The sequence below is a fragment of the Vicia villosa genome, linkage group LG5, assembly GCF_029867415.1.
Source record: "Vicia villosa cultivar HV-30 ecotype Madison, WI linkage group LG5, Vvil1.0, whole genome shotgun sequence".
Lineage (NCBI taxonomy): Eukaryota > Viridiplantae > Streptophyta > Magnoliopsida > Fabales > Fabaceae > Vicia > Vicia villosa.
In genome coordinates this window covers 149,875,752-149,947,840 of record NC_081184.1, presented here as the reverse complement: position 1 = coordinate 149,947,840, position 72,089 = coordinate 149,875,752, and the positions used below count along the sequence as shown (strand labels likewise).

The 72,089-nt window shown below is 35.6% G+C and overlaps 4 protein-coding genes and 2 long non-coding RNA genes across 9 annotated transcripts; all 6 read left to right on the top strand.

Annotated features, from left to right (window-relative positions):
• The first annotated feature begins 6,985 nt into the window (after positions 1-6,985).
• On the top strand, positions 6,986-12,556 carry LOC131603134 (uncharacterized). Of its 2 annotated transcripts, XM_058875393.1 has the most exons (4): positions 6,986-7,208; positions 7,901-8,047; positions 9,575-9,704; positions 10,139-12,556. In XM_058875393.1, exon 4 carries the CDS (start codon positions 10,460-10,462, stop codon positions 12,368-12,370), a length of 1,911 nt encoding a protein of 636 aa, XP_058731376.1. In that variant the 5' UTR covers positions 6,986-7,208; positions 7,901-8,047; positions 9,575-9,704; positions 10,139-10,459; the 3' UTR covers positions 12,371-12,556. The 2 variants fall into 2 exon arrangements, with proteins under 2 accessions (XP_058731376.1, XP_058731375.1); XM_058875392.1 differs by lacking the exon at positions 9,575-9,704.
• A 133-nt stretch (positions 12,557-12,689) lies between these two features.
• LOC131603135 (uncharacterized) lies at positions 12,690-16,241 on the top strand. Of its 3 annotated transcripts, none has more exons than XM_058875396.1 (4): positions 12,690-12,878; positions 13,089-13,685; positions 15,362-15,421; positions 15,516-16,241. In XM_058875396.1, exons 2-4 carry the CDS (start codon positions 13,098-13,100, stop codon positions 15,840-15,842), a joined length of 975 nt encoding a protein of 324 aa, XP_058731379.1. In that variant the 5' UTR covers positions 12,690-12,878; positions 13,089-13,097; the 3' UTR covers positions 15,843-16,241. The 3 variants fall into 3 exon arrangements, with proteins under 3 accessions (XP_058731379.1, XP_058731377.1, XP_058731378.1); XM_058875394.1 differs by having other exon boundaries at positions 15,510-16,241; XM_058875395.1 differs by having other exon boundaries at positions 12,690-13,001; positions 15,510-16,241.
• An 18,323-nt stretch (positions 16,242-34,564) lies between these two features.
• On the top strand, positions 34,565-36,994 carry LOC131607766 (uncharacterized). Its single transcript, XR_009285405.1, has 5 exons — positions 34,565-35,097; positions 35,191-35,283; positions 35,520-35,582; positions 35,805-35,998; positions 36,633-36,994. It is a non-coding gene; the product is annotated as an uncharacterized LOC131607766 (long non-coding RNA).
• A 2,551-nt stretch (positions 36,995-39,545) lies between these two features.
• On the top strand, positions 39,546-40,589 carry LOC131603132 (uncharacterized). The gene is made up of 4 exons (XR_009284246.1): positions 39,546-39,679; positions 39,773-39,865; positions 40,102-40,164; positions 40,387-40,589. It is a non-coding gene; the product is annotated as an uncharacterized LOC131603132 (long non-coding RNA).
• Positions 40,590-40,756: 167 nt separating this feature from the next.
• On the top strand, positions 40,757-42,922 carry LOC131603131 (uncharacterized). Its single transcript, XM_058875390.1, has one exon. The coding sequence runs from the start codon at positions 40,824-40,826 to the stop codon at positions 42,234-42,236; it is 1,413 nt and encodes a 470-aa protein (XP_058731373.1). The 5' UTR covers positions 40,757-40,823; the 3' UTR covers positions 42,237-42,922.
• A 20,269-nt stretch (positions 42,923-63,191) lies between these two features.
• LOC131603130 (dynamin-like protein ARC5) lies at positions 63,192-67,989 on the top strand. The gene is made up of 15 exons (XM_058875388.1): positions 63,192-63,656; positions 63,756-64,268; positions 64,357-64,490; positions 64,680-64,772; positions 64,917-64,980; positions 65,198-65,246; positions 65,398-65,480; positions 65,746-65,903; positions 65,984-66,044; positions 66,158-66,220; positions 66,496-66,596; positions 66,784-66,841; positions 67,014-67,337; positions 67,430-67,594; positions 67,699-67,989. Exons 1-15 carry the CDS (start codon positions 63,312-63,314, stop codon positions 67,762-67,764), a joined length of 2,277 nt encoding a protein of 758 aa, XP_058731371.1. The 5' UTR covers positions 63,192-63,311; the 3' UTR covers positions 67,765-67,989.
• The last annotated feature ends 4,100 nt before the right edge of the window (positions 67,990-72,089 follow it).

Sequence of the window (72,089 nt, the reverse complement as noted above, 5' to 3'; positions counted from 1 at the left end):
AAGTTTGTTCCATCGCACCAAGGTTCCACTTCACCACTTTACTACACATTTCTTATTCCACCGTGGAACAGTGGTGGTGTATGTGGAAATCGACTTTTGATTCTTACGAAACCAACGATCAAATCTATCTGATTCAACAACAAAAAACTGCTACAACGAGCTTACTTGTAGAAGAAGAAGAAGAAGAAGAAGAAGATTGTGACTGATTCAATGGCCAAAAACACAATAGATTTCCCAACCTCAATATTTTTCCCTTTCTCTTAGTTGATTTAATTGATTGTATTTTGTCCATTGAGAAAAAAACTCCATCGTAAATCTCCCCCAACTCGCCAGTGGCAAATGTAAGGCAAAAAGATGACAGACCTATCTTAGGGTTTTGAGATAGCGAGAAATTATATGAAAATCCTAATGTGACATTTTCGTTGGTAGTAATTGCCACTATAGGGAATCATTCAGTGTTAGGAATTCTCATTAATGATGGGAGATCATGTAACTTGTTATACATCAGAATCTTCAAAGATTAAGGTTACACAATCGAGATTTGAAGTCGTATGATGGCAGAATTTGGTTAGCGTTCAATGAGTTCTTCACCCTTCCATGTGGAATAATCGAGCTGTTTGACTTTTTTGAGGAAAGGACGGACGAAATGAAAATGAATGTGTGTTTCCTCATAGTTCCTTGTGAAAACATCTACAACGACATCCTTGGGAGGTTGTTCCTTGCAATATTGGACGCGATGGCCTCCCTGGTCCATTTGAAGATGAAAAATCATAACAATGCAGACAAATCAATTGTTATTTTGGAAGATTTATGTGGGGCCCGACTTATATGAGACGTCGTACTAAAGAATCCCATCATGGTTGTCGTCACCTCCGAGAGACAAAAGAAGAAGACCTATTAAACCATAAGTACATTCAACCTCGGCGTGTGAGATGAAGAACTCGACTCAATGACAGAAGTCAATGGGAGAACCTTAAGGTTGATTTCAGACAGCAACTTCGAGATGATCCAACTCAACGATAATTCTGCACAGCTGGTCCGCATAAGGGTTGAGCTACCGGCCATGGTGAAGAAAGGGCTTATTTAATGCCTCTAAAGATAATGTTGACCTCTTTGCAGTTTTTCTATATGAGATTCCTGACAAAGATCTTAGTGTGGCTTGCCACCAGCTGAATATTGACCCCTATATTCGCTATGCGATGCATCTAAGAAGGAGGTAATCATTAATAGTAACAAAAGAAAGTATTTGAGTGTTATCGTCCCCACATGGACTGATGTGATATTACAAAGTCATTCAATAATCTTTATGATTTTAAGAGAATGTATTTGGAAAAATTATTTGTTTAATATCTAACTTAAAGTGATAATGAATGAAAATAAGTTTTAACATATGAGAATGAGATAGTCGGGTTTATATTTCATTATCATATTCTCTTGTATTCTCGTAATCAACTAATATGTGTGTGTGCGCGTGTGCGTGTATGTGTGTGTGTGTTATGTTTCGATAGTATGTGTGAATACTAAACTTAATTATATCTCCATAGTTTTAGTATCTAACTGATGAAAATATTTAATTTAGTTAAGAAAAGTATTTCTTGATATCAAGTCAAAACCATTATAACAAGTAATGAGTAGCCAATTTATAACACGCATTAAAACTGAAGATAATCATCAATATTAATGAATAACTAGTATGTATACCCGTGCACGGGTAACATTTATTTAAGTAAATAAAATATTTTATAACTAATTATAATTTACAAATAAAGTTATAATTACAAATTTACAAATAATTTAAGTAAATAAAATATTTTATATCCTAAAAAGAATAAATGAAAACAAATTTTTACTATTTATTGTAAGGTATTATTTACAATTCAAATTTTTATTTTATCACCGGTATCATATTAAAAAATTTATATTTTTTTTTATTTATTGTCAAGGATTATCATCAATGCAAATTTTAACCCAATAAAAATATGTCAAATAATATATATTGAGTTATTTTTGGATTAAAACTGCTAATAAAAAAATAGTTTATATCATCAACAAATTATTCTTTTAAATGAAAATGATTTATACATTAATTAAAAATCAATTTCATAAATCTTACTTATTCATTAAAATTTTAATATATAAAACTATTGTTTTTGACATTTAATATAATTGATATATCAGGAACAATTATTTTGATTTGTCTTATTAATTTAAACATTCAACATATCTTCAATTTTTCAAACGAAATCAATTAAAAAAATTTCATTCAATTAAAGCGAATCTTTCTTTTTCATCTTAACTTCTAAAATTCAACATATTCTCAAATATTTGGTAATGAAATCATATATAATAATGACTTAAATAAAACAATTTAAAAGAATATTTTAGAAACAAAATCAATAATATTTTAGAGGCACGAGAAATAATGACTTAAATGTATACCCGTGCAAGGCACGAGTTAACATTTTTTTTAAGTAAATTTTTTTTTAGAATTACTAATGTCTTTGTTATTAGTAGTATACATAATTTTTTTTTCAAATAATAAAGTATTTATTGTTATTAGATATTAATAGATATATTTGTATTACTTAAAGATTTAATATATTATTTGTATAACTTAAAAATAGTAATAGGGCTAAGAATTTGACATGTGTAAAACTTGACAAAGAACTCATTTCCCTTTATTATATTTAATTGATTCTATCATATACATATAATTTTTATATCAATTTTTTTGCAAAATAAAAAAAAAATAAAGATGGGAATAAATGTACTTAAAATAATGTTGATAAGAAACAAAAAGTATATCCTATTAATCATTAAATAATAAAATGGAGATGAAAAATAATGTACTTCAAATATTTTTTATAAAAAAATAATATACACATTTTAGTAATCAATATATTCGCTTAATATATAATCAACTTAAAATTTACTAATTGATTATGACACACATATTTAACAATATATTTAGAGAGATATTCAATCATTTATAATGAAGTTACGTACTTAATTGAAAGAGCGGTTATTTTCATTCTTCCATCTTATGGGTGGTTTTTGGCCATTTTTTTTTTGCTAGAAATCACCTCTCAACATCGTTTTTCTTTCTCTTTTTAATTAAATAAGTGGTTATCCATATAGATTTGTTTCTTGTTTTGTGTGTTTTTAAATTTTCATTTGTCTTGTATGGTGTTTGTTGGTTTCCTCATCTTAGTACGTTGTTTGTTGGTTTTCCCGTCTTATTACGGTGTTTGTTGGTTCAGATTGACACATTCACTTCAAATCATTGCAGATCAAAGGAAGACTTGGGCGTCAATGTTGCAGATCCAGAAGTATGAATATTCTGGTGACTTTTATTTTGTCATAATTGTAGGCACTTTCATGTTGTCGTTGTATGTTATTAATCTGGGTGCTGCGAGATTGTTTGCAGATTCACCTTTTTCAGTTTTTAGTGATCTTGAATTAGTAATGATCGACGTATTTTTCAATTTAAATGAATGAATATCTTTTTAGTAAAAAAAATGAAGTTACCTACTATAAAAAGGGTAATGCTAATTTATGTCATAGGGACACAACTTAAGAATTAAATGAAGAAATGTTGTCTTGGAAATTATATATTGATTTTAATAAAAAAACATAAAATTAATTGCTTAATTGTGTTTTCAATACAAATTTTTATATGTGGATATCTTAACTTGGCACAAGTTAGCATTACCCCTAAAAAAGTTATTGAACAATCAACTATCTTTTTTTTCTTTCATTTATGAAAAACCAATGACTTTGTTAATGCATTGAAATGATTTGTTATTTAATTTGAAACCAAGGAAGAAAATAGAAAATAAAATAGTACAGGTCAAATATGTATTTAAATATTTGGCCAAATTTGTGACAATGTGTTATGAACATTTAATCGGACAACTCGATCCTATAAATGTTAATTTATGTAAGATTTATAAAAACACCAAACAAATATAATATATTAAAATATTAGTATAAAAGATTTTTATAATTTTTAAAAGGATTAAATATGTTTTTAGTTCTTACTCCCTATAAAAATAATGTTTAGTTCCTATAAAATTACTTTGTAAATTGAAATATGAGAGAAAGAGTTTTTATATTCTTTGTAAATTTTTTAATTCATTCTCCTTATATAAAATTAAAAAATATATGAAAAGTATTTGAGAGAAACAATCCTAGGCAACCAAGGGAGACGGAACGACGCCATTGCTAGTTCTCTATGGCCACTAATGATTTTTTTCATTTATTGCCACTATTTATTTTTCTTTTATCAAAATTCATTAAAACGAAAGCAAAACACATTCTCTCTCATAAACCTATTCATCTTTCCATCTCTGTTTGTTCTCAAAGAAAACCTCTACTCTCTGTTCAACGCTCACGAGACCTTATGCCTCTTCCTCTCTCAAAATCAACATCAAAGCATAAACCAACATCAATAAACCCTCATCCCCATGAACCCCAAACACATATTTCATTATTGTCAGGGACGATTACATGTTACAAGAAACTTAAATCAAATGGATACACAAATCAAAAGTAGCAAAAAGCTGCAACAGAAAAATGAATATGATACTTTCTCTTCTTCTGCGTTTTGCTTTTGTTCTTGGGCTCTGAATCTTCTTTTCTGATCTACTTTTGTGTGTGTCGTTATTGATCTGTGAGTGTGGAATTGTTGCGGCTGTGGTTTTGAATGTGAATATTGAGGGTGAGAATAGGCTACGATTTTTCGGGAGGTTGTGAGTGAGTTTTGTAACAAGGTTTAAGACTGCAGATTTAAGGGTTTTGAGGAAGAAATTTGGCAGAGTTTTGATGGTATTTCTGTTGGTGATTTTCAGTGTTTGTAATGAGAAGGAAATGAAGGTTGTTATATAGTGTGTTTGAAGGAGAAAGATAAAGGGAATTTAAATATTTTACGCTTCTCCAAATAATTACTCTTGGATCCCCAATTAATACCAATAATTTTACTTCTCTCAATATTACTTTGTAAATATTGTACGCTTTTTCCAAAGAACTAATTAGAGTTATCATAAATGACCCAAGCATACATGATTTCACGTTTGTTTACTGGATGCAAGTGTTCTACTTCCCTAAAAAAGTCATCAAGCAAATCGAGGCGTTATGTCGAAACTACTTGTGGAGTGGAACTATGATGAGCAAGAAGGCACCTATTGCATGGAAAAGTGTATGTTTATCCAAATCAGCGGGGGGGACTAAATATTATCTCCTTGCAGGCTTGGAACAAAGCAGTGATGGAAAAGCTCTTGTGGAATATACATAAAAAGGCTGACAAGCTATGGATTCGATGGTTGGATATTTACATCTTCAAAAACCAGGATGTTATGCTTTGGCAAGTTAAGCAGAGCAGTTCGTGGATGGTGAGGAAATTGAGCAGCCTACGAGACACAATGCAAAATACGGCATACTGGGGACAAACGGAGCTGAATGGTAAGTACAAAACTTCATACATGTATAATGCACTGCTGGGAGACTTTACTCATGTAGAGTGGAAGAAGATGATTGTTGATAACTATGCGAGGCCAAGAACTATCTTCGCGCTTTGGATGACTCTAAGAGGTAGGTTGCCTACAAAGGATAGATTATGTAAGTTTGGTATCCTAACTGATAACAGATGCTGTTTTTGCCATGGTGAAGAGTCAATTGATCACTTGTCTTTGAGTGTAATGCAACCAAGAAAATTTGGAAGAATGTATTGGCTTGACTTAATATCAACAGGAATCCAAGGGGATGGAAGGAAGAAAGCATTTGGCTCATTAGTGAAACAAGGAAGAAAGGATGGAAAAGAAAAGTTCTAAAAATGGCTATTACGTCGGAAACGATCTACGAAGTGTGGAAGGGGAGAAATAACATGTTGTTTGCTCAAACCATGCTGGATCCCCACATGAAAGATAGAATTATAGAAAATGTTAGCCTAAGATGTGGCTTACATAGAAATTTATCTATGCACATAAGTGAGAATAGATTAGATTGATTTATGTTTCACTAAGATACCAGGATCCCTTTGGATCGATTTGTAATCATTGTTTTTTGGAAATTTAATAAAGTCATGCTTTTATTCAAAAAAAAAGAATTTGATAGATTTATAATAATTAAAACTTTCCTCTTATAGAACCATGTAAATATGATAAAAGGGTTGGGAATTTACTAAAATATCAAATTTGCCAAAATACTCACTTTGCTTTATTATATTGTAGGATTATATGATACACATTTTATTTAACACTTTTTTAAATAGTCAAGGAATCCATAGCTGAAGAGTAAATTTTATTTCACAACACAATTATTTGAAAACAGAGAAATTATTAACCCCTTTTTAAAAATAAGTAGGAAGAAAATATGAGTAAATTATTTTAAAATAGGGAGAATAATCATATTTGGAGGACAAAACGAGAAACCCAAATGTGAATGATCTAAGCTAAGATGCCTGCCTACCCGAAGCCGAAACTGATTCTCGCATCATTCATTATTCTAATCTCTACCCACCACAAATTGTGCTCTCAGATTTTCTCCTCTTACGTCATACACCAAGTTCTTAGATTCGTCCATTGACTTCAGATCCATTAAACGGTCACGATTACCTTGAACCCACGCAAACCGCAGCTGATTGCTCGTCAAAAATTCATCAGCGAGAGACACGACATCTCCCGCTTCCACTAACAAAAAAAACAAAACACAAACCAAAAATAGACAAAAATCCAAAAAGACGAAACCACCCTTCACACCATCCGTACAAAATGCCGACCATAAGGGCAGTCACGTAACTCCATTCTCGATATCCTTTTCGAGCAAAAAGTACATGCCCCTGCAAGCTTGCATGTGACGCTTGTACTATACACAAAGCCAAAAGGGTCAGTTTTGTCATTTGTCATATGATCCCATAAAATGAAATAAAACCTCGATATTTTTCTAAGGTTTTCTCTTCGCCAAATAAATTTAACAATTTTAAAAAAAAAACTTGAAAAAAGAAAAACAAATAAAACAAACAGAGCCGCCCCTACTTTATTTATTGACGGAGCTTTATGACGTAACGAATTTTCATCTCTCTCTCTCTCTTCTTTGTTTCTTCCTTCACAATTTGTGTTTTTGCCTCGTCTTCTTCGAAGTGTCAATGGAATAGAGTGATTCTCAGATCTGAATTCAATTTCCAGTTTCTATATCGATTCTTCACAATCACGGTATATGTCTTATCTGATTCTGTTTTCTTTCTGTAATTGGATTGCTATGTGATTCCTTGGTGTTTCCTATTGTTGCAGCTAGCTCTTGTTGTTGAACTGCTTTTGCTATTTTTGCGGTGTTTTTGGTTGGTTCTGCTGTTATACATAACTGGCTTGTTAAGTTTTCATGAATTCAGTATATGGTTTTTGTGTATGATATTTCTCTGATGGTAGAATTTCAGAATTTCAGGAAATTGTTATAATCTTTGATCTACTTCTATTAGTCATTATTTATTGTATTTGTTTTGTTTATTTTTCTGATGTGAGTGTGAAGGCTAATTCATTTTCTTTCTCTGCATAAACCTTGTGTTTTTTGCCCATCATTCCAATAATTTTTTTTATAAGTGTCTTAAATCTCAGATTTATAACAATGTGTAAATTTTGTGTTTTATGATCTACTTCTTAGCTGCAAATTTTATTTCATGCTGGTGCTGATTCTCTTATATTCATTATTATGAGCTTGATATGTGCACAATTCTCATTATGAAATTATCCTAATTCTATATAGTAAAAAATTTCTTGAAGGTATTATTGCATAGTATGTGTGAGTGTGGATGCGCGTGTTGGTTATTTTGCTTCAAACAAGAGTTTTAATGTTATTTCTATTTACTTGCTTGAGGCTTGAAGTAGTTGTATGCTCAAATTTTGTGCAGGAACATTTTTAGCCTTTTTTTCTATATTTGGGAAGCTGGTTCTATTGGAAGCTTTGCAAATTAATTTGTATACTGAAGGGACTTTATAACTACAGAGCTCTATACGAAGAAAATGGGAATGGATCCTACCCTTTCAGATTGGCAAAGGTCAGAAAACTCCTTCCTATGTTTTTTTCTTTCAATTTTTTTTGTTGAAGCTTGAATTTTGTCCCCTTTTAGTTCTGTTCTGTGAAGCACGGGTACTCCGTTTTAGGTAAAGTACCGGTACCGGGTACGTATCGGGTACCGGTACGCGTACAGTACACGTACGGTACGCACCGAAGCCGTACCAATTTTTTTATTTTTTATTTTGCTTTGGTACACAAACCGGTACATATTTGGTACACGTACCCAATTTTTTTATTTTTTTCGGTTTTAAATTTTTTTGGATAACATAATTGTAAAAATTAGATTAGTTATTTATTCTATTTATAAATAAAAAACTGAAAAAAAAATTAAGAAATAAGCTCATTGAAAAGAAATTTGAGCACATATGGATTTATTCACTCATTGAAAAGGAATAAGTTCAATCCAAAAAGAGCGGAGGATTTAGTTTTTGTTCATACAAATCTTCGTCTTCTTTCAAGAAAGAGTAAGATTTATAATGAAGGAGTAACAAAAATGTGGGAGATATTGGTGGAGATGAATTGGATCTATTTGATGGAGCTGGTATTCTTGAAATTGCTACTCTTTCTCTCAATGAATCTGAACTAGAAGTTGCATTCATTGGAGAAGAAAATATTGATATTCAACGATGATTTTATAATTTATTAATACTTTTAAGTGTGATTTATTTAAACAAACTATTTTTTAATTTTATTATTTTATCGTTATTTAAATAATATAATTGTTTAGTTATTTTTATAATTGTATTTTTAAAGTATTATACTAACGTACCCGTATCCTAGTTTTTCTAAAAATGCCGTACCCCGTACCAGTACCCGTACCGGGTACTGGGTACGTACCGGTACCTATGCAACGCAGGTTCTGTTTGTAGTCAAAGCTATAGTATTCTTCTAAAACGACTTGTGATTCTTTCCTAATGAAGAAAGTAAACATAGTATGTCTCATTCCGACCTTTTGATGGTTTTTTCCCCCTTTTAATAATTCATTTCTGGGGTACATGCATCTTGAAATTTTCGCAATACTATCTGTTACAGTTTTTATATTTTCTGGGCTGAGAATGTTGGTTATAACTTAAATTCCAAAGTCATATCTCTTAATAAATGCCTTCCATAATACTATCTGTTTTGAATATGTTATTTTCTCTTCATGAGCTATTATTGCTGGTGCACTCTTTGAAGACCTTACAAGATTCTTGTAAGTAGAAGAGTAATGCACCCAATAGATGGAGACTTACTTCAATTTTGATATGATGTCACAAACTTGGTTTATGTGTCATGTGTCACTATCTAATTGACTGTGCACGATACCTTCTGGTGGATGCAAGATTTTCTCCTTTCACAATTTCATTTTAAATTTTGTTTAGTAAAACCTTTCACAATCAATCCAAGATTTGGTGTTAGGATGCCTTTTACTGTATTTAAGCAGGTGTGATGTGATGCTTGATATACTTTAAAAACAACTTTTGGAAGTAGTTTTGTAATACATATTTGATTCGCATATTTTGCACAGCTTGCTGGAATGATAACTACATCTTTGCTCTCTGCTACTTGATATATGACACATCATCTGTCATGTTATTTTTGGTTTGAGAATTTTTCCCCACATGATGAAAACTTGTTTTCAATGTTGCAATGCCAAGGTATAAATAAGCTATAGGCTACAATACTCAATCTGCATGTGCAATTATCTTCAAAATCAGGGATTGTTCAGACAAATTATTGCTTCATTATGATTCTTGTCATTTGTATTTCCATACTAATATGTTTAGAACTTTCTCTATTTCTCCATGCCTTTGTTCTTTAGAATATATTTGTATGTTTGTAAATTGTAGCCCATTTTTAAGTCCTTTTAATGTGTATAACGTGTCATTTTATTTAATTGGGAAGGTCTTCTGTTCATGTTCGAGGTGAGATTTCAAACTTGGCATTTCCTATTTCAGTTACACGAATTGTACTTAATTTCAGCATTGTAGAGTTTATATGGGTGCTTTGTGTATTAAAAAAAAGTTTTCTTCCTAATGACTAATGAGTGTTAACTTGTAAACAAAAAAACTTACTTCTTCTTTCTTTTCAGGGTAAATGAAGCTTAATGATTTATTCACAAGGAGCACGAGAAGCTCCAGGGAACTCTTTACATCAGTTTTAACCAGTCTTATAAAAGGGTTCTTCCCGAGAGACGTAATAAGATATATTTGGTATAGTAAGATTTTTTGAAGCTTACTTGTGGGATATCGTGAAAATGGACAGATCTGATACATCAGGCTTTGTAAGCGGTGGATGCTTTATGCTCAAATTTCTTTTTCTAGTCTGGTAGGTATGTGGATCTTGTAGTAGTATGTGGTGAACTGTTCTGCTACTTCAACCTCCTGTAGCGGTAGTGCACAACATCTGGATAATGGATTTGAACGAGAAAGCTGTACTGTTTCCTCATGATGCTGAGCTTAGGATTGGTAATACTACATTAAGTTTGAATGGTATTGGCTTTGGAGAAACCAATAATACTAATTATGGATGTACTAGAAGCAGTCTTGGGATGAAGTTTTCTGTTGCTGTTGATGATGGCTGCAAATTGGTTCTGGGATTGGGCCCAACCCCGAAGGCATATGGCAATGACTACAACGATATGGGGTTTAATAAGAAGAAAAAGTCGGCCAGCCTTTTTTCTCAGAGCATGCCATCCGAATGTGAATCAATTCTTCAACTTGGTCTTTCGGGTGCAGCAAATGAGATATCAAGTATAATGGAGTACTCAGGTTCAACAGAGACCAATGTGAATATCTCATGTTTTTCAAGCCAGACATCAGGAGAATATAATTATGCAATGATACCTCTCGTTGATGAGGGTTCTACCTCCGCAAAGAAATCAGGTGGTTATATGCCATCGCTTCTTTTGGCTCCAAGAATGGATAATGCTGACATTTCGGTGCAGACACAAGAACTAATTCTTGGGACTAAATCTCAGATGTTCCCCGAACCATCCAGTGCTACAAATCACTCACTTGGCACCGCATCTGCCCCCCAGGAAACCGGGATAACTTCACAGAACCGAACAAGCAATCCTAAGAGATGCAGATTCTTTGGCTGTTCAAAGGGAGCTCGAGGTGCTTCAGGGCTTTGTATCGGGCATGGTGGTGGACAGAGATGTCAGAAACCAGGATGCAACAAGGGTGCTGAGAGCCGTACTGCTTATTGTAAGGCCCATGGTGGAGGCAAGAGGTGCCAACACTTAGGGTGCACTAAAAGTGCTGAGGGGAAGACAGATTATTGCATAGCACACGGCGGTGGTCGGCGATGTGGGTATCCAGGTGGGTGCGCAAAAGCTGCACGAGGTAAGTCAGGACTTTGTATTAGGCATGGAGGAGGTAAGAGATGTACAATAGAAGGTTGCACCAGAAGTGCTGAAGGGCAGGCTGGGTTGTGTATTTCTCACGGGGGTGGACGTCGTTGTCAGTACCATGAATGTTCAAAGGGTGCGCAGGGGAGCACCATGTTTTGCAAGGCACATGGTGGTGGGAAACGTTGCTCGTTTGCAGGGTGCACTAAAGGTGCTGAAGGAAGCACCCCACTGTGCAAGGCACATGGTGGGGGGAAGCGTTGCCTTTTCAATGGTGGCGGTATTTGTCCAAAAAGTGTACATGGAGGAACAAACTTTTGTGTTGCTCATGGTGGTGGAAAGAGGTGTGCTGTTTCCGGTTGCACCAAGAGTGCTCGCGGTCGCACTGACTGTTGTGTCAGGCATGGTGGGGGTAAGCGCTGTAAGTTTGAAAGCTGTGGGAAGAGTGCTCAAGGGAGCACAGATTTCTGTAAGGCCCATGGTGGAGGAAAGCGATGTAATTGGGGAGATGGAAAGTGTGAGAAATTCGCAAGGGGAAAAAGGGGACTCTGTGCTGCTCACTGCAGCCTGTTGCAAGAAAGTGAAACGAGCAAGGGAAGTCTGATTGCACCCGGACTTTTCCGCGGTCTTGTACCTTCTGCTTCCACCGTCTGTAGCAGTTTTGAAAACAACAATTCTTCCTCAGGCGTCAGTGTTGTGTCCGATTCCTATGATTCTATGGAAACACCTGCTAGAAGACATCACCTAATCCCTAAGGAGGTCTTAGTTCCACTCTCAATGAAATCACCATCTTATTCAAATTTCTTGGCAGCCAATAAGCCAGCACAAGACAGAAATCTCCACAGCATCAGCGGTGACTGCAGTGGTGCTAAGAGAGGCATCGGCTTTGATTTGCCGGAAGGCAGGGTCCACGGTGGCGACCTCATGTCATTTTTCGGAGGAAATCTCAAAAACGCACTTGATGGCATCTAAAGTGTGAGGGAGTATGGTGACTCTCAAGTTGTATGTACTAGTAGATTTCACTTTAGGATATAGGGACTGTTCCATTATGTCATGGAATTGTGCATAAGTGATTGTGCTGCATGTTCAGTAACTCAGTTATTATTGTTGTATGTTGATAATAATAAGTTGATTATTAGCCATTAGGCTCTTATTGTTTGTAGTGTTTTCTTCATTCTTAAATATATTGTAACGTGGCAATCTCAAACAATAAGCACATAAATCCAGTGCCACAAACAGTCTCATAAATCTGTGTGTGCTCCAATTAAATCACTATTCTTAAATCTATAGTTTCTATTTTGCTTCAAAAATACGCGGTGAACTAAAACCTGCTTCCGTTGCTAACGTGTTCCGCAAACTATAAATTAGAGATTTATCGTGAACTAAAACCTTCTTCCCATTTCGTCTCTCTCAATTTCTTCTTCTTCTCCGCACTAACCTACCGGCACTGAAATCGCAATGAACCGCCATTTTCGTGCCTGTAACGTGGCTCTATTTCTCTTATCGTCATCGATTTTCAACCTTCTCTTCTTGATTTCTTTTTTTCTTCTATGATTTTCTTTTCCTTGAAATTTTATGTTCTCTGCAATTTCTTCACTTTTAGGTTAAATTGATTGAATTTCCAAATTGAAATCAATACTTAAATTTCATGAGAAACGAAACGAGTTCAAGCTTCGTCTTTGAAATGCAGGATTAGGTTATGGAGAACGTGATGAGCAACGGCAAGATGAAGGTTTCGAAGCTGCGAACTTTGAACGAGAACTTTTCGCCGTTGCAGATCGAGTTGGATGAAACGAGAGGACGCTATCTCCAATCAGCGACGATGAGTCCGCGTTTTCAACACTACACCGAGAAACACGACGTCGGCTCGCCGCTCGTTCAATACTTCTACGCCGGATCTCCGATTTCATCTAAAGCCGGCGAGGCTTTCAATTCTCCGCTTTTCGGCTCCAGCAAGTATAAATCCGCCAACAGTAGCTTTGGTTCAGGGAACAGTAGCTTTGGCTCTCGCGGTAGATTGTCCCTCTCTCCGCTTTCTTCAATCGAGAACTTCGAATTGAAGTCGCCGCCGATGTACCGAACGCCAGTGAAGGTGGAAGAGGAAGTTATTGTGATGGATGATATTCAGGTGAGGCCAAACTTCGGAGGAAAGAGCGGAAGGTCATCATCGTCTTCTTCCAGTAGGGGCTCCTCTTCCTCTTCTTCGTCAAACAAGAGTTTGTTTAAGACGGAGATTTGCAGAGCATGGGAAGAAACTGGAAACTGCCGCTTCAATTCCAAATGCCAGGTTTGTTAGCGCCATAACTATTACGAATTTAACTATTCTTGCTTTGGGTTTTTGATGCAATAAATAAATAAATATCAAACTTTAGAAAAGTATATTTTTAATCCTAATTAAGGTATGAGTTTGTTGGTATTGTTATTTCCATTTATGAAAATGTGATCCTGCATTAACTTTTAACTATTCCATTTGACTCGGTTAAAGATCCAAAAAGACTATATAGAGACCTTTCCATTGGTGTGTCTGGCAGGTTGCAGAATAATATCAGTTTATTTTGTCTTTCCTTGAAAATTATTTATGTCTACCTTTACCAAAAGTTCCAACAGTATCCTAGCCTGATTGATTTAGATTTAACATTTGTTTTGGAATTACGGCGGGATATCTACCTAGCACGTTATTGACTTGAAGTTAGTATTTGTTGCTTAACAAAAAGCGCGGTAAGAAAATATTGGACGCGAGTAATTTTTTGTGCATTGTGAATCCAGACAAGTCATTAGAGCATCTTTCTTCGTGTCCGAATCGAATACGTTAGAACACGCGTTATGATGTAATATAGAGAAATTTACTGTTACATCTGGATGCCTCATAAGGGTGTAACTTGGATGAATTAGAAGCAAAGGCAAACAGACTAAAAATAAATTGCCCAACGAGATTTGAAGGTAGGCAAGCGAAAATGCTCCGGTGTAAGAGAGGATATACTAAGATCGGTCTCTTTAAAATTGCAAAGATCCCTCGACGCTCTCGTGATATTCAGGTATGTACAGCTGAGAAGTTTCTTGTTCAATTGGGCCAGATAGGAAATTTGCCTGTTGGTAGTGATTCCGTGTTTAGGTTATTCGATTTTAGGATGGCTTAAAATCAATCGATGAAACTTTCCCAAACCAAATTGCTTTCACAGTTTCATCCTAAATCAAGGTGGTTGTTTAATCATAGTTGGCATCAATATCGTCAATATCGTGAAACAATATTGTCAATATGATCTGCTGCTGTTGGCATCTCAGTTGATAAGTCAGATTTTAGCATTGCAAACAAATCCTGTCTCAAATTTTATTTACAAATCTGATTATTCAGAAATAAGATAGGAGCCCAATATATGTTAGGCGTTTAATGGTCAACAGACAATAAACTAAATGGTATCCATTAACTCAAAATATTTGACTGAATATACACTTAAATATGTAAAATCATCGTCAATTTTTAACTAAATCTTGTACCCTATTTAATAGGATAATTTTAATTTCAAATCAATTAAATTCGAAACAAATATAAAATAAATCTAAATCAATGATAGATATTATCCAACCTAATTATAGGTTAAAAAGACAAACAAAAGCGTATATAATTTGTAACGCTCGCAAGATTCAATCTCTTTGCAAGTATCCTTATAGGTTTTCTGCCGCCAATTCAAAGAGAAAATTTTCATATCGGTTTTTGGTTCTTTCTAGAAAAAGGTACCTTAATCTCTCTCAATTTTCTTTTTTAATTTAACATATATAATTCTATACGTAGTGGGGTTTTCAAATTCTTCACAAAAGAGTGTTTGAATCTTTATTGTTGTTCTTGGGTACATAATTGGCAACCTATCGTGATATTAGGGTTTTAATGTGTGCCTAGATAGTTTGATTAAGAATCTTGGAGCTATTATACTCAAATCTTTGACAGCTGCTTTCATCGTTTTGCAGTTTGCTCACATCAGAGAAGAGCTTCATCCAGGTCGTTTCCCCATGAATATTAAATCTGAGGTATGCAGTCATATCATATATACATCACCATGCCTTTTATCATAATATAACCTAATCAGCGGTTTAATATTTCTACTTGATTGTGTAGGCACAGATGGGCAAAATTTCTATTAGACCAGGACCGTCCATATATAGCCCAAATACCTGCATTGTTCAAGAACATCAAGAAGTAGCTGAACCTCAACGTGTAGTCACAAGACCCATAATAATATCACAACCATCTTCACCTGAACGTCATCGCATGCACACCAAATCCCATACCATCAGTGACTGGTCACCTCTGGATGATGGCATTGAGTGTTTCCTCCCAAATTGTGCAGATAGAGTTCCCTCAAGGCAGGAAGTTGATGCACATATTATTTCTGTTCTTAATCAGTCGACTACTAAAAGAAGACTACCAGTATTCGCGGAACTTTGCTAGGGACAGTAATCTCCATGACTATCAAAAAGACTCCTCACTGGGAATTACTCTCAATACCATATATTTTTTTCTCTATTAGTTGAATAATGTTCTCCTGGTAAATAAATACCATTGTAGTTCGTGTGCTGCTAACTAATATTAGGTGACATTTAATGGTCAGTTGATGGCTAGATTACCAGTGCTGTGCATACATAGAATAATAACATTTTTCCAAAAATGGCAGAACCAGCTATGATCTTTGATTGAACAATCATGTTTACTGATTCTTTGTTGAGTTCTGAATTTCACATTTGGCATATGACCAACATTAGTACATGTATGAATTCGTTGTAAAATTGAAAGAATCACTGTGAGCTATTGTAATTTTGATTAAAACTGCACTTTAGAACTTCAACAAAATTATGTTGTCACTGTAATTTTGACAAATTCACAATTGATTCAAACATATGTTTTGTATTGCATTAATTAGGCAATATTGTGATTGAAGAATGTTACAACTGCAATTAATAGTATCCTGGGATGGCTATCTTCAGACTTCATTACATTAATTACTCTATAGAGTACAGTAGATAATGCAGTCGTAGCCTTTTAATAGAAATTAGATTTGAAGATTTTTGCTAAGAAATACCCAAATATGAAATTTATTAGAATATTGATATTCTGTAAAATATTTAATAATATTTTTTGGGTTAAAGATGTTTTTCTCCCTTTCATTCGACAAGTACTGCACATATGGGATGTACACCCTGGATTAACCGGGCATCCCGCCACCGAACTGATCTTGAAGGTTAGTGAACATCTGTACGGGTTAACCATACATCTCGCCCTAGCATTATAATTCCGCCCATGTTCGTTCCTTCTATCAAGTCGCCTTTTAAGGCAGGAGACATCCCCATCAAATAGAATTCAATGCCTTTTATGACTTCCCAGGCGACAAGGAAACTGTAGCAATTAAGAGTTATGAATATGATATAACGTCACCATTAGACACGACTATAAGAAGAATAGCCTAGCGGCATTGAAAGACAAACAATCATTAATACAAAAAACTCAACATTCACCGCGACTTCTCCCTATCAGCTTCGGGGAAGTCATCACATAGTTCTTCAGGAACAGTTGGCGCCTACCGTGGGGGCTGGTAAAAAACTCTCTCTGTTCGCACACAATTGCGAATAGACAGATAAGAAGCAGAGCCAACAGTAACGATAAGGGATCCTAAGCCATGGAAGCACTGACCACCGTTGTGGGGCTCTTACGCCAACCGAACGAAAAACTGCAAAATATTGTAATTGAGCTACAACAAAATCAACCTCAACCTCCCCCAGAAGACGAGGATCCTGACAATCCGATTGACAGTCAACCATTATTTGAAGAAATCTAGAACGTTGAGGTTCCCAAGAATTTCAAACCCCCTCAACTATTGTCATTTGATGGCAAACATGACCCGCATGAGCATATTCTGACCGTCAATACTCAGATGACAGTCATCGGAGCTAGCAAGTCACTTAAGTACAAACTGATGGCGGGAACCTTGAAGGTAGCCGCCTTACGTTGGTATATTGGATTACCAAAACATTCAGTAACGAGTTATCAAGATCTAGCCAAGAAGTTGATATGCTAGTTCTCCCCCAGCAAGCACCGAAAGGTCTCAACCATCAACCCTTTCAATATCTGGTAGGAGCAAAACAAAACACTACGAGAATACATAGCACACTTTAATGAAGAGACCATAAAGGTCACCTATCCCAACCAGGAAATATTCGTGGTGGTTTTTCAGAACGACTTAAGGATCTGACACTTCAACGAATACTGGCCCAGAAACGTGCCACCTCCATGGAAAATATCACCACTTGGGCATAATGTTACATCCGAGGCAAAGAAAGCAACGTAGAGAAAAGACCAGGTATGCAAGGGAAAAAGGCCTTACCACATGATCTGAAGGGTCAGGATCGAAGAAATAGAAGGAGCAAATGTACGAGAGAAACAAACTCCCTCGTTTGCGAAGGTTCGACAAGCGGCCCCTTGAACATTTAACTCCACTGGACACCAGCAGATAAAGAATCCTACAGGAGACCAACATAGCTTGGGTCATTTCAGAGGCCGAGCCGTCCAGAGGAAACGTTATAGGGTCAAGCTCGTGTAGTTACTGCAAATACTACAAAGTGCAGGGACACCACACCGAGGACTTTTATCATCTAAAACAAGAGATCGAAAAACTCATACAAATGAGGTGCCTCCAAAAATACGTACATGGAGAGGGACGATCTTCCTCTGATCGTTCTGGCGAAAGAGAGTCCCCGTAGAAAAAATCCATAAAGGAAGATCGTGAGCGGAGCGCCCTACGACACACTTTGAACACTAAGCTGGAGGTTTCTCCGGAGGGGGCGAGACAAATCATTCCCAAAAGAGCTACGCAAGGCAGGTGAGTGTGTCCTCATTAATCCGGGAAGTTTGACGGATGTTATGTACTGGGAAGCTTTCTAGGGTCTGCAGCTCGGCATGGACTTACTACGACCATTCAAAGGGTCGTTGGTAGGATTTTCAGGAGAGTGGGTCCAGGTTCTAGGTTACATCATTTTAAGCAACGTGTTCGAAAATGGGAGAAACGCAAAGGAAACAAAAGTTAGATACATGGTTGTAATCGCCCCTTCCCCTACAATATCATCATTGCAAGATCCACTTTCAATGCTCTCAAGGCGGCCCTGTCCACCCTGTACCTAACAATGAAATTCCCACTAGAGAACGAAACCGTATGGATCATCAGAGGAAATCAGGAGCTCGTCGGGCAATATTACTGGGACAGTTTAATGTTGCAGAAGTTCCAGAAGAGTAAGCCGCTTTCCAAACTCTGTGACGTCTAATTTTTCGACCTTGAACCCTAAATCGAAACTCCAGAAAATAGTCTGACATTAGTAGAGGGTCTGAAGAAAATACAAATTGGTCAGGAGCCCTACCAAACGAAGCAAATAGGGACTGCACTTCAGAAGGACGAAGAGATATACATCAGAGATTTGCTGAAGAATAACATAGATCTCTTTTCCTGGGTCCTGGATGACATTCCAGGCATCGATCCTGACATAGTTTGCCATCAGTTAGCCATACGGTCTAAAGCAAAACCCATGATCCAACGTAAGAGAAAGGAATGTGAGGAGAAGAGAAAAGTTGTCGAAGGGGAAGTCAAAAAGTTTTTGGACACTCACTTCAAATGAGAGACAATATATCCCATGTGGTTGGCTAACGTAGTAATGGTCAAGAAAAGCTCGGGAAAATGGAGAATGTGCATGGATTTCACTGAGCTAAATAGAGCTTGTCTGAAGGATTCTTAACCGCTACCCAACATCGACACGTTCATCGATGGCTCATCCGGTTTCAAATTTCTGAGTTTCATGGACGTGTACTAGGGATATAATTAGATAAGGATAAGCCCAATCGATTCCCCCCAAACTGCCTTCATGACGAACAAGAAAGATTATTACTATGATGTCATGCCGTTTGGACTGAAGAACGCATGCGCTACTTACCAGCAACTTATGGACGCAATTTTCTTAAATCAGATAGGGCGAAACCTAGAAGTATACATTGATGAGATGGTCATAAAAATAGGAGATGGTGGTAGTCATCACAACGACTTAGAAGAGACTATGACTTCCATTAGAAAGTACAGCATGCGTCTAAACCCCAACAAATGCTCTTTCGGGGTCCAGACATGTAAATTTCTAGGCTTCATGTTAACTCAAAGGGGCATTGAGGCCAACCCGAATAAATATCAATCCTTTATCGACATGAGAAGCCCGACTATATTGAAGGAGGTTCAGCAACTGGCCGGGAAAATAGACACCTTATCAAGGTTCCTATCTAACTATAGAGATAGGTTGATTCATTTCTTTTATATACTCAAATAGGCAGGAAAATTCTAATGAACGGAAGAGTGTGAAAAAATCCTTTCAAGAGCCCAAGGTCTTCCTGGTTGCACCGCCCGTTTTGGCTCGCCCCCGAGAAGGCACTCTCCTGATTTTATACCTCTCGGTCTCAAAAAAAGCTTTGAGTTCTGGTCTAGGAAAAAGAAGACGATAAAAACCCATATACTTTATAAGTAAAGTATTAAAAGGAGCAGAACTCAGATATCGGAAGATCGAAAAGTTAGCTCTAGCTGTGGTGGTAACTTCCTGGAAGTTAGACATTACTTTTAGGGGCATGTCATCATTGTGAAAACAAATTACCTAATAAGATAGATTATCAACAAGCCCGACTTGGCAGGAAGAATGATGTCATAGGCGGTAGAGTTATCCGAGTTTGATATAATTTTCACCCAGCGAAGCGCCATCAAATCACAGTTTTAGTATACTTTTTAATAGAATTTAGCATCCTAGGTGACTATTAATTGATGGATTGTCAAACCTCAAAGGAAGCGGGTTCGACATTGTTCTTGAAAGGTCCGAAGAGTTACTACTAGAACAATCACTATGCTTCAATTTCTAAGCAAGCAATAACCATGCAGAGTATGAGGCTTTAGTGGCAGGAATAAAATTAGCACTGGAAATGGGAGCAACCAACCTTTAAGTAAAGAGTGATTCTCAGCTAGTAACCAACCAGGTGCAGATAAAATACCAAACCAAGGACCCCATGCTATCCAAATACTTGAAGATGGTTCAAGAGGTTATAAAAGGTTTCCAAAAATTCGAGATAAAACACATTCCTCGTGAAGAAAACATAAGAGAAGACTTACTGGCAAAGCTCGCCAGTACCAAGGGACCCGGTATGAACATGACGGTAATCCAGGAAACATTAGAACATCCCAGCACACAATTCACTGAAGTGAGTGTAATTGAAGAAGGAAATAACTGGACACTGCCCATACTAGACTACCTTACCCAAGACCGCCTACCTAAAGATCCGACAAAAGCCTAGAATATTATGAGGTTGTCAACAAGGTACACAGTATTGGATGAGAAGCTATACAAAATGGGAAGATCATCGCCCGTGTTGAGGTGCGCGATAGAAATAGAAACCAAAACGATATTGATATAGGTACACGAGGGAATATGCAGAAGTCACATAGGAGGAAGGGCCCTGACTGGAAAAATCCTGAGGGCTGGTTATTACTGGTCGAACATGCTACAAGACATCGCATGTTTCGTCGAACACAGTGATAAATGTCATATCTACTCACCCTTCATACATACCCTAGCTTCACTAAAGTCTATCATCTCTCTCTGGCCTCTCTTCTAATGGGGTGTGGACATCTTAGGTGTGTTTCCCTAGGCTCTGGGACAAATGAAATTTTTTATTGTAGATGTGGATTACTTCATAAAATGGATCGAGGCAGAAGCAGTAGCCTGAATCACAACAAACAGGGTGTGAAGAATCTATTGGAGAAACATTATGTGCCATTTTGGGCTCCCAAGGGTTATCATCTCCGACAATGGTACTCAATTCGCTAGCAATACCGTAGTAGAGTTCTGTTCAAACTTTAGCATCCAGAATAAGTTCACTTAAGTCGAGCATCCATAGACAAACGGTCAAGCCGAAGTCACCAACAAGGTAATACTACTAGGAATAAGGAAGAAACTAGACAAGACCAAAAGCTTATGGGTTGAACAACTACATGAGGTAATCTAGTCATACCATACCACTCCGCACTCCACCACCAATTAGACCCCTTTTAGGATGGTATACGACCCCAACGCCATGCTGCCAGTTGAGGTCAACACCTCAACCTGGAGGAGAATCCATTATGATGAGGAAGACAATCAAATTGGTCTCCAAGCCGATCCTGGCCTACATGAAGAGGTTCGAATAAATGGCCTGAATTCAAGAGTACACCGCTAAGTAAAGGGCAGAGTGACATTTCAATACCAAAGTCAGACCCAAGGCGATCAAGGGCGAGGATCTAGTTATACTAGCCACACTCCACTCCAATCCACACTCCACACTCCACCACCAATGAGACCCCTTTATACTAGCCACACTTTCGATGAAGGAGATTGTTCATTATAGTTCGAGATCTATCCAACGGTATTGACCAGCATCAGCCAGTGATCGGCCACCAATTTCACCTTGTTCCTGTGTTTGAATCAAGGAAAAAGCACTTCATTTGGTGGTATTTTAAGTTGTTTCAATCTAGTTCTTTTTAGTTTTGTTAATTTTCGTATTTGAGTTTGGTCTGTTATCTTTTCTAGTTTTTGTTGTTTTTCCATTGCTTTTGATCTAGTGTTTGGTAGTGTTTAAAGTTATGCAGTACAGGGCACGATTCGAGACAAGAAGAAGTGGATTTTGGTGAGACAGAGCTGTGACACGGCCACCCGTGTCATGTGACACGTCCGTGTCACACTTGCTGAAGAGAAGAACTTGAAAATATGAAAACCAAGAAGACAGAGTTGTGACACGGCCACCCGTGTCATGGGACACGCCCGTGTCAGCCTTGCGCGCAGAAAAAATCTAATTTTCAAATCGTTCAACCAGTCACTTAAGGAAGGGATTGTGGACTTTTCAGAAGGAAACATTTACTGAAAGGATATTTAGTCACTGTTTGGAGAGGAGAAAATCACTTTTTGACGGTCGGAGAATGTGAAAAGAAGGATTGGAAGTACTAGGGTTTGAAGCGAAGAAATCTTCAAGAGCATCTGCGATTGAAGATCAATTCCTATTCATCTTATTGTAATGTCTCCATCCTTAAATTCTGTTATTTTGACAATTGCCATGAGTAACTAAACTATTACTTGTTAGGGGGTGTCCCTGAATTGCTATTGTAATGAACCTAATTTCCTTTATGTTATGAAATCGTTATGTGTGTGAACTTATTTGATTGTGCAAAGTGCTTATTGCTTTATCCATCGGACAAATAGATTTTTGATTTACGGTTAAGGGTTAGGTCGGACAAACCACCTTATCGCTGTTTGCACAATAATATTACGGTTGTTATTGCTTAAAAATGAGGATTCTCCGTAGTAACCGTAATAATCTTGATAAATTATATTGCGCTTGATCTCTTCTTGAATTGCTAAGGAATTAGGATACAAGACAGTATCAAAAGGTTTTCCGCTAAGGAATTAGGAAAGATAACTCTTGAGATTCGGTAATAGTTCATGTACACTGATATTTCGTAAATAAGGATTAAAGGTTGTTGCAAGGCAATTCATACACTTGACCCTAGCATAATTTCTCATATTGTTTTAAAGTCACTTTTATGCTTTCTATTAATTTGCTATCATTTATCATTATTTCCAAACAAACAACAAAACCCCCATGTTCTTTTGTTCAATTGAATCGTTACGATAACTTATATTTCCAACGCAGTCCGCGAGTTCGATACTTGGGAATTAATCCCATTATTTCTACATCGGTAAAAATAGTACACTTGCTATTTTACCGGTCAAGTTTTTGGCGCCGTTGCCGGGGACTGTCAAAGTATAAGTTGAAGAATAGTTCAATTGAATTTTTGTTGCTCTGCAACTAAAATTGTTATTTTTTTATTTGTCTGGTATTTCATTTGCTTATTACTAATAATCGTCTAATCCTTGTATGCGAGGTAAGGCCTCAGCAGAATTTATTTTTGACGCAGAGCCAGAACGATCATTACGAGCTAGGCTTCGAAAAGCGAAGCAATAACTACTGGAAGCGTTAGAAGACATTCTGACAGCTTCGGAATCTGATAACGAGGAAACTCTCTCTATTCATTCTGAGCATTCAGGTTCGGAGGCTGAAACGATGGCAGCTCCCGTTGAAAGGCTGTTAGGTGATTATGGTGGAGCAAATGCACCTGCTGGCCGGATGACAATTGTAAATCAACCGGTCGATGTTGCTCACTTTCAGCTACACCCAACAACGATTCGAAAGCTGGAGAAGAAACCATTTTCAGGAAGAATAAATGAAGATGCTAATAAGCATTTACAAAGGTTTCTTACTATGACAACATCTCTGAAGATTGAAGGACACTCTGAAGAAGCCAAGAAGTTGGTTATGTTTCCATTCACGTTAGCGGATGACGCTGAAGAGTGGTTCTACTCATTACCTGCTGGGAGTATTACCACATGGCAACAAATGGAGTCAACATTTTTGAATGAGTATTTTTCCCGCTGCTGTTTATATCCGTAAGAGGTATGATATTGTAAATTTTAAACAGAAGGAAGGAGAATCACTTGGAGATGCGTATAAGAGATTCAAGAGGTTGTTGGTGGCATGCCCAACTCACAACATGGATGTCACTGAACAAATGCAGAATTTTCTGAATGGTCTTAAAATAAAGGCTAAGCAATTGATTGACACAGCAGCTGGTGGCTCATCCAACTTTTCAACAGCCACTGGTGTTAAAAAAATCATAAAAGCTATTGCGGCCAATGAACACTTGGAGTTGTATGACCGTAGTGTTAGCCAACCTGAAGGATTAGTGGATATGAAATTGTCAACGCAAGTTGTGAAAATAGAAGATCAGGTAGCTGCGGAAGTTGAGCGGAGATTGAAAAAGATGACTGTTGAGACTCAAACTGTGGCTCAAGTTCAACCGGCTCAGACGGTCAGTTGTGAGATTTGTAACGACCCTCACCAAACTGTGTATTGTTTTGAAACTCCTCAACAAATTGAAAAGATTAAGTTCTTGAAGCAGAACAATACTTATTCTAACACCTATAATCCGGGATGGAAGAATCATCCAAACTTCTCATGGAAAGATCAACAACAAGTTCCTCAGAAGGCAGAATGGGAAGTAGCTATTGAGAGACTGGCTGGACAATATTCTCAGTTTCAAGAAGAGACAAGAAATAACCATAGGAACACAACAGCTTCAATAAAAAATCTGGAAGTTCAAGTGGGTCAGATAGCACAACATCTCACTCTACAGGCACAAGGTACTCTTCCAAGCTCAACCGTGGCAAATCCAAAAAACCAAGAAAAAATTAATGTTGTTACAACAAGAAGTCAGAAAGTGCCAGAGCCTGAAGAAGAAGAGGAAATAGATGACAACTTAGTCATAGAGGTAGATCTAGAAGTGAGAGAAAATCCGAAAGAGCCTAAAGTAGTGATATCACCGGTTAAGCCGCTGGAAGAGAAAAATAAGAAAGAAAATAAACTGGTGGTCAAATTACCATTCCCCTCTAGAGTGGCCAAGAAGGATTCAAAAGAGAAGGATTTTGAGAAGTTTGCTGCAATGTTCAAGAAGTTAGAGATTAACTTACCTTTCTTTGAAGCACTTGAGAATATGCCTTTGTACAAGAAATTTATGAAAGAGGTAATTTCTAATAAGAAACAAGTGGGAGATGAGCTGAAAGTTAGAATCGAAAAGTGTGGTAGAGTCTCGCCAGAAAGGAGGATTCCAACCAAGAAGAAAGACCCTGGAGCAGTGGCAATTCCTTGCACTATCAATGATAGAACGTTCAAGAAGGTGCTTATTGATTCTGGTTCAAGTGTAAGTTTAATGCCATTGTCTATTTTCAAAAAGCTTGACATTGGAAAGATAAGCGAGAGTGAGACAAAATTGAAATTTGCTGATCACACCATTAAGCAGTCATATGGTATAGCTGAAGATGTATTAGTAGAGATCGGTAAGTTTATCTTTCTAGTTGATTTCCACATCATGGACATTCCCGAAGATGAAGAAACTCCTATCCTTCTCGGTCGACCAATTTTGCTTACTAGTCGCTGTAATTTTGATATCGAGAAAGGGACACTGACGGTAAAGTCATTTGATGAAGAGGTAACATTGAAGGTGTTGGAAGTCAATAAGCATAGTGTAGATGGAAATAATCAACTTTCGGTTGGCACAATGAAAACTGAAGGAGAGAGCAAAGGTCCAAAACCTCTCCCAGAAAAAGTCTCAAGCATAGTCTCTGAGGTAACCTTATCGCATGCATCTGTCATAATTCCTAAGTTCATTCAAAAAGTCAAGAAGAAGAAGAAGAAGAAAGAGGAAAATCAAGGTGAGGAGATGAAGGTGGGTAATGATTTGAAGAGAAAAGTGGTCCATGCTTTTCGTCTTCCTGAGTTCGTGGTTGCGGAAGTGACAAGCAACCAAGTTTGGAGGAGGAAGTACCCTCCCTAATAAAGGGTAACGAACCGTCGAGCCATGCGACGTTAAACTAAGCGCTTCATGGGAGGCAACCCACGGGATTTCTTTTTAATAGTTTTATGTGTTTTTGCATTTTATTCTGTAGGTACAAATAGTGTGTCTCTTGCAAAGAGAAAAGCGAGAAGGGGCAGATAAGTCTGGACATGAAAAAATAATAAGTTTGGAGGAAATCAGGGATCTGACACGGGCACCCGTGTCCTGTGACACGGCCGTGTCAGGCATGTGCACTGATTTTTGGTGAAATTTCATTTTCGAAAAGATGCAACGCATGATGTTGCAATTTCCATACCCTCCACCTCCGCCTCAGTGAGCACTGTAAGTCTCCCTTATGCTTGTCTACACATTGCGGACAATGTTGAGTTCAAGTGTGGGGGAGGTTCTTTCGTCTTAAGTTATTTTCTGTTATTTCCTTTTATTTCAGTTCCCTTATATTCAATTAAGTATGTGTGTTTTGAGTCTTCAGTGCACCAGGATGAATGTGATTCCAGAAGATAGTATCATGGGAATGAAGGTGAAAAAGGGGAAAGACGCATCCTAAATTGGCTCCCGGGCACCTGTGAAAGTTGACACAACTGAAGAAAATGCTAGACGCAACTTGATGGTGCCAAGTGAATGAGTTTAGAGTAACCCGAACCGGACAGTAAGTTGTACAAAATGGAGACCATTGTTGAACCTGTAAGCAATACTCAACATAGTAAGGATATACAAAGCCAAATAATTCATATCATCATGAGAGCGCATCAGGTATGTCATTATCACTCTAATTTTGCATTTGTTCTTCATATAGTACACAAATTGATCACACACTGAGGCACTTTTGTTTGTTTAACCCAGAGCCTTTCTCATCCAACCTTTATGTCTATAACCCTTCGTTAACCAATCTTGATCCATAGTCCATGTTGTTTCTTTTGAGAAAATTCATAACCCCTCATGTTTCCCTCATATTCGGTATTAACTATAAGTCCTGACAAAAGTTTTGTGCTAAGCATGCGAAAAGATAAGTTTGGGGTAACCGAGCCCGATAACAAAAGAAGAAGGCAAGTATAAAAAAAAAAACAAATCAAAAAGAAAAAAAAAAGGAGAAAAAGAAATTTTTCACACTTGCCATCACTTAAGAGTTCCAAAGTCCGGAAAGCATGAAAAAGCGCTAAACACCCCAAATACAGTGTATTGTGCAAAAGATCTCAGACGGATTAGTTGATACCGAACCATAAACCCTCGTACCCAATTTCTTTGTTTATCCCACCTTACCTAAGCCCTGTTACAACCCGTAAGTCCTCAAAAAGTGTGTGTTATTGATTCTGTGGAATTGTGTTAGAATATGTACAAAATTTAAGAGTAGATATGCATGCCTTGATGAATGAGTGAAACACTTAACCCCGAGAGAATTGGTGAGGAGTGTGATTTAGCTTGCAGGTAAAAGAATGAGTCAACATTTGGAAAGGGGAATCGAACACTTTGACACGGAAGTAAATATCAAGTGTGGAAGTATCAGTTGCATTGTGGAGCAAAAGAAAAGTTCATGGGTGTCCTCTTGTTTTCTCGTCCATCACTTGAGGACAAGTAATGAGCTAAGTTTGGGGTTGTGATCGGCCACCAATTTCACCTTGTTCCTGTGTTCGAATCAAGGGAAAAGCACTTCATTCGATGGTATTTTAAGTTGTTTCAATCTAGTTCTTTTTAGTTTTGTTAATTTTCGTATTTGAGTTTGGTGTGTTATCTTTTCTAGTTTTTGTTGTTTTTCCATTGCTTTTGATCTAGTGTTTGGTAGTGTTTAAAGTTTTGCAGTACAGGGCACGATTCGAGACAAGAAGAAGTGGATTTTGGTGAGACAGAGCTGTGACACGGCCACTCGTGTCATGTGACACGGCCGTGTCACACTTGCTGAAGAGAAGAACTTGAAAATATGAAAACCAAGAAGACAGAGTTGTGACACGGCCACCCGTGTCATGGGACACGGCCGTGTCAGCCTTGCGCGCAGAAAAAATCTAATTTTCAAATCATTCAACCAGTCACTTGAGGAAGGGATTGCAGACTTTTCAGAAGGAAACATTTACTGAAAGGATATTTAGTCACTGTTTGGAGAGGAGAAAATCACTTTTTGACGATCGGAGAACGTGAATAGAAGGATTGGAAGCACTAGGGTTTGAAGCGAAGAAATCTTCAAGAGCATCCACGATTGAAGATCAATTCCTATTCATCTTATTGTAATGTCTTCATCCTTAAATTTTGTTATTTTGACAATTGCCATGAGTAACTAAACTATTACTTGTTAGGGGGTGTCCCTGAATTGCTATTGTAATGAACCTAATTTCCTTTATGTTATGAAATTGTTATATGTGTGAACTTATTTTATTGTGCAAAGTGCTTATTGCTTTATCTATCAGACAAATAGATTTTTGATTTACGGTTAAGGGTTAGGTCGGATAAACCACCTTATCGCTGTTTGCACAATAATATTACGGTTGTTATTGCTTAGGAATGAGGATTCTATGTAGTAACCGTAATAATCTTGATAACTTATATTGCGCTTGATCACTTCTTGAATTGCTAAGAAATTAGGATACAAGACAGTATCAAAAGGTTTTCCGCTAAGGAATTAGGAAAGATAACTCTTGAGATTCGGTAATAGTTCATGTACAATGATATTTCGTAAATAAGGATTAAAGGTTGTTGCAAGGCAATTCATACACTTGACCCTAGCATAATTTCTCATATTGTTTTAAAGTCACGTTTACGCTTTCTATTAATTTGTTATCATTTATCGTTATTTCCAAACAAACAACAAAACCCCCATGTTCTTTTGTTCAATTGAATCGTTACGATAACTTATATTTCCAACGCAGTCCGCGAGTTCGATACTTGGTAATTAATCCCATTATTACTAAATCGGTAAAAATAGTACACTTGCTATTTTCCGATCAGCCAGCCCTACCAAACTGTCACACTCCCGCCAAACCATGTTTGCCTAACTGTCATGATAAATATAGTGTTGGTCAAAAACTATAGATTGGATCCAAAAATTAATGTGATCCCTAATTTCTTTATTGATAGGATCTCAACCATGCGCCACCCTAAATGATTTAGTGAAATAGCGAGATTGCCGCTCATTCCGAACTACTATAGAATTTATCAAGTTTGTAGGTATTTTATCTATATTGACCATGGCTAAGACAAGAAAATAAAGCAACAAAACATGAGAAAAATTGGCTAGAAAGAGTACTTTAATAAAGAGGTGAAGTGAATATATGATTAAAGGCAAGTGACACTCATAGATGATAAATAATCAAAAAACACATAACCCATATAGAAAAAAAGATGGTGAAATCAAAGGTTATTGGAGCTCATGGAAGGAGAAAAGGGTTTGTGAGAAGAAAGATAAGTCTCAGTTTGCAAGAAAGAGCAAAAATCATTTGAAAAACTAAGATAATCTTGATATAGTAGAGCAAGATGGATAAATCAACAATCTAAAATGAGATAAAATGATAAGATAAAAAACAACAGTCAGTCTCGCCTTAAAAAATACAACGACATTTAAGTGCACTCGAGCATCCTATGGGAAAACACCACACCCTAACCTACAAACCTATGGCCATGTGTAATTCCAGTTTTCACAGTATCATTTGTATCCTTCATCTCGTATCCTTCATCCCCCAACCAGACTCAATTATAACCATTTAAGCTCCCCAAATTATACCCTAAAATCTCAAATTTCAACACAACTTCATCTTATAATCATTTATTCATGAGAAACACAACAAACTACCATATCAAATCATGGCAAGACAGAATCTTAATCATTCATTCATCATACTCATCATCAGACAATAGAAACACAAACCTTATTGGAGGTTAAGGACTCCATATTCTACCCTTCATGCATTATACTTATTTATGAAGAAACTCCCCCTTACCTGGTTCTCTTAGCATCAATTGATAAAATTTTATTGATACTCTTCTACCTTCCAGAGCTCTAAACCTCATTTTTCTTCTTAGCCTCTTGCCTCTATTTTCTCCAACTCTTGTTTCTACGTTATGACCAACCAACTCTCTAAACTTAAGTTACCTCTTAATTTATATTATTAGGGTATTCTGTTTAAAATTATAATGCTCTCCCCCACTTACAATTATTTTTTACTCCTTCCTCCCTCTAATTCTCTTAATCCTTAAATTAAACCAAACTCTCTATTCTCTCGTTTTAATTAAATAAATCAAGTAAACTACTATTTAATTATTAAAATAGTTCTAAATAATTCCAAATTATTCTAACAAACTTCTACTCTCTCAACACCCACGTCTCAAGATCGCACACCCCCACAATCCATAATTATTTAATTATCACACACAATAATCAAATAAAATATATAAATTCATCAATAATTCAAATATTAAACTGGGGTGTTACAGGTTCTCCCTTAGGGATCATACATAATATGGCGTGAGCCTTTAGAGTCCATTGAGTCTGCAAAAGGAAGTGATCCTTCAAATGCTTCCAACTTTCAATATATTAAAATAAGATCAATCCTTGTCCTCGATAATTGTCCTTGGTGGTAGATGTCACATTGACGATATTACATAAGAGATTTAGAGACAACTATTTATCAAGATATTCACACCAGTACTGAAACATTTTAATAAAACTCAAGCTATATCGGGTGCAGTTGGGAAAGGAAACTCCTTTATTACTTTAACACCCATCCATAACAATTTGAAAGGAAACATAAATGTTAGCTGAGAAAATAAGCATTCATAAAAGAAGATGGAACACCTATATAAGGAATTGCAAATCCTCTTTCCGGAGTCGACATGGAAAACCAACCAGTCAGAGGATTGACCCATTTCTACACAAGCATCCTCCATATTAGCCATACTTTCGTAGAAGGAGATTGTCCATAATAGTTCGAGATTCATCCAACGGTATTGACCAGCATCAGCCAACTCCACCAAACTGTCACACTCCCATCAAACCATGTTGGCCTGACTGTCATGAAAAAGATAATGTTGGTAAAAAAAATTGTAGATTGGATCCAAAAATTAATGTGATCCCTAATTTATATATTTCTAGGGTCTCGACCGTGCACCACCCTAGAAGTTTTAATGAAATAGCGAGATTCCAGCTCATTCCGAGCTATTATAGAAATATATGGATCTGTACGAACCCTAATATAAGAGGAAATACAAATAGCCATATCTCTCTTATCAAGGTTACCTAAGCTCATCTCTTTATATTCCGTAGAATATTTGCAAGTATTATCTTCAGTAGAGGAACCAAAGGGTTTATCACCATTTTCCATAAAACTCTCACCAGACCTAGAATTATCGATAAGCACAATAAGATTAGGGTTGGGTCAATTAACCTTTAAAAGGACAACATTTAGAATATCAAAGTTTTCAAATATTGCATACGGCAAAGAATCCTCCCATCAGGGTTATTTGTCAAGTTTGCACGTATATTCTCTAAATTGACCATGGCTATGGCAAGAAAACAAAGCAACAAAATATAAGAAAAATGGGCTAGATATGGTACTTGAATAAAGAGATGAAGTGAATAAACGATTAAAGGCAAGTGAAACTCGTAGATGATAGTCAATCAGGAAACACATAACCCATATAGAAAGAAAAGATGGTGAAATCAAAGGTCATTGGAGCTCATGGAAGGAGAAAAGGGTTTATGAGAAGAAAAACAAGTCTCAGTTTGCAAGAAAGAGCAAAAATCGTTTGAAAGACCAAATAAATCTTGATATAGTAGAGTAATATGGATAAATCAACAATCCAAAATGAGATAAAATGGGAAAATGAAAAAAAAAAAAGGTCAGATCTTGCCTTGAAAAATACAATGACATTTAAGTGCACTCGAGCATCCTATGGGAAAACCCCACACCCTAACCTACGAACTTAGGACCACGTGTAATAAAATCCTACGAACAAGTCTCAATGATGAGACTAGCATTTTATGTGTTTGTTCCCCATATCTCTTCCACTACTTCACATAAAGATTCCAACCTAGAGAACCCAACTTATTTTCTTGAAAGGCTTCATGTATGACTTGCCACGAAAAGCATTAAAGGCAACTATTATGGGCTGGCCACATGTCCAACTTTATATAACCCAATTACCCTCCACCATATATAAACCACCACATGTGCAATCTAAGGTACATTTATGATTATAATTCACTCTATACCTTTTTGCACACTCACTGACGTAGGTGCTGGAGTTTTAACCTTGCATGTCCACCACTGCGCTACTGCATCAGAGATCTACACCATTGTATTAAGAATCCACCTATAATTCTGGTTCACTAACAAAATACTTACTATAAAAAAAGTATTTTAAGTTATTCACATGATTTGTTGCTGTTTTTATCCAAAAAAACATTATAGCAACATAACTAATAACAATTAACTTGTGATTTGTTGTTGTAAATCACATTACAAACTCTAAAAGCAATGAAATAATGAAATTTTATTTATAAAATAACTTATAGGCCGCCCTGTTTCACCCCATTTTTGTTAGAACAAGAAATGTTCTGATCGATATTCTTAGTTTTGATGATAACATAATTTTGTATAAGAGAATGTGGTACTCTAATCCTTTACGTTTTCCATTTCAGGAAAAGTATAAAAGGGTATGCACAAATCAGCGTTCAGAAGCACTGACCCAGAAGTTCTGGATGGCTTCATCAGAACATGGTCTGGCAAGACATCAGAAGATGGTCCTGCAGAATCAGAACATGAACTGGAAAGCATCAGAAGATGGCAGTCAGAAGTAAAAGCTCTGAAGCTCTGATGGTATCACGCTCAAAGCACTTTAAGTCAGAAGACAGAAGTTGCATCTGCACCAAAGCTGAGGACTCTGAAATTCAAACGTCTATTCATCACATTCTGAGTTTAGAAGGAAAGTACAAGTACAAAGGCTATAACGTCAAATCTTTGACTGACAAAAGGAACGTTAGGAACTAAAAAAGGAAAAGTCAGAAAAGCAGCAAAAGCATGGCTCGAGGTAGTTGACAAAAGTGTGAAACATTAAATGCAGCGTTGTACTATTCACGTAAAACATTAAATGCTCCCAATGGTCATTTCCTCTCAAGCGCCTATATATAGAAGTTCCATTCATAAGCAGCATACAACACTCCTGCGCAATTATACAGAAACGCTGTCAAACTGAAAAGCAAAAGAACTTCATCTTCAACCTCATAACTCTTTGTAATATTTAGTGAGTGTTAAGAACTAGAAACTTAAGAGAAATATCACTTTGTGATTAGAGCTTTTTAGAAGCAAGTTAAACTCTTGTAAACATTTATTTTACATTGATTGTAAAAGGATTTCCTAGAGTGATCAAGTTGTGATCTGTAGACTCTAGAAGACTTAGAAGGTATCTAAGTGGAAAACCATTGTAATCAGTTGGATTAGTGGATTAAATCCTCAGTTGAGGTAAATCACCTTGTCAGGGGTGGACTGGAGTAGTTTGGTTAACAACGAACCAGGATAAAAATAATTGTGTTCATTGTTTTTATCTTCCAAGTTTTTGAGTTACACTTATTCAATCTCCCATTTCTAAGTGTTTTTCACTCCTTCAATTTTTTCAGCAATTTAAACGGGGCATACCAATTTAAGGGGTTGAATTCAAAGAATTAACTTAGTCCTTCTAATATGGCGATTTCAATGGGTCGACTTAATGGATCAGATTATCCTCACCACTTGAGGCAAATTGTCACTAACGATTTTAAGTTCCAAAAAAATCTTCCTCAAAATTTTCTCAATACTTGAATTGTTGTTAATGTTGCATCAAATTCAAGATAAAATTATTTTTAGATTATCAATTTGAGGTAAGTTATCACTTCTCGTTATATTGGATTGTCAATTTGGAACAAGTTACTACTCCTTATTTTGAGGCAAGTTGCTGCCACCCCTCATTATATTGGATTGTTAGTTTGGGGCAAATTGTTACTCCTCATTACTTCAGATTTTCAATTTAGGACAATTATTTTGGATTAGACTCATACTTAATTCATCAAAAGCTCAACTTAAAAAGTGAATGAACCACTCAAACATGATCACACCCCCACATTTTCAAATTCTCGCAAGAGGAGACATGGTGAAGACAAAGAGAAAGATACATAATAATCATAAAAAAACATCATAATGAATATGATTCACTATCATAAGGTCAGTCTCATCAGATTTTTACAAAGAAAATTCTAAAACGGAAATCGATTCTCTCCCATGAAAAATTGTTTCAATGAAATCCAAACCACTCATTTTTATGCTTTGTATTAATCAAATCATTAATTAAATTATTAAATAGATGAGATTGACACTAAACACCCTCCAATGAATACCTCACAGGAGAGGAAAACCAAATATTAAATGATATACACAATCTTCTATCCTACATTACTTGAACTTCATTAAGTGACTGAAGTAGAAGAAATTGTAAGAATATTACATTACTTGAACTTGATAAAGTGACTTGAGTAGAAGAAATTGTAAAATCTAAATATTTTACAATGAGAGACAGAAGAAAAGAAAAAGTAGTAATCTACTTTTAATATAATAAAGTACAATACATATGAAATTCTTTCAATATCCCTCTAATCTTTCAATTTGAGGGTGATAATCGGGGACACAACGGTAATTGGATCTCCTTTAATATTTTAATTAAAAATATATATTCCTTAATCATTGCATACCCTTTCAATTGTCCATTTTATTTTCCATCATTAATACTAACGTGAGGAAAGGTATTGGAATTGTGCAAATCTTCTTGGTTACAGCAAAACCAATTCAACACTTTTTCAATTTTTACACGTTTCTTCATTCCAATACACACATTTTTCATCTCTTTCCCTCTCCCTCTCTCTCTCTCTCAGACAAAACTTAACCCTTCTTTCTTTCTTTCTTTCTTCCATTTTCACTCCTCTCTCTTTTTCCTTCAAACCCTTGAACCACCGCCTGTTTACGGCCACCACACATCCGCCAACACTGTCACTCCGCTGCGCGGGACCAAACAACAACCACCACTTTCAGATTATACGCGATTATTTCTCTTTTCCTTTCACTCTATTGATTTCAGGGTTTGTGCTTCTAATCCTCATTGTTTTGATTTTCGATTTTAGGTTTTGCCATCAAAAAACATGTCTTATTGCTTATTTCTGACCACTGTGAATCGTATCCCTTGCAAGCTTATTATAAGGTATGTTTCTATCATGGTTTGTAACGACTTGATTTCGTTTTTACATTTTGCATCATTTTTTGTTCATTTTTGTTGTTTCTCTGTGTGATGTAGAGTATTTGAAAGAAGAAAACACTCAGATCCTGCAACAACAAACAAATTACATGAGTTTCAATTTTTCAATCTCTTCTTATTGTTGATTTAAGGGTATCTCATCACATACCTTACTGATTTTTCAATTTCTTATTATTTATTTTTATTTTTCTATTTCATTATTTAATTGTTCTTCCATTTTTGTAGTTGTCTTTGGCTCTACTGTGAAATTTCTCCATCTTTGGCTCTACAAATTTAGTTTGTGAAAATATTATAGATGTATGCTTGAAAATTGATATGAAGAGAAAGCAAATTAAAAGATATCTCATTCATGTTTTTTAACTTCATAGATTGCAATCATGGTGTTTGGAACAAACTTCATAGGTAAAGCAAACTGGAAGCCCTTACTTTCGGTAAAGCCTTTCCATCATTGGTGTTTATTTGTCTTAAATATCTTAACCAATTTTGTATTTGTCTAAAAACTTCATCTAACTTGGCTACATAAGAAGGTCCCTATGTGACATATATTGGCATCCCTTAAAGTAATGACATAATACATGAATGAACAAGAAGTGATTTTGGATATGGCTTCACTACAAACTTTTTGATTTTTTTCCTTACCTTTTATTTTCCAGGTCAACAAAATGATGCAAACACTCTAACATTTTCTCAATATGATGCAATTGTTGCTGAACCTGAACAAGAACCAAAATCATATGGAAACTCACCACTTCCCTTAGCTGTAGATAGAACAAGAAGAAAAGATCCTTTAGATGGCTTCATTGTATACACTAATGAATGGAATATAAGTGACCACCATTATTGTGTTGTAAGTAACTTCATTCAACCCTTACTCTTTTTGTTCTTTTTTAGTTTCATGTTTTGTAGTATGAACATAGTTAGGTTTTTTTAAAGTGATTTTGGTTTTCTTCACTCAAACTTGAACTTTTTTATATTTGGTCTTATGTTGAACAAACTTGAACTCTTTGAAACTTCAATTAAGTTCTTTCTCCATTCATTTGTTCATAAATATTGAAATATCTAAGTCCTTCTAATTTACTTTAGCATAGTTAATCTTAACCTTTTTGGACCCTCACTAACACACCTCAATTTGAATATTTATATATCATACTTCAACTAATATATATATATGTTTGTGCCAACCATCTATAAGTTTTGATTTTCAATACTCCTACCTCATTCCGTTGTCAAACTAAAAAATGTTATATTTGCAGTTCTTTTTGGCACTGAGTTGAATTACATGAGCTGAACTTAAGAATATTTGCAGTTCTTTTTGCCACATTTAGTAAATCCTTTCAAATCTTTTCAAAGTATTTTTATATATTTAAATGATTATGGAGACCAGAATTTTAATTCAAATTCAAAAATTTTGATTCAGAATGTTTTTTATATGTTACTTTATTGATTGTGTTTTGAGTTTGTTTTATTGGTTTTTGTTGAAGGGGATTTGAAGAAAATGTTGTCAGGACCAATTGGATTACATAATCAAGATCAAAAGTTGTTTTACAAAGACAAATAAAGAGATTCAAAGGCTTTTTTTGACATAGTTGGTGTAAAGAGATTCCAATTAAATTAAGCTTGATGCGACTATTGACAATATATTTACCACTTGAAGGACATCTTGCAGAATGTAGTTTGTTGCTGTTAGTTAAATCCTTTCCCTTTATCAAAGTACACAAATATTTGGAAAAGTAAGCTGAAGATGGTTTAACTATATTAAAAATAATATATGCGGTTGGTTTACACTATAAACTATGTTAAAAATGTATTTCGTTTAATGTATTTAACAACTGCAGTTGAGATACTTTCATTTCATGCAGCATGTTGTTTTAATTTTAACTAAAAAATTATAAGAATCCTAATTGAATACTTAGCTAAAGTAATGCAACTGCTGCAACACCACAATGAAAAAATGATACATATAAATATATGAATGCGTTTAAATGGACTGATTTTAATATCACTGGCAATACATCACAATGAAACAAACTCAACATTCAAAGTGACGAACCATATGCACTCAAGTGATGTTCTATGAAAAGCAACATTTTTTTCCATCATTATTACACGCCAAAAACTTTTTTTGGAATTGTGCAATCTTCTTTGGAATACTGCAAAACCTCTTCCACGCTTCTTCTATATAATTATAACTATACATGATGTGATATCTAATGGTTTATTAAAAAATATTACAATGCAGACATCTAAATTGTGTTCATATGATAGATGTTTTTTTAATCTTATTATAAAAAAATTTAAATTTAAATAAATTACTTTTTTATAATTATATATATATATATATATATATATATATATATATATATATATATATATATATATATATATATATATATATTTCTAAAATTTAAGAGATTCAAAAAATTTTAAGATTATAAAATCGTATCATTTGAATCATTAAAAATGTGTAAAATCAGATTAAATAATAATAAATGTTCTAAATTTTTCTACCAATTTATTTTTAAAATTGAAAAAATCAAATGAATCAATAATAAATCTCCATATAAATATATAAAAAAATTTATGTGTGTTTATATTAAGGGATAATAGTGCATATTTTAAAACCGTATTCTTAATTCTAAAATAATTATCTTATTTGTGAAAGTATCTCTTCACATTTGAATTGGTCCCTTAAACTGACTTATCCCATAATTTATATTTTAAAATAATTCATTTAACAATATTATTATTTTTTATAAGATAATGAATTAATTATTGAATATTTACTGTCATGATGTTTTGCCCAATTTATTATCTCAAAATACTCCTTTTGTAGTCTAATTTGTTAATATCTTTCGTTTTTAATTGTCCAATCTTGGGTAATAATGATAAAATTAAATTGCATAAGAAAATAGGTTGCAATAAATTCTTCTTTTTTCATTGCAAGTTATTCCACCCAGCCATTATCTATAGTAATGATGGCTATTCATAATAATGATGGCCTATAGCATGCATGTGTCACTAGCGTGTAGTAAACTTTTCATATAATGTTTAACTCTTGGTTTTTCTTCCCATTAAATAAAACTATTTCTTTGTTTATTTTATTTTATATAAAAAACTTCTCTAAATATAATTTGAGTTGAGTATGTGGGGTAAACCGCCCTGTTTAACTCGGTCCACGTAAATCCATAAATTAATCGAATTTAGCTTTATTTATCTGCAATTATTAACATTTTCTAAGTAGAAATTTAAAAAATAGGAGAAATTTGCATATAACGCAACACAAAATATTTATTCTACTTCTCTAACTATAATGGGTTAATTATGATAAAATGTTAACATTTATACTAAAGAAATTGCTACTAATATTTATTTTTTTATAATAAAAAAACATGATAAAATTATGATTGATAAATACATAAATTTCTTATGCAAAACATACATTTTCGACGGGCTGAAACTTCTTATAAAATTACATTTATGAGACAATTATGATTGATGAATACACAATTTCTTATATTTATTTATTATTTATAACATTGTGCTATCCGTGCGAACGCACGGGTAGATACTACTCAGGATAGATTTATACGATATTGTATGATGCATGCGAACGCACGGATAAATGACTAATTTATTTTTTATTTTTTTACTAAAGTATATAACTCTAAGTAGATTAAATTAATATTTATATGACAATTATAATTTCAAATGTTTTTTCACTTTAATTTGCGTATCTTTTATATATATTTATGAACAATCGTTATATATTTATTTATTGCTTCATTAATCTAAACTACTAACAATAACACTATATAATTATACTAAATATAGTTTTATGTATAAATATTATTTATTTTTTTATGTTATTTTTTAAAATATATATAATATATTAATTATAATTAAAGATACTATTAAAGTATAATAAAAGATATTATAAACTTCCATTATCAAAAAAATGTTAGCAATTTTTTATGATAAAATTTAACATTTATACTAAAAAAATTGCTATTAATATATTTTTTTTTACAAAAATAATATGATACAATTATGATGTATAAATACATAGATTTCTTATGAAAAACATACCTTTTTCGATTGACAGAAACTATTTGTAAAATTACATTTAACATGAGACAATTATGATTGATGAATACATAATTTCTTATATAAAAAAATTGTAATTCTTTTTGTATTTTATATACATTTTTAACCATCACTATTATATTAATTTACTATTTATAATGACATTGTATGAACCGTGTGAACGCACGGGTAAATGATTTCTTAATTATTTTCTTTATTTTTCTACTCAAATATACATTTTTCGACGGGACAAAGCTACTTAATGTGTATATATTTTAGATTATACGCGATTATTTCTCTTTTCCTTTCACTCTATTGATTTCAGGGTTTGTGCTTCTAATCCTCATTGTTTTGATTTTCAATTTTAGGTTTTGCCATCAAAAAACATGTCTTATTGCTTATTTCTGACCACTGTGAATCGTATCCCTTGCAAGCTTATTATAAGGTATGTTTCTATCATGGTTTGTAACGACTTGATTTCGTTTTTACATTTTGCATCATTTTTTGTTCATTTTTGTTGTTTCTCTGTGTGATGTAGAGTATTTGAAAGAAGAAAACACTCAGATCCTGCAACAACAAACAAATTACATGAGTTTCAATTTTTCAATCTCTTCTTATTGTTGATTTAAGGGTATCTCATCACATACCTTACTGATTTTTCAATTTCTTATTATTTATTTTTATTTTTCTATTTCATTATTTAATTGTTCTTCCATTTTTGTAGTTGTCTTTGGCTCTACTGTGAAATTTCTCCATCTTTGGCTCTACAAATTTAGTTTGTGAAAATATTATAGATGTATGCTTGAAAATTGATATGAAGAGAAAGCAAATTAAAAGATATCTCATTCATGTTTTTTAACTTCATAGATTGCAATCATGGTGTTTGGAACAAACTTCATAGGTAAAGCAAACTGGAAGCCCTTACTTTCGGTAAAGCCTTTCCATCATTGGTGTTTATTTGTCTTAAATATCTTAACCACTTTTGTATTTGTCTAAAAACTTCATCTAACTTGGCTACACAAGAAGGTCCCTATGTGACATATATTGGCATCCCTTAAAGTAATGACACAATACATGAATGAACAAGAAGTGATTTTGGATATGGCTTCACTACAAACTTTTTGATTTTTTTCCTTACCTTTTCTTTTCTAGGTCAACAAAATGATGCAAACACTCTAACATTTTCTCAATATGATGCAATTGTTGCTGAACCTGAACAAGAACCAAAATCATATGGAAACTCACCACTTCCCTTAGCTGTAGATAGAACAAGAAGAAAAGATCCTTTAGATGGCTTCATTGTATACACTAATGAATGGAATATAAGTGACCACCATTATTGTGTTGTAAGTAACTTCATTGTTTATATCGACTTTACGTGACCCGTGCGGGCGCACGGGTCCTTTACTAGTAGCTATGTAAAAATTAAAAATAATTGTAATTACACTCTAGTCCTTATCAAGATACACATGCATCACATTCGTGCTCACCAATCAAAAAGCAAGTCCATCATAATCTAAGCCCTATAGTGGTAAAATGCCTCTAACATCAACTCAAATTATACCCCCAAAACCTTATCCAACTTTTCCATGACAATCATCACACTCTCCTTCCCTTCCACAAACCCCTCCTTCTTCTCTTCCTCTCCAAAACCATTCAAATTCAAACCCAAATCCTCTCCACAACTTTCACCCACTCCCTCTTCACTACCCAAAACAGGTAAAGTCATTATAATTGGCGCCGGCCTCGCCGGCTTAGCCGCTGCCACCCACCTCAACTCCCAAAACATCCCTTTCCTCCTCCTCGAATCCTCCAACGCCGTCGGTGGCCGTGTCCGCACCGACATTGTCGAAGGCTTCCGCCTCGACCGCGGCTTCCAAATCTTCATCACCGCTTATCCAGAAGCCCAAAAACTCCTCAATTACCAATCCTTAAACCTCCAGAAATTCTACTCCGGAGCTAAAATCTTCTACGACGGCAAATTCCACACCGTCGCCGATCCACTTCGCCACTTCTTCGATTCAGCAAAATCACTCACTAACCCCATCGGTTCCATCTACGACAAACTTCTAATCGGAACCACCAGAATCGGCGTCCTCACAAAATCAGATGAACAAATTCTTACATCAGAAGAACTCTCTACAATTGACTTGCTAAAGAAGCTAGGGTTTTCCAATTCCATTATCACAAGATTCTTCCGGCCTTTTTTCGGCGGAATCTTCTTCGATCCAGAGCTCGAAACAACTTCAAGACTATTCGATTTCATCTTCAAGTGTCTCGCACTCGGTGAAAATACTCTCCCGGCGAACGGTATATCGGCGATTCCTGAACAGTTAGCGGCGAGGTTGCCGTCAGATTCAATCTTGCTAAACACGGAAGCAGTTTCCATTGATTTCGGTGGCTCTGAATCGCCACGCGTGAGGTTGAAAAACGGCGACGTTTTGAACAGCGAGTTAGGAGTGATCGTGGCCGTTGAAGAACCGGCTTTGGTGAAACTATTGGCGGGGAGAAAAAACCCGGTTGTTAAAAAACCGGTTCGTAGTACAGTTTGTTTATATTTTACTGCGGAACCGGATTATATCCCGGTTCGTGATCCGGTTCTGTTTCTGAATGGTTCGGGTAAGGGAATAGTGAATAACATGTTTTTTGTTACGAATGTAGCTCCTTCATATGGTCCACCAAACAAGGCATTGGTTTCGGTTTCATTGATTGGGTTATTTGAGGGTGAACCGGATGATGAGTTAGTGGGAAAAGTGGTTCAAGAACTTTCGGGTTGGTTTGGAGATAGAATGGTGAAAGAATGGAAGCATTTGAGGACTTATAGAATTGAGTATGCACAACCGAATCAGTGTCCACCCACGAATTTGAAGAAAAACCCGAATGTTGAACCGGGTTTGTATTTGTGTGGTGATTATTTGACTTCAGCTACTTTTGATGGTGCTTTGGTATCTGGGAGGAGAGCAGCTGAATCACTCTTAAAGGATAGAGCCTTCATTGGCTGATGCTTCATGAGTTAATTACTTGTCACTTTTGGAGAATTCTTTTCTTATTCTTTGTTTACATTGCAATTGCATGAAAAATGTAACCTTTTGTGATAAAAAAAAAAAAGAAAAACTATATATATATAGCTTACAACATAAAAAAAAGCACATATGGTATATCAATAATATCGTAGAATATTCAATTAGGATATATTTGATAGAGGTCTGGATCTGATGGAGATTTAATTTTTGGAGGGTTTTAGGGGAGAAGATTTTGAAGAGTTGTGTTTATATTTTGAAATATGTTTGATATTTTTAAAAGAGAGGGTTATATTGACTTCAAGAGTAAGGCTCTGTTTGGTAAAACTAGCTGAAAGCTGGTAGCTTTTAGCTGGTAGCTGATAGCTTTTAGCTGGTAGCTGGTAGCTGATAGCTGGTAGCTGATAGTTGATAAGCTAATGTGAGTGTTTCGTAAATTAGCTGTTTCATTAGCTGGTAGATACAAAATGACATTAATGACATTTTAATTAATGAGGGTAGTAATATATTTTAGTTAAAATAATAAGGGTATTAATGGAAGAAAAACTCACAAGCTAAAAGCTACAAGCTCAAAAGCTACTTCAAATAGCTTTTGAAAAAAAAGCTAAAAGCTAGTAAAAAAGCTACAAGCTAAAAGCTAAAATAGAGTTACCAAACAGAGCTTTTTTATTAATACGAGCTGAAAAGCTAAAAGCTAAAAGCTAAAAGCTCTTTTTTATGTCTTACCAAACAGACTCTAAGTGTTGAACACTTATTTCAAATCTTAATCATTAATTATCATTAATTAATTTTTTATATAGTAAAATATTTCCAAAAATAATTAAATTTAATGATCAATTAAAACCGTTAGATTAATGAAAATCAATGGTTAAGATTTGGAGTAAGTGTTCAACACTTATTCTTGAAGTCAATATATCCCTCCTCTTTTTAAAATGTTTAAAAAATAATATATTTTCATGATGACAGCTAAGGTGAGGGACCAATCGAATCTCTCACGTGAACCATAAAAATTACACCATTAAATTTAATTAATGACTTAGATTTTATCATCATAAAATAAATACTTTTATACTTTTCATTCACACAATACTTTTCCTATTTCTTCTCCACATAACCATTCTTTTATTTCTCTCATTAGTAAAGTGTCTATGTTACAATTGTCATAGGTCTAAAATTTTCATTAATGGTTGTCGAACCTATGATGATGTAAGTAGAAGGAAAAAAAAAAGTAAACCTTCTCTCTTTCATACCAAAACAAAGTGAAAGTTATGTAGTAATCAATATCATTTGTTTTGTCTCTTTTTCAATTCAGTGCAACATACTTTTATGTATAATTTGTATTAAACAAAAAAATTAAATTGATCAGTAATAAAGGTAACAAAAGTCTCTTGCAAATAAAGTTGTAAGAAAGCGGAAATACAGTTGAACTTTTGTAGCAGCTCAAAAAATAGAGTTTGGAGTAAACCAATATGTGGATAAGATAATGGAAGGTATTGTGTGTGAAAAGTATAAATTTTTTCATTTTATGATGATAAAATCTAAGTCATTAATTGAATTTAATGGTGTAATTTTTATGGTTCACCGGTAAGGGATTTAATTGATCCTCAACTTAGTTGTCACCTAATTTCATATGCTAATGTAGTATATTGTTTTTTAATTTTTTTTTTTTTTATAAATGTTAAGCACATTTTAAGATATAGATGCAACCCTCCAAATTCTTCCGCTCTAAAACCCTTCAAAAACCAACTTGCAAACGGACTCATAGGGTCCGACTTATCAACTATCCAATATTTAGGAACGTGTGCCTTAGTAAGGGATGACGAAGTCTGTAACACCCCATAAAATTCTTTATTTAATTTAATTAATTTTTTTTATTAAATATTAGAATTAATTGGATTATTTGGGAAATATGGATGAAATAAGGCTAATGGGCCAGTGTTGTAAGTAGCAGTTGGGGGGTGTATCAGTGCAAAGCCCTTTTTCTAAAATTAAGTTATATTTTCATAAAATAGAATAGAGGAGTATTTTGTGAAAAGAGAACCAAAGAAGGGAGCAGAAGAGTTGAACGTGAAATTGGGAGAAGAGCAAGTGCGAAGAGGAAGAGAATTCAAGAATTCGACATCGAGGTAAGGGGGGATTCTTCTCATTAACCTCTATTATGGGATGTATGAATGATTCGATGGAATTTGTATGTTAGGATTTCGAATTGGATTATATGTCGGGTTTGGGGTTTTGGGGTTTATAGAACTTTGATGCAATTTAGGTTGTGAATGATGATTGGTGATGAACAATGATGTTAAACCTGATTAGAAGTATGTGTGAACGTGCATTTTATGTCGTATGTGTGGTTTATTCTGCTGAAACTCGTACTGGTATGATTTGAGAGTATTTGGGAGGCATAGAATGCTGTTTTCTGCAGGTTGGGATTTCTGAAATCACCGGTTCGCGCCGCGTGCACAGGGTGGCGCCGCGAACAGGTGGACTGAATGGCAAGATGTTTTGATACGCACAGGTCGCGCCGCGTACCTGTGTTGGCGCCGCGAAGGCGTAACTTTTCCTCGCGTCGCGCCGCGTGTAGGTGTTGGCGCCGCGAAGGCGTAACTTTTCCTCGTTTCGCGCCGCGTGTGGATGTTGGCGCCGCGTGCTGTGCTGTTTGAGATTTTGTTAAAGGTTAACGATGTATAACTTTTTAACTGTTAGTCTGTTTGATGTGCCGTTTCGAACATAGTGAGACTAATTCAGTGAGATATGCAATAAAACGGTGTTTGAGTTGTGACTCGAATTTAATTTAAACACTTGATTTAATTGGTTGTGGTGGATTATGTTGTTATTGCATTGGTTGATGATTATGATATCTGGTTGATTAATGTTGATGATGAGCATGTTATGGTTGATACATGCATTTCATAATCATGTTGTGGGCTGTATCCCTTATGGTGGTGGGACAGCGGTAGCTAATTCCCATTGTGTGGAATTGGTGAGAGAAGTAGCCGGATCTTTATGGTGGTGGATCGGTGAGATGGGTTATCCCATGTTTGGTACCACATGCATTTAGTTGCATTGCATTAGGTTGTTGTGTATAATTGTAACATGAATGGAAGTTGTCCAATGTTATGATTTGTGTGTATTTGGTATGAATGTTGCTATATTATCTGAATATAATTGATTTGGGTGAATAATGTATGGATGAAGTTGCATTGTTTATATACCTATAACATTTGTTAATGCGAACGAAACTCACCCTTACTGTTGTTATTTTTCAGATTGAGGAGTAGCTTGTGTACTTGGTGAGGATTAGCTCGTCAAGTAGTTCGTTAGAGTCGGTTGGGTCAGTGTCATGCTCTGGTCGTGTAACACCGGGAACGTTATTTTAGAATTGGCTGATAAACTTCTGTTTTGTTTATGGTTTATGGTTGAATTATGAGTCTTCGACTCCAGATGTTTGATTATTCAGTTGTTAAGAATATTCCGCTGTGTTAACATGCTACCTGAATAATTTTTGGTTTATCGTTCCTTTATGGCATGACATGAATATTGTTTATTTTGTTGGCGTTGTAATACTCTTCTTCATGTTTTACTCTGATTTTAATGTTAATTTCCGCGGGGTTTAGAAGGGTGTTACAATAGTGGTATCAGAGCATAGTCGGTCGTTTGAGTCAGAGTCTTAGTGTCGGTTAATCCTTCGTATACGACTAGTGTAAAGTTGACACTGTCGATACTTCTTGTTCTAATGAATATTGTCTGAGATTTAGCAGAACAATGGCCGGAAGAGGGGGAAGAAATGACGACGCGATCGCTGAGGCTCTGGGCATGATTGCTGGTGTGTTGGGAGGGAATGCCAATGGAGCTGGTATTGGTGCTGACAGGCAGCTGAATAGCTTTCAGAGGAACAATCCTCCTTTGTTCAAAGGCACGCACGATCCCGAAGGCGCTCAGAAGTGGCTGAAGGAAATTGAAAGGATCTTCAGGGTGATCGATTGTGCTGAAAATCTGAAGGTGAGGTACGGGACTCACATGCTGTCTGAAGAAGCTGATGATTGGTGGATGGCTAGTAGGGAGGAACTTGAATCTGCAGGTGTAGCGATCACTTGGGCTGTGTTCAAGAGAGAATTCTTGCGGAGGTACTTTCCTGAGGATGTTAGAGGCAGGAAAGAGATTGAATTTTTGGAGCTGACACAAGGTAACATGACTGTGCCAGAGTATGCGTCCAAGTTTGTGGAGCTAGCAAAGTACTATGTCCACTATAACAATGATGAAGCGAGCGAATTTTCGAAGTGTGTTAAGTTCGAGAATGGTCTCCGTGATGAAATTAAGCAGGGAATCAGGTACCAAAGGATTCGTCGGTTTGCTGATTTGGTAGATTGTAGTAGAATCTACGAAGAGGACAACCTGAAGCTGAAGTCATCTCACTCCCGTGAGTTAGTTGACAAGAAAGGGAAGAAGCCTATGGACCGTGGTAAACCATATGGTAGAGGTAATTATAAAGCTGGAAGTTGGAAGAAGCCTAGTGGGGGAGACTCTAGTGCTCCTGTTAAGTGCTTTAAGTGTGGGGAACCTGGACATCGTGTTCACGAGTGCAAGAGTGAAGAGAAGAAGTGCTACCGGTGTGGTAAAGCAGGCCACATTGCTGCTGACTGCAAGGGAAGGACTGTGACTTGTTATAACTGCGGTGAAGAGGGCCATATCAGTCCACAGTGTCCTAAGCCAAAGAAGAATCAAACTGGGGGTAAAGTTTTCGCTTTATCAGGTTCAGAGACTACTCCGGAGGATCGATTGATTAAAGGTACGTGTTTTATCCATGGCACTCCTTTAATTGCAATAATAGATACTGGAGCAACTCACTCGTTTATTTCATTGGATTGTGCTAAACGTCTGAACTTGGAAATATCTGATATTCATGGAAGTATGATCATTGACACTCCTGCGTCGGGTTCAGTGACTACTTCGTTTGCCTGTTTGAACTGTCCAATTGATATTTTTGGTAGAGAGTTCGGAATGGATTTAGTATGCCTTCCGTTGGAACAACTTGATGTCATCCTGGGTATGAATTGGTTACAATTTAATCGGGTTCATATCAACTGTTTCACGAAGACAGTTAGTTTTCCTGAAGATGTCCGAGTCGAGGATTTAGCAATGACTGCTAGACAAGTGGATGAAGCCGTGAAGGACGGGGCCGCCGTGTTTATGTTGGTTGCATCCATGGAAGTGAAGAAGAAAGCGGTGAGTAGTGATTTACCAGTAGTATGTGAATTTCCAGAAGTTTTTCCAGAGGATGTAAGAGAGTTACCGCCAGAGAGGGAGGTAGAATTTGCTATTGAGTTAGTCCCTGGGACTAGTCCTGTGTCGATGGCGCCGTATCGTATGTCGGCATCTGAATTAGCAGAATTGAAGAGTCAACTGGAAGAGTTACTGGAAAAAGAATTCATTCGTCCTAGTGTGTCGCCGTGGGGTGCGCCGGTGTTGTTGGTAAAGAAGAAAGAAGGCTCTATGAGACTGTGTGTGGATTATAGACAGCTGAATAAAGTTACTATCAAGAATCGGTATCCATTACCGAGGATTGATGATTTAATGGATCAACTGGTTGGTGCGAGTGTGTTTAGCAAAATTGACTTGAGGTCGGGATATCATCAGATTCGGGTGAAGACGGACGATATTCAGAAAACAGCATTTAGAACAAGGTATGGTCATTACGAGTATACAGTGATGCCATTTGGAGTAACTAATGCGCCGGGGGTTTTCATGGAATATATGAATAGGATCTTCCATCCTTATTTGGATCAGTTTGTGGTGGTATTTATCGATGACATTCTAATATATTCTAAGAGTGAAGAAGAACATGCAGAGCATCTGAGAGTGGTATTAGAACTACTGAAGGAAAAGAAACTTTATGCGAAACTGTCAAAGTGTGAGTTCTGGCTAAGTGAAGTAAGCTTTCTTGGGCATGTAATTTCTAAAGATGGTATTGCCGTTGACCCAACGAAAGTAGAAGCAGTGTCTCAATGGGAAGCTCCGAAGTCAGTTTCCGAAATCCGTAGTTTCCTTGGTCTTGCGGGCTACTATAGAAAGTTCATTGAAGGTTTCTCGAAGTTAGCGTTACCGTTAACTAAGTTGACTAGGAAGGGTCAAGCATTCATCTGGGATTCGAAATGTGAAGAAGGATTTCAAGAATTGAAAAGGAGATTGACTAGTGCACCGATTTTGATTTTGCCGAATCCGGCGGAATCTTTTGTTGTTTATTGTGATGCTTCGTTGTCAGGATTAGGAGGTGTACTGATGCAGAATCAACAGGTAGTCGCGTATGCGTCGAGGCAACTCAAAGTACATGAGAGAAACTATCCGACTCATGACTTAGAGTTGGCAGCAGTGGTATTTGTGTTGAAATTGTGGAGACACTATCTGTATGGTTCGAGGTTTGAAGTGTTTAGTGACCACAAGAGCCTGAAGTACCTCTTTGATCAAAAAGAGTTGAATATGAGACAAAGGAGATGGTTAGAATTTCTCAAGGATTATGATTTTGAACTGAATTACCATCCGGGTAAAGCAAATGTTGTTGCCGATGCTTTGAGTAGGAAGTCCTTGCATATGTCTATGCTTATGGCGAGAGAATTGGATTTAATTGAACAATTCCGAGATTTGAGTTTAGTATGCGAAGACACTCCTGTCAGTGTTAAGTTGGGCATGCTGAAGTTGACTAGTGGCATTCTGGGAGAGATTCGGGAAGGTCAGAAAGTTGATGTAGAGTTAGTGGATAAATTGACTCTAATTAACCAAGGCAAGGGAGGTGAATTCAGAATCGACGAGAATGGTATTATAAGGTTTGGTAATCGTGTTTGTGTTCCTAATGTTTCTGAATTGAGGAAGAGTATTCTCGAAGAAGGACATCGTAGTGGATTGAGTATACATCCTGGTGCGACCAAGATGTATCATGATTTGAAGAAGCTGTTTTGGTGGCCTGGAATGAAGAAAGAAATAGCTGAATTCGTCTATGCTTGTTTAACTTGTCAGAAGTCGAAGGTTGAGCATCAGAAACCATATGGAGCTATGCAACCGTTATTTATTCCGGAATGGAAGTGGGATAGTATATCTATGGATTTTGTTTCTGGATTGCCGAGAACGGTGAAGAACTATGAAGCCATTTGGGTCATAGTGGATAGGTTGACTAAGTCTGCTCACTTTATACCAATGAGAATGGATTACTCAATGGAGAAGCTGGCTCAATTGTACATTGAGAAGATAGTGAGTTTACATGGTATTCCTTCGAGTATCGTGTCAGATAGAGATCCAAGGTTTACATCCAAATTTTGGGAAGGGTTGCAGAAGGCTTTGGGTACTAAGCTGAGATTGAGTTCTGCTTATCATCCGCAGACGGACGGACAGACAGAAAGAACTATCCAATCGCTAGAGGATTTATTGCGTGCTTGTGTGTTGGAAAGGAGTGGTACTTGGGATAGTTATCTACCCTTGATCGAATTTACCTACAATAATAGTTTTCACTCGAGCATTGGTATGGCTCCGTTTGAAGCTTTGTATGGTCGGAGATGTAGAACGCCTTTATGTTGGTATGAATCTGGCGAAAGTGCGGTGATTGGACCAGAGATTGTTCAAGAAACGACAGAAAAGATTAAGATGATTCAGGAGAAGATGAAGGCTTCTCAGAGTCGTCAGAAGAGTTATCATGACAAGAGACGGAGAACTCTTGAGTTTCAAGAAGGAGATCACGTGTTTATGAGAGTTACACCTATGACTGGTATCGGACGAGCTCTAAAGTCAAGGAAATTAACTCCGCGTTTTATTGGTCCGTTTCAGATTTCAGAAAGAGTGGGAGAGGTGGCGTATCGCATTGCGTTACCACCGACACTTGCGAATCTGCATGATGTATTCCATGTGTCGCAGTTGAGGAAATACATTGCTGATCCGTCGCATGTTATCCAAGTGGATGATGTACAGGTAAAGGATAATCTGACAGTTGAAGCTTTACCTACGAGGATTGAAGATCGGAAGGTGAAACAATTGCGTGGCAAGGAGATAGCGTTGGTCAGAGTAGCTTGGGGAGGACCAGCCGGTGGAAATGTTACATGGGAATTGGAGAGCCAAATGAAGGACTCCTACCCAGAACTCTTTGCCTAAGGTATGTTTTCGAGGACGAAAACTTTTCTAGTGGGGGAGGGTTGTAACACCCCATAAAATTCTTTATTTAATTTAATTAATTTTTTTTATTAAATATTAGAATTAATTGGATTATTTGGGAAATATGGATGAAATAAGGCTAATGGGCCAGTGTTGTAAGTAGCAGTTGGGGGGTGTATCAGTGCAAAGCCCTTTTTCTAAAATTAAGTTATATTTTCATAAAATAGAATAGAGGAGTATTTTGTGAAAAGAGAACCAAAGAAGGGAGCAGAAGAGTTGAACGTGAAATTGGGAGAAGAGCAAGTGCGAAGAGGAAGAGAATTCAAGAATTCGACATCGAGGTAAGGGGGGATTCTTCTCATTAACCTCTATTATGGGATGTATGAATGATTCGATGGAATTTGTATGTTAGGATTTCGAATTGGATTATATGTCGGGTTTGGGGTTTTGGGGTTTATAGAACTTTGATGCAATTTAGGTTGTGAATGATGATTGGTGATGAACAATGATGTTAAACCTGATTAGAAGTATGTGTGAACGTGCATTTTATGTCGTATGTGTGGTTTATTCTGCTGAAACTCGTACTGGTATGATTTGAGAGTATTTGGGAGGCATAGAATGCTGTTTTCTGCAGGTTGGGATTTCTGAAATCACCGGTTCGCGCCGCGTGCACAGGGTGGCGCCGCGAACAGGTGGACTGAATGGCAAGATGTTTTGATACGCACAGGTCGCGCCGCGTACCTGTGTTGGCGCCGCGAAGGCGTAACTTTTCCTCGCGTCGCGCCGCGTGTAGGTGTTGGCGCCGCGAAGGCGTAACTTTTCCTCGTTTCGCGCCGCGTGTGGATGTTGGCGCCGCGTGCTGTGCTGTTTGAGATTTTGTTAAAGGTTAACGATGTATAACTTTTTAACTGTTAGTCTGTTTGATGTGCCGTTTCGAACATAGTGAGACTAATTCAGTGAGATATGCAATAAAACGGTGTTTGAGTTGTGACTCGAATTTAATTTAAACACTTGATTTAATTGGTTGTGGTGGATTATGTTGTTATTGCATTGGTTGATGATTATGATATCTGGTTGATTAATGTTGATGATGAGCATGTTATGGTTGATACATGCATTTCATAATCATGTTGTGGGCTGTATCCCTTATGGTGGTGGGACAGCGGTAGCTAATTCCCATTGTGTGGAATTGGTGAGAGAAGTAGCCGGATCTTTATGGTGGTGGATCGGTGAGATGGGTTATCCCATGTTTGGTACCACATGCATTTAGTTGCATTGCATTAGGTTGTTGTGTATAATTGTAACATGAATGGAAGTTGTCCAATGTTATGATTTGTGTGTATTTGGTATGAATGTTGCTATATTATCTGAATATAATTGATTTGGGTGAATAATGTATGGATGAAGTTGCATTGTTTATATACCTATAACATTTGTTAATGCGAACGAAACTCACCCTTACTGTTGTTATTTTTCAGATTGAGGAGTAGCTTGTGTACTTGGTGAGGATTAGCTCGTCAAGTAGTTCGTTAGAGTCGGTTGGGTCAGTGTCATGCTCTGGTCGTGTAACACCGGGAACGTTATTTTAGAATTGGCTGATAAACTTCTGTTTTGTTTATGGTTTATGGTTGAATTATGAGTCTTCGACTCCAGATGTTTGATTATTCAGTTGTTAAGAATATTCCGCTGTGTTAACATGCTACCTGAATAATTTTTGGTTTATCGTTCCTTTATGGCATGACATGAATATTGTTTATTTTGTTGGCGTTGTAATACTCTTCTTCATGTTTTACTCTGATTTTAATGTTAATTTCCGCGGGGTTTAGAAGGGTGTTACAAAGTCTCCTATTCCAGCCATGCTCACCCTTTTTCTTAGAAGACGTGGTGGACTACGTCCTACGCAAGTTGAATAAGACTTAGTCAAAGAATAGTTAAAGTATTAATTGGAGTGATTTCACTTCCAACATAATAGGATAATTCACCTTAGTCATCTTTTTATGTGTAGATAGTTGAGTAAACCGTTATTCCCTTTGACTTCTTCATTATAGGTATAAGAATTGATATCTCATTTACTTCTCCATTAGAATTATCGTCTATAAATACTCAGCTAGATAGTTGAGTAAACCATTTCATTTTTTACATATTGGAACACTGAGCCCTAATATGTACCTTATTGCGGGTAGGGTAGTATATATTGTACTCATCACAAGTATAGTTAGCGCCCATTATGTGGCCCATTAAAGCTAACATGGATTGCACAGTTATCTGAAGCACCAGTGGCCCGACCACCGTTCTACAATGGCAACTCCGAATTAGTTTTAAAACAACTAACCAAAAAATACAAGTGTACTAAAGAAAACTTGGTATCATACTTTGGCATAGCAAGATCATTCTTGGAAAAAGTCGACTTTATCGAAATAAGATAAGTGCCTAGAATAAAAAATCAGAGAGGCTACAAGGTCTCTAAGGATAAGTTAGAGGAACTAATCGAAGTTAGAATCAAATTACTATCAATGAATATTAGTTCCAAAACCCTTGGAGACAGAAGAACTTGGAGTGATGAAGTGCATGAAGCCTAGGGACTGTGAAGTTTTCACCATTAACAACCTGTCGAATGATGATTGGTGAAAGCCCATTATGTAATACTTAGAAAATACCACGGGGCAACTGATCGAAAGATTAAATATAAGGCATTAAGCTATACCATAATGGGTAATGAATTGTCCAAAAAGACCCATGAGGGGATTCTCCTGAAGTATCTTAGTGAGAGCGAAGCATACACATCAGTCTTGGATGTCCGTGGTGGATCTTGTGGTGTCCATCAGGCAGGCTACAAAGTAAAGTGGTTTTTATTCCGACAAGGTGTATAATAGCCAACCATGCTGAAAAACTGCATAGATTTTGCCAAAGGTTGTCAGAAACATGCTAGGATTTAACACGTTCCTGCAAGTAAATTGCATTCAATTGTCAAACCATGGCCTTTCAAGGGATAGGCGTTAACTTAATTGGTGAAATCAGACCTTCATTGTCAAAAAGACAAAGATATATTTTAGTCAGGATATACTACTTCACCAAATGGATAGAAGCCATCTATTTGCCTAATGTCAACCAAGAGGCGATGATCAACTTCATCCAGAGCCATATCATATATAGGTTCGAAATCCCTGAAACCATTACAACAGACCAAGGCTCAATGTTCAATGATTGAAAAATGGTAGAGTTCGCCTCAAACACAAGGTTAAAATTGTTAACATCAACACCCTATTATGCTCAGGCCAATGGCTAAGTCGAGGTAGAAAATAAAGTCATAATCAATTTGATTAAGAAACACATTGGCCAAAAACCAAGGAATTGGCACAAAACCCTCGACCAAGTCCTTTAGGCCTGACGAAACTCCCCTAAAGAGTCAACCAATTCCACACCATTCTGACTCACTTAGGGGCACGACGTAGAACTACTGGTAGAAATCTATCTTTAGCTAGTGAGAGTTTAATGGAAAATTGATATTCCAACTGAATATTATTAGAGTATAATATTATACGAGCTAGTGGACTTGAATGAGGAAAAGTTAGTTGTGTTAGATGTCTTGATCAGACAGGAAGAACGTATAGCTAGAGCCTACAATAAAAGGTTAAGTTTAAGATCTTTGACACAGGGGATTTTGTTTGGAAAGTTATTCCGTCTATGGAGAAGAAGGATAGAGCTTTGGGCAAATGGTCCCCAAATTGGGAAGGACCACTTCGAGTTATATAAGCATTTACTAATAATGCTTATGAAATCTAAGAATTAAGACCTGAAGGTCGAGTCATGCGGATAAATGGCAAGTACCTGGATTAGTACAAGCCTGATGTTTACCTTGGATTTTGGTAAACAACCGCTAGTCTTCAAAAACTAATACTTTGGTTATTTGCAGGATCAACTAGATTGATCCTAGGACATATGTGTAAAGTTTTTAGTTTAGGTTTTCTTAATGCTAAGTAAATCGATGTTAAAGATAATGGAAAGGTTATTTATAAAAAGTAAAGACAAAAAGGTAACTTTGACTAGAAGGTAAATTGAAATAAAAAGGACTTTTAATACAAACAAATTAACAAAAATAAAAAAGGTATTTCATACATACATTTTCTCTGGAACTCTTTTCTCAACACACTTAGATACTTTAAGTGATTTGAATTTGGTACAATATTGAACACCCAGAAATCTAATGCCAATACCCCTATTTATACTACTTCGACAGTAACGGTCTCTTTTTCAGAGGATGACACATTCTCCTTTGCATGTATTTCGCTCTTCACAAGCTTCCACGCTTCCTTTTAAGAAAACGGATAAGACCAAAATGCAAGTATGTGTCTTATTTCGAATTGGCCTTCATCGAACTCATGTTCGAGTCATTTCCAAAAAATCTTCTAAGTCCTAGTGTCACATCATTTCTCTAGTATGACCAACTCTTCTCAACAAATCCCAGTCGAAAGACACCACTTGACTTTCTCGTCGAAATTATCTAGTCCCTTTCAAATATTTCCCTAATTCTCAGTAGGACATCTCATAACTTTTTAAACGTCGAAACTACAACCAACAAATTGCCCCCTAAAAAATGTCTTTTTCAACTAACTAGAGAAATGGACATTTTTTGATAGCTTTTGACGCATCAATACGTTTACTTCTGTGACGTCATGGTCATTATGACCATTTTTTCCAAACGTCTCATCGAGACGTGCTACACTACCATTATCATCATTATTCATATCTTCTAGGAGTGATTGTGGCAACTGAATAGGAAACCGCCTACTTAACCTCTCAAAAGTGTACACGTGTCCCACTAACATCTCACTTGGTTTTTCAAAAGCAATGGGAACGACCTCTCCTTCACTTTAAATAACTTTCATCTTCATCATTTGAGACTTTTCCAACTCCGAGCTCATAACTTCTGTTTTCTTTTTGCGATTCTCTCTCAGAGAAATAAAATCTAGCAACCTTTTCTTCTTCCAAACTTAGCATTTCCAACAATGGCATCTTCAAAAATCAAGAACACCAAAGATGGCAAGCAACAAGAGGATTCTACATCACCTGTAACCTATAATGCTGATCCATTGCTGATAGGGAACCAAGAGTATGTTCCCGAACCACATATTTTTGAAAAGAAACTCAGGACTTATCAATCCCAGGTAATCATTCCTTTAACTATCTATGGTGAAACTCATGCGTATATGGACCCTTTGCTTGACCCTAACGCTGATACTAAAAAAACCAAGGAGTTTTTTTTCCTGCTTATCACCGTACAAAACCCATAGCTAGTAGAATTAGAAATAGTGATAAGGGTAGTGTAAAACTCGATTAAAAAAATTGTAGATGATTAGGCAAAGTCTTCGACTGAAGCCTCAAACCTAGAAAAACCTCTTACTTTAGACTATATGAGTAATGCTCTTAAAGCATTCAACTCTTGTCCTTTGGTGAGAGACCCTGAACCCTACCTTGCTTGTCTTGCCAAGATCGAGAAGAAGAAAGCTCCATTTTAGAGAGAAATGGGAATTTACAACATGATTCAATTGTCATAAGTAGGGCCAGGTTATTTTCAAAAATATGCTAGTAGCCTCTTTGTACTTTTGGGATAACACTCATAACACCTTTCACTTCCCTTGTGGAATGTTAACTCCTACCCTTTTTGATATTGCTGCTATTGTTGGTCTTTGACCAACAGGGGAAGCCTTCAACCCAAATGAAATGAATGAGGACACCATTAACTTCGATTCCAACAAAGTGACTTTCACCCATTACATGTCTGAACACCACAATCGACGAAGTTTTTGATGAAGAGAATATAGTCGTCCTTGCACTCTGGTTGTCCCGGTGCATTTTCTGCTCGAAATCACTCCAAATGGCGAAGAGGCTTTTAACCTTGGCGAACCAACGCCATGTTGGGTGCAAGATATGCTTGAGTCAATTGATCTTGGGCTGACTCTATAAATTTTTGGGGGAAGCTGTCGAAACCCTTAAAAATTATAAACTGGGGACAAACCTCTTATTTGGTGGCCCCTATTGGTTACTACAATTGTGGTTGAATTCCACCTTTCAACCTTCACTCCTAACATGGAACATAATCAATGAATAAGATGATACAATAAAAAATAGGACAATCGAAGGAACTCGTCTGGTTATCTTGACCATAAGTGGCGAAGGACCCAGCTTGAGGGATTCCTTTACTAGCTATGTGATGATGTATGTGAAGCACTACAACTTCACCCCTTCATGTCCCCTTTTGCCAACATAACTCATGGCCATGAGTGGCTTACTAGAGATTTCCTTGCTCCTTCGACATATCAGGATGCAGAATCTTTGGCCATTTTGGAGGCTTTTCTCACCCAAAAATTGTTTGCTACTAGATTGAGGCCTTCAAAGAACCAAATAATTTTGGTCAACTACCAACCCAATCTTGTGTCTCGACAGTTTGGCCATATCCAACCAATGCCAAAACCTTTTATGCCAAGAAATGTGCTCTCTTCCTTTACAACATTATTTCAACGAGTCGAATGTGACAAATACATGTCTCGTTATGCCAACGTTTCCAATCTCACCTCTCTCTCTTTCCAACCATCAGTTTACTACACACAAGAATTTGATACTTGGTGGAGGAATTATTACAATAAAGAGATGTTCGACATTCTTACTCTCACTCAACGTCTAACCAATGCTTTTGCTTTTATACAGAAATGCTTTAAGAAAAGTAAAGCTACTCATATTAAGGTAGCTTCGTTTTACTTTGAAACTAGACCTGATGATCTTCGTTTTAAAAGAAAAGTTTATGACGAAACTCCCTAACCTAAAAATCTCTCTGTACGTTAAGTACAAAGACAAGCATGAGTTTGCTTTTAAATTTTAATCACCAAATTTCCCCCCTTTGCCTAATGCTGATATGGCTTTGGCCCTTCGACTTCCATTCCTAGACTGGTTTGTCTGTGGGTCCTTTTTAAACCTTTTCAAACCTTTTTAAACAAGATTCTCAAAAACTCGCCAAACGGGTGGTTCCGATATAGAGCAAGTTCACCTTCTTTCTCAAATACTTGAAGGTGTGGATTGGGAGGATCTTTTCGACTTCCTCTTTTAAATTTCTCTTTTATATGTTACTCTAACTTTAATTGTATGGTTCACTAGTTTCTTTCTTAGCTGTTGATCGAAAAACAACAGATTGAAGATAAAGCTCTCGTTGTAAAGGAAACTATGGCAACAAAGAAAGTTGCCCCTTCAACAAAAGGTGGCGATCAAGATGAAGAGACCACTCTTACAAAATCAATAGTGAAGGTACTATTCATTTTATTTTAATCGTCAGCATGTATAACTTAAATTATACTAATACCTTTGTCATTTTTAGGTTAGTCGAAAACCTCCTCCAACTCCCCAAAAACCGAAGCAAAACAACCTACAACCCAAACTAGTTGAGCTAGATTATGAAGATCTATCCCCAGATACTTCGAAGCCCTCAAATAAGAAAAAGAAGTCGACATCATCTAACTTCATTCCTCCTCCAAATCCCACCATAAAACTCAGGAAAACGAAGCCATCTGTCCAAAGAGTGATTGAAATTGATCCTGAGCCAATCAACGACATCCGAGCATGTCGAAAGTGACAATTCTAGTCTTGGTGATGAGGGACTAAAGGTAACTCGACCTTCATTTTACTTCTTCTTTATCATTCTCTATACACAACTAATGGTAATAATTTTCCTTTTTTGAAAGGCGAAGAAACTGGCAATGAGTCTTCTAGCATAAAATATGTTATTCCTGTAAGCACCAACTCTCATTCTATTCGTCCTATATCTAAAAAAGGATCGAACAAAAAATCGACCAGTGAAATTAATCAACTTTCCAAAGTTCAACAGGACATTGTTCCACCCCCTGTTTCTCCTCATTACTCCAAGCCAATCGAATATGATAATGACAACCAAGATATGGAGCACATCGACGCGGAAATCCCATATACGAAAGAGAAACGCACAAGATAGCTGATGATTCTTCAGCAAAAACTTCCTGATCAAGGCGAAGAGAAGCACAGTGATGAGGACGAGAATATGTCTAATGCCAACGAAGAACCTTTGGGCGAAGGAGAACCCAAAAAGGATAATCCTCAACCAGATGATGATGCTGACACCAACCAACCTTTTGGGATTGTTAAGGACTTCAGGGCTCCTTCGACTGTTACCAATATTCCTTTGTCTCAATAAGAGTTAGAAAATTTGAAGAAGAATAAACCCGCCCAGTATTTGAAGGCTATGATGAGCACAGGGACAAGTTCTACATCCAACTCCTTGATTGCTTCTGGTGGTCGCTCCGGTGTCGAGCCCACTGACCAACTCCCCCATAAAATCAGAGACATGTCTTATACAATTTCCTTCTCCTCTGGTTTAACAAAATATACGATAGGATGACCAGCTAGCTTAGTTTGCAAGGCATGATTATGTAAAACCATAAACCACATTAGATTTTCATGTATCATTCACCTTAAAATATCCACATAATTTAAATGAACACTCACATTTTCTTGATCTGGTGTATTCACATTTAAACTTTCAAATAAGTGGAAGGTACGTGCCACTTCTCTCACATCTCATGGTTGCAATTGTTTTCCTTCTATTAGAACCATTGTCAGTCATTCCGATTACAATGCCAAACCCTAATTTCCTAGCCTCAATGCAGATCGATTGAAGCATATGTTCACGATAAGTAAACAATTGTTCATTTCTAAAATGTTAACCAACATCTATCTTGACAACAACCGGTCTAACATCATCCTTCACCTCATCTGGTTTAACATAATCCTTCACCTCATCCAGTTTAACATCATCCTTCACTTTATCCGATTTTACATCATTACTTACAACAGTTTTGAGAAACATATACGGGTGCACAATATCCAATATGAACCAAAACAAAAAAATGGTTTAAAAAACTCACAGTAACAAGAAAATTCGGAGATGCACATACAAAACATGCAAAGGTGAATTCAGATATGCACATCCGGACATAACATATATTTTCCAGCTCAAGAACAAGATTAATGCAAGCAATGCAAGATGAAATGAGTGATCTTTACATTAAATTGCAGCTTCTTTTGCTCCCTTTAAAGTAGGGGTGGCAAAACGGGCGGTGGCCCGCCGGACCGGCCCGCGCACCCGCTATAAAATGGCGGGTTGGGTTGGGATTTTGGGCCCGCCGCCCACCAAAGGCCGCCCCGCCAAAACCCGCCATCCGCCTAAGCTCGCCCCACCAAAGCCCGCCGCCCGCTAAAGCCCGCCTCACCTATTTGTTAAGCTCGTATCGTCTTAGGTTCGCAATTTTTTAGTTAATTATAGTAATTCAAATTCTTGATGGTTTTATTTTATACATTTATTTGTAAATATATGCAATATTTTTTTAGTTAAAATTTATTTAAAAGATGCTTTTTAAAAATTTGTTCTAAAAAATAAGTGAAAAATGTAATTGAAAGGTAAAAAAAAGACTATTAAAAAAATAAATAAAAAATAGACGGGCAAGCCCGCCGCGCGTCAACCCGCCACCTTGGCGGGGCGGGCATGATTTTTATGCCTATTTTACTTTGCGGGCTTGCCCGTCCTGCTCACTTTTTGGCGGGCATTAGGCAGGGCGGGCACAGGGCAGGGCATGCGGCCCGTTTTGCCACCCCTACTTTAAAGTGATAAAACAAAATAATGATTTGAAATCGAAAAGTTGATTGAGAATGATTTTTTTAAGGATTTCGGGTCTTGAAGGTGGTTTGGAGTGTGAGAGAGATGATCATACAAGGTGATGATATATTCACTTTTCCGCTTGACATTTTCACAGATGCATCTCCGAAATTATCACTGAGTGGTTAAATAAACCAGCTTAATGAAAAACACGTAGTAAATAGGTTCACGGGTGTTTTCGAAGATAAATATTTGAATACATCCCATACATTTTTTGCAGACGTATATCCGAACCAATTTTAGGCAAAAATAGAATGGCTGTTTGATTTACGAAGGATGAGATAATTTAAAGTGCGTTCAAAAATATATATCCGAAAAATACCTGAGAACAATTTCAAGTTTTCAAAGGTGTGAGCGACACCTTAATGGTACAAAAGTGTGAGCGACACCTTAATGGTGTAGAAGTGTGAGCGACACCTTAATATTGTTGACCACCGAAAACCGTAAAACGATATTATATATTAGGGATGGTGGGAATTTATCCAAAACAATAAATTGACAAATAAAAAAAATTTAATTTTTTCAAAATCAAACACTCACTTTCTTATTGGTTGAAACATGTGTGAGTCATATCACTTAAAGTGAGACCTATTTCCAAAGCGATGAGCCCACACATGTTTCAACCAATAAGAAAGTAATTGTATGAGAGTGTTGAAAAAAGACTATGCTTAACATTCTTCCGTTTACACATACAATTAATCAAAATGCTTTAATTTGCCATGTAATTTCAATTTTTAAAATTAAAAATCAGATTTATTCTGATGCATGTCTCTCATTAGTTGACAGTGTAAGTGCATTTCCTTTTTTCTCATAAAACTAATATTTTATATATTAAAAAAATATTATAATAATATAATATTATTTTTTTCTATATTTTTTCCTTCTTCTCAATATTCAATATATTTTACATATAAATAAACAATATTATTGTAAAAGTTGTTATATTATACTCCTAGTAAATAAAAATAAACTAAGCGGTGAGAATATTTAAATATTTAAGGGTTAAACGTTATTTTGCCCCCTGCCATTTGGGGCGAATCTCAAAAACAACCCTGTAAAAAAAAAACACAGATTCCGTCCCTGCCATTTGTAGATTCCCCTGTTTTGCCCCCTCACTGAATTTGGTCAACAAAAATGATGATGTGGCGTGCTGTGTTGGATTTTTTTATTTTTTTAATTGCTGACGTGGCTGCCATCTGGATTTTTTATTAATTTTTTTAAAAGAAAAATCTTATTGTTAAATTATTTTATTTAAATTTTATATTCATTCTTTTTAATTTATTTTATATGAATTATTGGTTTAAATGATAAAATATGATAATGTACTTAAAAATTGGGCATGGTGAGATTTGAACCCACCACCTTGACATTACAACACAACGTATCCATTAGGCTACATGATTTTTGTTATAATACCAAAGCACTTAGTTTTTTTTATAACATGCAAACGTTTTTTAAAACTGAACCAACTAAGACTAATAAAATAAGACTAAGTTAATTAAAACTAAATTAAACTAAATTAATTAAATTAAATTATAATTAAACTTAATTAATTAAAACTATACTAAACTAAATTAATTAAAAATAAATTAAACTAAACTGAGTTTGATTTAGTATATATAGTAACGTTAATTTTAAAATAAATTAATATATTAAACTAAAATTAATATAAATTAAAGTGAATAAATTAAAACTAACTTAACTAAATTGAGTAAAAAAACACATTTTAACGTTGAATATATAAAACTAACTTAATTAACACATTTTAACGTTAAAAAACTAAACAAAATTAAATAAACTAAATTAATATTGTTATATTCATTTTTTTAATGTTAAAAAACTAAACTAAATTAAATAAACTAAATTAAAATACTTAATAATAATAAATTAATAAAATTAAAATAATTAATGTTTAATACTTTTACTTTAATTTATATTTTCTGTTTATTATAATTTTATTATTTTCAGTTTATTATAATTTTATTATTTTTCAGTTTTTAAATAATGTTTGTTTAATAATTATTAAATTTATTTATAATAAACTAAATAGCGTTATTAGCATTTTAGTAATTATTAATTTTAGTTTAATATTTATTATTTTTATGTTAATTTTATTATTATTTATTTTTTTAATTTTTAACATAACATAAAAAGCAAATTGGTATAGTGGTAAGCACTCTTGAATTCAAGGCCAAGGTTTTGGGTTCAATACTATATTACTACAATATTCTTAATTAAAACTTGCAAATAAATATATTCAGTTGGCAGCCACGTCAGCAATTAAAAAAATAAAAAAATCCAACACAGCATGCCACATCATCATTTTTGTTAACCAAAATTCAGGAATTTTTTTTTTACAGAGTTGTTTTTGAGATTCGCCTTGTATGGCAGGGGGCAAAATAACGTTTAACCCAATATTTAAATTAGGGGTGATCAAAACCAAACCAACCCAATAAAAAACCGCAAACCAAAACCGTAAAAAACCGCATTTGGTTCGGATTAGTTTGGGTCAATTTTTACAAAACCGCACGGTTCAGTTCGGTTTGCGGTTTGTATTTTGTAAATCGAACCAAACCGAATCAAACCGCACTATGTTACAACCTAAATTTTACTAACTCACATCCAACCCAAACTTAAACTTATTATACATTAGCATTATGATTACGAACAATTTTCTCATCCTTACACATATAATTTCAGTCCCGATCTTCTAAAATCTCTAATAACATTATCGCACCTTCTTTGCCACATACATCTTCCCTCTTCATCTATAATCTCTACTCTATTATATTCTTTCTTTTTCACCTTCTCATTTTTATGTAAATGTTCCGTATTTCAGTTTCGTTTTTATCGCATATCTTATTCTCTAATCTCTCAACACTTTTTTTCTTTTTCACTTTCACTAATCTTTCGTCTCTTCTATTTTTTTGTTTCGTTATAATAATTTTTATATTGTTTTATGCTATTATTTTATGTTTAATATTCCACTTTTGTCTAATTTAATTTTTTAATATTAAATGGAAAATTGTTGTCAAAATATGACGAGTTTTGTATGGTCGGCAGCTCATAGTATAGTGATGTTGTGTGGTCAGCAGCACAGCACAACAACGCAACACTACTACATTAAGTGAAACAGAAAGCAGTCAAACTCCTTTCCTTATCTAAATTCAAAAAACAGTGGCGGGTATACCACCACAATGGCGGAAGAAAAAGAGCACAACCACCACCAACTCGACGAAACCGACGACAACGAATGGCGCCTCTACGAAGCCTACAACGAACTCCACGCGCTCGCTCAAGAGCTTCACACGCCCTTCGACGCTCCCGCCGTACTCGTCGTCGGCCACCAAACAGACGGCAAAAGCGCCCTCGTAGAAGCCCTAATGGGCTTCCAGTTCAACCACGTCGGCGGAGGCACCAAAACCCGCCGCCCCATCACCCTCCACATGAAATACGGCCCACATTGCGAGTCCCCTTCTTGCCATCTCCTCTCCGATGATGACCCCTCTCTTTCTCACCAAATGTCCCTCCCCCAAATCCAGGTCCGTTTTTTTCCTTTTTCAACTTATTAGTTGTAACTAACTAATAACTAACTAATTAATTAACTAACTAACTAATTCATTAATTAATGAACTAAACAGGCTTATATTGAAGCGGAAAACGCGAGATTGGAACGTGATTCGTGTAATCAGTTTTCATCTAAGGAAATAATCATAAAAGTTGAATACAAATACTGTCCTAATCTCACCATTATAGACACACCAGGGTTAATTGCTCCTGCGCCAGGTAGAAAAAATAGGGCGTTACAGGCTCAGGCACGTGCGGTGGAGTCGCTTGTGCGAGCCAAAATGCAGCACAAGGAGTTTATTATACTCTGTCTTGAGGATTGTAGTGATTGGAGTAACGCGACGACGAGGCGCATTGTGATGCAGATTGATCCGGAATTGTCGAGGACTGTGATTGTTTCGACGAAGCTGGATACTAGGATACCGCAATTTGCACGTCCTTCTGATGTTGAGGTTTTTCTGTCACCGCCGACGTCTACGCTTGATGGTTGTATTCTTGGTGATTCGCCGTTTTTTACTTCGGTGCCTTCAGGGAGAGTTGGTTCGGGAAGTCACTGTTTGTACTCCTCCAATGATGATTTCAAACAGGTTCAGTAATACTTTTGTTGGTAAAAGAAACAATGAATTAACGAGGCTTTGGTTCCTTGTGATTTAAGTCATTTAACATTTGTTGCAGGCAGTAAGCTTTAGAGAGATAGAAGATGTTGCATCCTTGGAGGAGAAATTGGGACGGCCATTGTCAAAGCAAGAAAGAAGTAGGATAGGTGTGAGCAAACTTAGGCTGTTTCTGGAGGAAATACTACAAAAGAGGTTTATTTGCAATAGAATTTGTCGTTGTTGACTTGTTGTTTTTAGATTATAATTAGAAAATCCATCGTTTTATATATATATATATATATATATATATATATATATATATATATATATATATATATATATATATATATATATATATATATATATATATTCTAAGCTAAATCCTAAGAATGAACTTGCTAGGTATATAAATAACGTACCGTTGATCATTCCACTTCTTGAGAAGGAGCATCGGAGCGTGACAAGGAAATTGGGTGATATAAAACAAGAGTTGAGGTTTGTATTAAAGTTTAAAATATGTTTGTTGTACGCGACCTTCATAGGAAGGTGCAGGGGTGATAATTTTATATATTACTTTTATTGTTATCTATATATGTATTTGTTTCATCACTTGTATATTCTTCTTCAAATTATATACAGCACACTGGATGAAGCCAAGCTGAAGGAGAAAGGAAGAGCTTTTCATGATATGTTCTTGACCAAGGTTTTAGTTTCACAAATTCAATTTTCTTTTGAATATCTGATCATGCTTTATCGGATGAATTTCTTCTGTTGATGGATATTAGAACTCCTACCAAGGGAAGGGTTATTTAATATGAATGTTTAACTTGTGGAGTAAGTTTATTTGTCTGTCATATAAACCTTGAAGATGTGCTTTATTCTATTTTCACCCCCCGACTCACATATTTTTCACCATTCAGCTGTCATTGCTGCTTAAAGGGACAGTTGTTGCGCCTCCCGATAAGTTTGGTAAATTTCCTAAGCTCTCTTTTATGGACAAGCCTAATGAATAGTAGATAATGTTTAATGAACAAAAGAAACTCACTGTCTTTGGAGATCTTCTTTCTTTTGGTAAACGGTTATTGTTATATTCCTTAATGTTCTTTTTGTTTTGTTTCAGGTGAAACACTACCAGATGAGCGAATAAATGGAGGTGCATTTGTTGGTGCTGACGGTGTTCAGTTCCCTCACAAGCTAATACCTGTAAGTTATACGATATTTATGAGCTTGCTTTTCTCAGTACTTATGTTCCACTTATTTTCTTTACTATCTTCTCTTTAAATTTTTTATCATGATTACCGTTTTATTTTTCTTCTTTTTGGTTGATGTATTCATTTTACTTATGCCTGTAATTATCACTTCATATGAGCTTTATATTTGTGTTGTGGTCATTCGGCAAAAGCTTTTGAAGTATTTTCAGAATCTCGCTAAGCAAACATTTGATAGGCTGTCTTATCCTTCTTTGTAGAATGCAGGGATGCGTCTTTATGGTGGTGCACAATATCACCGGGCAATGGCTGAGTTTCGTTTTGTAGTTGGAGGAATCAAGTGTCCTCCAATCACTCGGGAAGAAATTGTAAATGCTTGTGGAGTTGAAGACATTCATGATGGGACAAACTACTCTAGGTAATTCCATGTTTTACTTATTCATTCTTGTAATATTACTAATCAGTAATCACTAAATAATTTTAATTTTGATCAATCAGGACTGCATGTGTAATTGCTGTTGTAAAAGCTCATGACACATTTGAACCTTTTCTTCATCAGGTGATTAAATACCATAGAAGTGAAAATTGCTTCCTTTCGCTCTTTATTTCTTATTTGAAGGTTTAATGTTTTGCTTCCCTAACTAATATATTAATTCTCTGTTTTTGATACAGTTGGGGTCTAGATTGTTGCATATACTTAAGAGATTGCTCCCTATCTCTTTTTATCTTCTCCAGGTACTCTCTTTGTAATCTTTTGTGGGATATAAAACTATTTTTGAGTTTTCATCCTATAGCTTAAGGTTTTGAGATAAATGGTTCTTGACGTGTATCCAGAGCCTTTATGAACAACTGGTGTAGAGTTTAATTCTTGGCAGTCGCCAATCTATTCAAAATCAAAGTTGAATTTCTGTACAAGTTATAATGGGAGTGCGCCTTGTCTTGTCTACCCTTCATGCAATTTTTTGTCTATTTTCCTAACTTAATGTAATTATGCGTTTTGTTTCTTCCAGAAAGATTGTGAGTATCTAAGTGGCCATCAGGTGTTCCTCAGACGAGTTGCCTCTGCCTTCGACAACTTTGCAGAATCTACTGAAAAATCATGCCGTGAAAAGTTAACCATCACTTGCTCTCTATCGCATATTTTCTTTCCACATATCAAAAAAATCACGAGTGGTTTTTTAAAAACAAAATTCAGAAAACGAAACAACAATTCCAAAACATCCCAAGCTCTTATTAGTACCCCATATTGTTTGCTTACTGATTTCTAAATGCCATTTATCCATGCTGCTTTGCTGCAGATGTATGGAGGACTTGGTAAGCACCACACGATATGTCTCATGGTCTCTACACAATAAGGCAAGCTTTGAAATGTTGCATTTTAAATGATCTCTCTTCCTAATATGAACCTAAGCTAAACTTGTATGAGCGTCTGGTTACACTATAAGAACCTATGAGTAAAATGTTATTTGCAAAGCTGTTTTTCTTGCATATTTTTTTATATCTAATGTTGTCTCTGTTAACTTTTTAGAGTCGGGCTGGATTACGTCAATTCTTAGATTCATTTGGTGGAACAGAACATTCTAATGATCCTACTGCAACTGTTGTATCCCAACCAAATTCGCAAGATAAGGAAGACACAAAGCCACAACTAGAAGTAAAGCTCAGTCATGTGGCTTCTGGAACTGATTCTAGCACATCCAGCCAGACTGCTGAAACAAAGCTTGCTGACCTTCTTGATAGTACACTTTGGAATCGTAGGCTTGCTCCGTCATCCGAAAGGATTGTTTATGGTTTGGTACAACAAATATTTCACGGCATACGAGAATATTTTTTGGTTTCCACAGAATTAAAGGTTTGTAATGTTTCTTGTTTATTTCCGCTTTATTTTTCGTTTCTATCTTTTATACATTACGTAAACCTAATCTTATACCTAATATTTTGCAGTTCAACTGTTTCCTTTTGATGCCTATTGTGGACAAGTTGCCTGCACGGCTTCGGGAAGACCTAGAATCTGCTTTTGAAGATGACCTGGAAAATGTTTTTGACATAACCAATCTGCAGCTTTCATTGGGACAACAGAAGGGAGATATGGAAATTGAACTGAAAAGGGTAATTGCATAATTTATATGACAAAGCTTCCCTTATGAACAATTTCCAAAGATGGTAACTTTCTCTTGTTTTTCATGGTGTCTAACTCTTTGATGGTTTTGCAGATCAACAGGCTCAAAGATAAATTCAGACTGATACATGAGCAGCTAATTCAACGCCAAGTCGTGTGAATATGAGCCACTGCCAGATCTTATGAGCGTGTAATATTAGATGTGACTTAAAAATTTGTGAGATGTGTGATTTTTCATTTCATTCCTAATTTTGTGCTTTCCCTGTGGTTTATGATAGAGAGATAAGTAGGTGTTCATTATTGCTGCAGTTACCTATGTATCTTCCTTTTCCCCATACTCATGTACTGATCCCGCGCCATTATATATCACACTACCATATTAGTAGCTATCGCTAATTAGAATTAGAAGAATTAGAATGATTGCCGAGTTCCGTTAAGCTAACTCAGTTGATAGCTGTGTAAAGATATCTAACTGTAGGAGCGTGTGGGTTTGAATCTTGACATCTCAGGTGAAATTTTGGCCGTTTGGCTACTAATCCAAAAAAAAATAAAAAAGTTGGATTATCGGTGTCGTACAAAATGGGAAATAGAAAAAATAGTGAAGATTGAAAAAGGGGAAAAGATGCTAAATTATCACAATGTTGTAGACACCACTTATTAGTTGAGGCAGGTCAAACTGAATCTTGCTGTAAAAGATGATATCACATTGATACAAGAAATGAATCTTGCTGCGTTGAGAAGCTAATTTCTTTTCTATCTCAAAAGCACGACCCTCTTAAATTCTAGGAATGATGATGTTGGATGTAGAGATACAAAGGAGTTTTTTTTCTCTTCGTTGAAATTTTCTTTATGGTATAGGGAAGAGAATTTCTTAGAGCACCCTTATGCCCTTTTAGAGATTTTTGGCAAAAATTCTAAAATACTTAATTCAAATATGCATCATTATCTTTTGAACTCACCATATTACATATTTTTAGAGGGGTTTTTGGATATAAATTTTTGGCGAAAGTTCTAAAATACTTTCAGAATTCAGATATGCATCACTATCTTTCAAACTCACCACATCACATATTTTTAGAGGGGGTTTTGGATATAAATTTCCGAAACAACAATTTTTTTAAAATAAGGGGGTTTGACATATGCATCTCCCAATCAACTCCATAATTTAAGTTTATGGGGGGTTTTCGGAGATACATATTCGAACCTGTTTTAAGTATATATTTGGCCCGGACAGAACACCTCATACTTCATGTTTTTTGAACTCTTTTTATTCCATTCACAAAATCTCCAAATCCTTTCATTTTGAGCAAGTTATTAAAACAAGTTTTTTCGATACTTTGACGGAGTAAGTGTTACTGAAGAAGTGTTTCGTCTAATCATTTAAACAAGTTTTCAAAAGCTTCGATCTTGAGTAAGTTTCTCCGAATCATTTGTTGTACATTGCATGTATATAATAGGTATTCCCTCTGTCGCAAAATATAAGAGAGAAAAAAACGTGTTTTTCCTGTTCCAAAATATAAGAGAAAAAATCAACTTTCATCATTTTTAAAGTAAAATTAAATACAAATTGAATTTAATTTATCATCTCTCTAATCTTTTCTATAATCAACAATCAATTAAAATTGTTTTTACATCTTCCTAAGCAGTTTATTTCAAAAAAAATCATAAGTCAAATATTATGTTTTCACTTTTTTTTAATAAGTATGATTTTTATTTTTTTTCTCTTATACTTTTCTTAAGTAGTATATTTTTTCTTTCTCGCCTTATTTCCTTATATTATATTTTTATTTATAGATTATTGTTGCTGAACGTTTTGGTTACTATTGTTCTTTATCTCCCATATTAAATTACTTGATTTGAATTGAACCGTGTCACTTTTACAACATTATTATGTCATGGAAACCACCGCCCTAAAAGCAAAATTTGATTAAATCATCGCCGAGGGTATTGAGTTGTAAAATTTAAAATAAAAAAGAATTTTTTTTCTAATCATATATAAGAATTTTTTCTTCCTTCCATAATATATGGTGATCATTCTTAAATATAATATAAAGATTTGCTCACGAATCTCCTTATACAAAGAAATAAAGTTTTCAATTTAACTTCTAACTAAATAGCGAACAAGACTTGTAATGGTTAGCCTCAAAGCTAAACTCAAGAATCAAAGGAGATTTAAACCCGACTAATCACAAACCAATAGAGATTTTAACTGGGATGAACTCAAGAACATGGAGATTTTACTAGTTGATCTTCACGGACCAAAATAGAGTTTTTTCTTCAAGGCGACATAAACCAAAATGAGACTTCTTAAGACAATGCCAAAACCTAACAAGGGCTTTTAGTTGGTTTAGACCACAACCAAAATAACAACTTCATACAAAATAATTATTTGCTAAGAGACAATACACTCTGGGTAAATTTACAATTTTTCTCTCACCCAGAAGAATTATCTTAACATATACTTAAGATTACTCTCGAAATACTATGTGAAAAAAATGAGAGAATTAAAGAAATGATTAAAATCAAAAAGTGAGGTTTAAACTCGTTTTTCTGAATGTGTAAAAGTGATAGAGAAGCTCTCTATTTATAGGTCAATTTATGATATAAATTTGAAAACAATCCATGGCCACATTTTCGTCACATCTTTATGATATAAGTTTGAAAACAGTGCATGACCACATTTTCGTCACATCTGATATGACAGCACCCCACAACACACTTTGGATCAAACAAGGACAATTTCAACTTTCTACCATATATAAATCTGGTCACAAGAAGTATCATCTCATTCTCACTCTTGCAAGTTACTCCATTATTATCTAATTAACTCGAGCGATAAAACATTAACTTTACATATTATTTACTAGAGATTCTTGTCCCCACACTAGAAAGACTTTCTCCATTCATTTGACTCATTTCTCTAGAACAGTTTTCATCATCTAGGTAGATAGCAACCGATATATTTGAGAATTCTATCCAACACAATGGAAAATGACCACTTTGGATTATTGAGACATGCGCACAATGAAAGCGCCATGGGTTTTAAGTTTTTCTCATGTCAAATCAAATTATTTTCTTCCATTGCCGCATTCATAATCCGTGGATAACAGGCTTCTATTTCCTATCATTGGACTTGTAAGAGATCAACATGTTTCAACTTTCAAAGGTGCAAGTTATAAATAATCAACGAACCATATATGATAAATAGATAGCGACTAAAATGTGGTCACAAAAGACCCGTTTTAAGTGGGTTAATTTGGCTTTAGTGGATCAATTATGTTTTAAAATCGAAGCATATATCATAATCTTTACATCAGAAAATTCTTAAATATGTTATTAAAGGAGGAAAATTTTTAAACTCTTTTCACAAAACACTACTTTTGTGCGGTTATAAACTACACTTTCAGATAATTTATGTAAAATTATTGCATAAATCAATTCAGATAAAATTAAAATTTTAATAAACAAGTACATTAAATAAAGCAAACATTGTGTAAAAAAATTAGAAAAACTCTTAATCCACCATTTGGGCTTCTTAGCCACCATGCACGTTGCCAAAAATGTCTCATGCTTTCGTAGATGTATCTTCGGAAACATTTTTTTTTCAAAGTTCATTTGTTTTGTAGGTGCATCTACAGAAAGTTCTCAGTTATGCACCTCCAGAAATATTTGATCTTATATTCGCGTCAGACTCTTCTCATTTCTCATTCTTCACTTTCCATCTTCTTTACACTCTCAATCTCTCTCAACCTCAAAAAGCAAACTTTCACCAAACTCCGTTGTTTTTCCTCGAGTTCGGCAGTGAACATCAACGTCAACGATCAACACATTCAAAGTCGTTCAACACTCAATTTAATCGGTAAATTTTTTATTTTTTCGAGTATTTGTCGTAATAGAGTTAAAATTCAATTTTTAGGTGTAGAAATGATTGGATAGTTTTAGAAACATAGTTTAGAGACAATGTAAGTATTTTTTGATATACACCAAAAATGAGTTTTTTAACGGCTGGAACAGTGACAGACGCCATTGTTGCGTTCCGGCACACACAGTAGTGATCGTACTTATTATTTTGATGTTTGTATTTTTATTAGATTGATGTACTTTATTTTTATTATGTTTGACACTATTTAGATGAGTTATACGGTGTATTCTTTTTGTATACTATATATCATTGTCTTTACATTACACTACTTTGATGTACTATATTTGGATGTTAAGAAAATGGAGTTTTGGAGTAAAATGTTGTTGATTTAAAATATAACATAATGTTATGATAGTACATCTACGAAACATTTTGTTTTTAACACGTTTCGTAGATATATCTACAAAACATTTCTTGAACCGAACCAAACCACGTGTATATATTTTTATACTTATTTATTTTTTAATTATTTTAATTAATATGATATGTTGAGGTAATTTATTATTCTATGATGCTTAATTTTTTAATACTATTTATTAGCTTAATTTAATTAAATAATTTTT

Bases quoted from the DNA above. Each gene is read 5' to 3' on its own strand.
- LOC131603130 (XM_058875388.1), top strand. From the start codon at position 63,312: ATGGCGGAAGAAAAAGAGCACAACCACCACCAACTCGACGAAACCGAC. The intron at 64,491-64,679 runs GTTTATTTGCAA...TGAACTTGCTAG, and splicing joins GAGGAAATACTACAAAAGAG to GTATATAAATAACGTACCGT. The intron at 66,842-67,013 runs GCAAGCTTTGAA...TTAACTTTTTAG, and splicing joins CATGGTCTCTACACAATAAG to AGTCGGGCTGGATTACGTCA.
- LOC131603134 (XM_058875392.1), top strand. From the start codon at position 10,460: ATGGATTTGAACGAGAAAGCTGTACTGTTTCCTCATGATGCTGAGCTT.
- LOC131603135 (XM_058875394.1), top strand. From the start codon at position 13,098: ATGGAGAACGTGATGAGCAACGGCAAGATGAAGGTTTCGAAGCTGCGA. The intron at 13,686-15,361 runs GTTTGTTAGCGC...ATCGTTTTGCAG, and splicing joins GCTTCAATTCCAAATGCCAG to TTTGCTCACATCAGAGAAGA. The intron at 15,422-15,509 runs GTATGCAGTCAT...TTGATTGTGTAG, and splicing joins CCATGAATATTAAATCTGAG to GCACAGATGGGCAAAATTTC.
- LOC131603131 (XM_058875390.1), top strand. From the start codon at position 40,824: ATGACAATCATCACACTCTCCTTCCCTTCCACAAACCCCTCCTTCTTC.